Source organism: Spinacia oleracea, chromosome 5 (genome assembly GCF_020520425.1).
Source record: "Spinacia oleracea cultivar Varoflay chromosome 5, BTI_SOV_V1, whole genome shotgun sequence".
Taxonomy (NCBI): domain Eukaryota; kingdom Viridiplantae; phylum Streptophyta; class Magnoliopsida; order Caryophyllales; family Amaranthaceae; genus Spinacia; species Spinacia oleracea.
This window is the reverse complement of record NC_079491.1, coordinates 24537671-24609759: the sequence shown is the minus strand read 5'-3', so window position 1 is coordinate 24609759 and position 72089 is coordinate 24537671. Positions and strand designations below refer to the sequence as shown.

The following is a 72089-nucleotide window of genomic DNA, read 5'->3' as shown; positions in this document are numbered from 1 at the left end:
TAGAAAAACTTAAAACAGATAATGAAGAACAAGTAGACCGAATAAATTGCAGACCAATCTGACTAAGAGAGAATGAAGAGGATAGAGAGAGACAAAGAGGGGGGAAGAGATGAAAGAACCACAGGTATCTGTTACTGGTGGATTATGAGCGGTAATAGATGGGTGGAATAGGTTACACTCAAGAAACGGTATGCGTTACCAAAACCTGTAAACCAAACAATGCCAAATGGAATGGCTTAACTGAATCCGTTTCCAACCCTTTAAGAAAGCAATACCAAACATGCTCTAAGAGTATAGGTTGCTTGAGATTCTAAAGAATTGAATTTGGTAATCCTTAGAGGTATAAAAATGAGACGCTTAATAGAAGAACAAATTCATTAATTGTGAATCTTAATTTTCCTACATGCTAAGCTAAGAATGTACTACCTCCGTTCCTAAATGATCTTTACGGTTACTATTTGCACGGTAATTAAGGAATTTTGGTGAACATGTGATGGTGGGGTAACAAATGGAAAATGAGTGGCTATAAATTGTCCAACAATGTGAGTGGGTGGAAACTAATATTAAAGTATTGTGAGTGGGTAAGTTATGGTGGGCCAAATAAGAGTAAAAATGGAATAAAGTAGGAGTGTAAAGAACTTTCAGGAACGGACTAAAACGGAAAGCGTAAAAAACTTTTAGGAACGGAGGTAGTATCTTGATTTCATAATAACAGTCCCCACCATTACAAATAATGGATTAGGTTTGGATAGCCGATCCACGATCTTCGCGTAATCTTCGATTCATGATAGTCCCCACTAGTCCACTAGTCTACTACTATTTGAAGTCTCTTTCTTGAATGGTGGGTTAGCTTTGGATATGAGACATTTATGAATATTAAATCATTAAATTTATCGGTGTCTACGTGTGAATTTTTTTTCTCCCTCCGAGTGAACCAGAAATGAAAAGAATTTGTTAAGAGAGAGGAATTTAGACTTATGATCTATTGTAGATCTATATCTCGTTGGTTACATGTGAAAAACTACAACATCGTGTAACACCTTTTGATTAGAAAAATATTTCATTGCATTGTCATTGTTTATATGATTTATAAAATTAATAAGGAGTATTTCGTATAATGTAAAATAAAAAAACTAGTCTGAATAAGCATTGATTAGGACGTACAAATTACAAGTTACACAGAGTAAATAAGGTAAGGCGGATTCTAATTAGTGACATATTATACACATGTACGCCCTCGTGACTTCGTCAATCCTTATCATCGGGCCTAAAACTAGATGATTTAAAATTTATATATTCCTTATAATGATTGTCTTAGTTTTTTTATAAACTTCAAGTCTCCGATCCAACCACCCGTTTAGGTACTTACGGATTAATAGCTAGTGTATTTATTGGAAAATTAAAGATAATCTATGTACGTATGAGTTAACTATAAATAACAAATGGGTAAATTCAGCAATTGAGGCTTTACTACAAATCAATAACCGTAAGTGGAGCTTAGCTTAGCTAGCGACTGGGGTAGAAACTATAAAGGCCAAAACAAATTATGAATACTGCATGTTACGTAGCATAATTAGACAACTAATCATTTCTTAACACTTTTCAACGAATTAATAATACTACTGATTAACTATTACGGAGTATGCTATAGTATAATGTGCACATGCTTATTATTTTATCCACATGAAATAATGTCATTGTTAGATTTAATTAAATGGATTAAAACGTGAGAAAAATTTACAAATAGGAAAGATGAATTCGTTCGTTATTACTGTCAGTTTTCAATTTTTAATTTTTTTATTTTGAAAGACATATGATTTAGATTGAATCAAGAAACAAAAAATACTCATATGTATACTAATCATGTTGAATTTGAAAAATGACAATACAAAATAAAAATTATTTTTTTGTAATTTTCATATTTTGATTTTTAGTTTTCTAAAAAAAAAAGAAAACCAAAATAAATAAATTATACCCAACAGCTCTTGGGTCAGAAAGTTGGGTTAAAATATCACGAGGTAATCCAACGTCCAACGGTTTTCAAGAGTATCACGAGCTGCCTGAAAAAACAAGTCAGGACAGTTTTGCCAAAAGAAAACTGTCTTTTTTCGGTTCTCAATTTGATTGGGTCAGATACTCAGATATTGATTGAGTATTTTTTGGCTGGGTGTTTAGAATATGAACGCACCCATTTTATTCAACTACACTGCTATCGATAACGCTAATGTAGTAATGTGCTATAGAGTATAGGCTATATACTACTCGTATACAAGTACTTCGTATACTATATTGTTTCATTTTATTATTATTATTACATAACATAAGTTAAACTAAACAATATTATGGAAAAATAGAAAAGCAAATTAAATTTCGTGAAGCATCATTTGCAAAAACATGAGTCTGACTCACTCGCTGCCGCTCCACCTTATGAACGCTATAGCAGGAAAAATCCTAACCTACGATCTTGATTTCTTCTAAGGTCCATCTAATATGCATTTCCTGAAAAACTTCGTCCAAATGCAATTGCACCAGTTGCTGAGGATCCGTAAGAATATTGAGGGAGCGTTTGGTTGGGGGTCTTCATGATAGGGAAAATGAATGATGGGTTTTGATTATTTTAGGTTTAGCATAGTTTGGTGGAGTACCGTCGTGAATTCGATTCGTTGATAAAGAATTATACAAGATCGAAACAATTATCTTCAAATTGACTTAGATGAATCGGACGGAAATCGTTCTCGCGGCTACAACAAATCGTTAGACCGTCTCTTCGGAGAGGCTGTATATTCCAGCAATATGTGCGAGAGATATCCTGCAGACCACAGTGCAACATCTTCTCAACAATGGTAGTTTTGATGAAGGAATACCTCTTTTTTATTCAATTTGTTATGTATTTATTAATTCCTATTGTAAATGTCGTATGACTTTTTATTAATGAATTAATTTTTTATTTAAAAAAATTATACGGAATACTTAAGTTTCTCATTATTTAGATTCATTTAGTTTCTTCTTTTAAAATTTGTTTGAAAACTTTCTCTCATTTTTAAATACAGGATACTTCAATAGTTCGATACGTACTATATACATTAAAGAAGGGTGAATTTATAACCACAAAATTGTTGTAGTTTAGAACTTTAATTAGATGGTGACATAGTTTAATTGTGAACCAGTAATCTATCTATATATTATACTAAAAGAGAGGAAATCAATGTGATGATGACAAATGTCACTCATTGATTGGCCTCTCTTATAGATATAAAATTAAAAAAATAAAATACTTGGATTCTATAATTATTTTTGTTAACTTTTACCACAAAAAATATTTGATTATCTTTTCCTCAAAATTTAAAAAGATTTCATTCTATACATAGGGAATTTTTTTTAAAAATTATACATAATTTATCTTTTCTATATTTGGTAACAAATATTACCAATATAAGATTATCTTTTTATAAAAATTAATCCATTATACATAGTACGTAGTATGATTTTTTTAAAAAAAATAAGAGTAGTCTACTTATTTGTATTTCGTACTTACATAAATCGAATACAAATAAATTAGAAAATCAATCAAGTATGAATAAGAGTATAAAAAAATTACAATTGTACTCTAGAATATTTTAACAACTATATGCAATAATTATAACCGTCATTGATTGTAATATTTTACACGTAGTATATTTAGCAACTAAATTCGATAATTATCACCTCCATTATATTGATAGTAATATTTTACTACTTTAAAAAGATTATGTAACTTCTTTAAACATGAGCAAAATTTGTGTAATATAATCTATCTACTCCGTACTACTTTACTACGTAATTCCTAAATTTTTTAGATGCAATTATTTGTTTTTTACACTAGCTATATATTCACACATACCTCTACCTTTTCTGTTTTTTTTTTTTTTTTTTTGCGATTATTAATACTTTATGATGAACATAGTCATGTACTCTGTATCATTTTGTTGGATTTGTCTAAATACTTACATAATACTACCATTTTTCTTTATGATGTTTACTAATTGATAATTTAAGATATTAATAGTTGAAGTTATTTATTAACAACCGTGAAAATAAAAGTGGTTTATCCAAAAAAAAGGCGAAGTAGTAAACAAGAAAAATGATGCACGACTACGTAGTCCTCTTTACTTCAAAAAGCTCCTCCAAATATATATTTTAGGCTAACCAATTGACTTATATTTTAGTCAATTTTTAACAAACATATGTATACGAAGTACTATACTAAATGATAAGCAAATTGATGGACCCGCTGACAAATGCCGCTCTGATTTGCCTCTTTTATAATATTGGTAACTAACCTATGATAAAATATTTAATATATACTTTGTATATATTTCACCTAAAATCTTCTAATTACTTATGGTAATAATCGATTATACTAAGAATTACATATTAATTTACTCATGTCAATAAATTTCTTAATTTTAGGTTCTGTTCCGTTCACCTTATTTTCACTTATTTTGAGGAAAAATAAGTTCAGATAAGTTAAGATAAGTTCAGTTAAGTTCATATAAGATAAGTTCAAGAAAAATAAGGGTTGACCAAGTATAATTAGTAACTAAAATAAGTTTTGATAAGTTATAATAAGTTCTAATAAGTTCAGATAAGTTCAAATAAGATAAGTTCCGGAAATATAAGTAAAAATTAGGTACGAACGCACCCTTAATCTATATACTCTGTACTAAGGTAAATCGATGTAGAGATGACAAATGTCGCTCTATGATTTGCCTCTCTTATAACATAAATAATGACTAATTGTAAGTACTATCAAGTTTCGTTTAGAAATTGTGTCATATACTGAGAACACTCACCAATCCTAATTATGTATGTCACTTTTAAAATTTGAGAACACTAACCCAATTCTAATTATGTATGTCACTTTAAAATAATTTTTTCAATATTATAGCTAATACAATCAATTTTGTTACTTCGCAATAAACTTATGTCAATATATTTAAAATTTAATTGTAAGGAAAATTGAATTATTTATCGACCATATGATGTCAGATTGTCGATCAGTGGGGCGGGTTTTTTGGGAAATCCCCTTGTGCATCCTCCCCAAGTGGGTGGCGATGGAAGAAAGTTTATTGGGTGTTGGGGTTAAAAAATGTATTCGTCGCGAGTGACGGGGAGATGATGGATTTTAGATTGGACCCGGCCGAGCCGCTAATCCTTCATCTGATTAATTATGAATATGTAAACAAAAGTACTATTAACTTACATATTATAATGTTTTGTTTATTTATATACTCAATAACTCTAATAAGACAAACGAATTTTCAGAGGCTCTTGAATAGAGTTTTAAAATTTAAAACTCTCTTACAAAAGAAAAAAAAGTCGAGTTTAGGGGCGTGGGTGTGGATACACGGGAACGAAGGTGATGAAGAGGGGATGAATTTTACTTTATATCTTTTGAGACGGGGGTTGGAGGGGGGGGGGGGGTATCGTTCCTATCGTAGATGGAGGGGATGAAGATGAGAATTGTAGGCGGGTGCGGGTGTGCAGGCCCTACTCCGCCTCAAAGTCATCTCTAACTCAATAAATTAAATGGTATAGATAGGTGATAAGTGATCGGGTAATGAGGTTGACGGGGCGACTGTGCGAGTATTAAGTTGGTATTACTATCGAAGTGAAGGCGGGTGAGATAAATTTATGTTTGACACAAGTGGTGAATGAGAATGAAAATAATTTTATCTATATACCCTTATTTGTTTTAATAAGTAAGACACCGTATAAACAATAACAAATTTATCCATCATTAATTATTTTTTATTTGGAGAATATTTATAAACTCTATTTTGATGATAATTGTCTACCAGATTTCATATAAATTTTGTATTTTCTATTAAACCGTGCATCGCACGGGTACCATACTAGTTAGTGTTGAAACAATTGAATGTCATGGAGTGCAAAAATGATAAAGGTCTCAATTTGCATGACATTGCATGCTTATGTGTCATGAACCTAATTGGAAACTAAAATATTTAACTTATACTTCCTCCGTTTTTTAATACTCGCAACGTTTGTTAGTTTCACGCATGTCAATGCACAACTTTGATCATTTATATCTTAAATTCTCTTTGTGCAAAAATTATAAAAAGTTAATATTTTGAAAATACACATTGAGACGAATCTAACAAGATCCCACATGACTATGTTTTACTCCCCCCGTCCCAAAATTATCTTCCTGCTTTCCTAAACGAGCGTCCCAAAATTATCTTCCTGTTTCTAATTTTGGCTAATAAGGTCTCCACTTTCTCATGTACTATATTAATTAAAATCCTCACCCATGTACTATATTCCACTTTTTCCATGTACTATATTCTCTTTCACATGTACTTTACTCCACTTTTTCATACAACTCAATCATTATTTGTACTTTATTCCACTTTTTCATGTACTATATTCCAATTTTCTTAAAATCCGTGTTTTTGGTCAAACAGGAAGATAATTATGGGACGGAGGGAGTATCTTATATAAAAAGCACTAAGAATAGTCAAAGTAGATTATATGAATAGTGGCAAAAGTCCAAACGTTGCAAGTATTAAAAGACGGAGGAAGTATAACATATCATATATGTTACATAAAAGGTAAGAACATCTTAATATTCTATTTTTTTTTATAGATATAATAGATATATGTTTCTTTCTTTACATCGACTTCTTATATTTACGTTTTTTCATAGTAAAAATGTTGCATTGATAGTAAAAATATTTTGATGACGCGTGGCCTAAGTGGCACTTATACGTAACACTTAGAATCCGACACGTAGGATTGCGACAACTAAATATTGTCGCAACTTGTGACCTTTATCATCACCACATGGAGTTATACATGGTGTGGTAGCTCTGTCTTGCCAATTAGGGATACATGTGACTATATGCCCATTACACAGAGTAGCATGTCTATTCACCAAAAGCGGTGAGAACTCCTCGTAGTAGAACCCACAAAAGAAAAGTAATGTGTCGTATCGTATCGTATTTGCAAAAATTTATGGTTGATGTTTAAAGTATGAATGCATGCACCCCATTTTATTCAACGACAATTCCATAATACTAATGTGTTGTAGACTTGTAGTACTGTTCTTGCTGCAAAATGTTTTATCATTCACGAGTGATGACTGATGACTGATGACTGATGAGTATGAGTTCTGCATTCCGTATATGCTTTTGTAATTTTGTTGCATTATTGTTGTTCATCGTCTTGTTATGTTAAATCGATCTGTTTATGTGTTTAGTATTTTTCTTTTTTTTTTAGGAAATTATGTGTTTCGTATTTTATGGAGCCTTTGTAAAAACTTAAAACAAAAGATCGAAAAATAAATGTTATAAGAGTACGAAATATAGCCGTCGGTAGATTGTAACATAATTTATTTTTTTAAATTATTGGTAAAGCTAATCATTCCCCCCTCCCTCCTTGCATTTTCCCCCCTTATAAATTCATCTTTATTAAATAGTTTATTTAATTACATTCTTATTTTTAGTAGCTCACATTTCTACTCCAATTGAATAATTTGTACTCTCTCTGGTTTTTTTTTTCTTTACATTTAGTCTTTTACAGGTTTATTAACAACTAATTAAATTAATGTGCATTGAGATTCCTCTATTTTTTACTTAAACAAGAAAATTTACGTTTATTTATATTGTTTTCACTCTTATCAAAATTTTAATATTATACTTAATGTCCCAATAAAAAAATGTGAGAGATTAAAATGATCCAATGAATTTAATTGGTTAAAATAATCATTTGTCAAAAATTTTAATAGAATATTAAAGCATTTGTATGGTAATATAAAATGAAATGTAAAAAACATTTTGAGACACCCAGAAAAAACGTAAATAACAAAAAGAAACAAAAGGAATATTTACCAAACCCATCATCTACCATTATTCAACATTTTTATTTCTCATTCTTTCTCTCTTTTTACGTGTGCAAAGAAAATCTAAACCAAATTTTTTAAATAAGAGGGAACTCGTACATCGCACAAGTTAAAAACTAGTATAATTAATTCGATACAACTAATTATGTATTTATGTTGCCACAAAACATCATGATCATTAGTCGTAGAACAAAATAGTTTATTCGGGTTACTAGATGTAGGACGCTTGGCCTTTCTTTTGTTTAGTTTATTCGGGTTTTGTTCTCTGTAGCTATTGTAAAAAAAAAAAAAAAAAAATACTCCCTCCGTCCCGGAATATTCGACCCGGTTTGACCGGCACAGAGTTTAAGAGACTTGAATTGACTTATTTAATTTAATAGGTAGTAGTTGATAGTGGGGTATTATTTTAATGTAGTTAGTGGGAGGTGAGTTAAGAGGTGGGGTTGGGGGAGAGTAGGGGTTGAATTTTTAATTATTTTTTGTATGGAATAGGGGTAGGTGGGTTAATAGGGGTGGAGTGAGAAATAATATAATATTGTTAGAATATTTCCATTTTTAGAAATAGGTCAAGTATTAAGGGACGGCCCGATAAGGAAAACAGGTCAAGTATTCCGGAACGGAGGAAGTAGTGATAACCCTGCAGCCCTACACATAAAATTATACTTCGTATGTAGTAGAAGACCACTTTTGCCCCTTTAGTTAGCCCTACACACTTTTGGAAATACCCAGAAACAAATTATTTTGATAAAAGCTCACAAATAAATAAATGTAGCTTGAATTACAAAGTTATTGTTGCCTATACTAATACTTTGTTCCTTTGTGTTCGATGACATTTCGATAATTTCATTTGAAAATATAAAGAAAAGGGAAAATATCAAGATATAAACTAAAAGAATTACTTCGTACTTTGCATCGTCAATTGTTTTTTAGTATACTGAGATTGTAAGTGGACTAAATTTTGCTCATCAAAATATTGCTAATAACAATAAAAAATAATATTTGCCAACAAAAGTAATACTGTATACGGAGTAATAATGAGAAAAACAATAATGCGCATTCCCTCCGTGCATAAAAGATTGACTTATATATCATAAATAGATGTCCCTATTTGTATTCTCACATTTTAAGGAGTATTTGGTTTATGATTTCACATATCTATTCTCATACTACCTCCCTCCGTATTTTAAACAGAGATACACTTTGATCGGCACATAGTTTTAGAAGAGTGAGTTGGATTCGTTAAAATAAAATGAAAATGGGTAGTGAGTAATTATTTATTATAGTAAAAAGATGATGTGAGTAAGTGTGGGGACTATAAAAAAGAGAGAAATATTAATATTCCCTTCGTCCCTTAATACTCGCACCGCTTTCCTTTCCGGGTCGTCCCTTGACAAAACTTGAAACAAGAACAATTGATCAGCAGTTTGAGAGCAAAAGAATGCAGAGAGTGTTTGGGAGCTTTTGTATATTCGAATGAATGAATAACAGAATTACAGTGAGGAGTGCTTATATACAAGCTAAAATTCTAGAAGCATTTATAAGTTGTTATAACTAACTGATCATGATGTCAGCAAAATAACAGAAAGTGCACCTAGGGTGCTGACTGTATGCTGACAGTGCAGACTAATCAAGCTTGCAATGCTTCAAGCTGAGATGTTGAAATGCTGATGTTGTATGCCTTGTTTCAGCTTCATAAATAGATCAAGTAGCAAGTATATCATATAATGTTAACATCCCCCCTCAAGATGGAGGCTCACAAGCTCCAATCTTGGACAAGAGAGTCTGGAACTGTACAGATGAGAGAGGTTTGGTAAAAATATCAGCCAATTGTTGCTGTGTAGGTAGATAAGTGAGGTGCAACAATCCCTCTAGGACTTTATCTCTTGTAAAGTGGCAGTCTATCTCAATGTGTTTTGTTCTCTCATGGAACACTGGATTTTTAGCAATGTGTAAGGCTGATTGGTTATCACAGTGCAAGTGTGATTGGCTTGAGATCATAAACACCCAAATCTTCCAATAAATTAACTATCCAAGTCACCTCAGAAGCAGCAGCTGCCATTGCCCTATATTCTGCTTCTGCTGAAGATTTAGAAACTGTTCCTTGCTTTTTAGACTTCCAAGACACTGGTGAACCACCAAGTAAAAGAATGTATCCAGTGGTGGATCTTCTAGAATCTGGACAAGAAGCCCAATCTGAATCTGAGAAAGCCTGTAAGCTGATATTGTTTGAACTTTTTAACAAAATCCCTTGACCTTCTGTGTGTGCCAGATACTTCGAAGTGTGGTGCAAAGCTGCTACATGTGGCATTCTAGGGCATTGCAGAAACTGACTCAGTGTTTGTACTGCATATGAGAGATCAGGTCTTGTGTGTGTTAAGAAATTCAACTTTCCAACTAGTGATCTGTACTTTTCTGTGTCAGAATAAAGTTCACCTTCTGTGTTACTGAGCTTGACATTTACTGGTAAAGGTGTAACTGTTCTCTTGGATACATCCAAACCACAGCACTCAATGAGTTCTTTGGTAAATTTCTTTTGGCTAAGAATTATTCCATCAGAAGTGTATCCTACTTCCATGCCAAGGAAATAGTTAAGAGTTCCTAAATCTTTGATGCTGAACTCCTGGTGTAAATAAGCCTTCAAAGAGTGTAGCTTATCTGAATCAGTCCCTGTCAAGATTATGTCATCAACATAGACTGCTGCAATATTGATATGCCCATCTTGCTTGTTAATAAACAAGCTGTAATCATGTTTAGACTGCATAAACCCTTGTTTTTCTAAAGCAGTTAATAGCTTCTCATGCCACTGTCTTGAAGCTTGCTTCAACCCATATATAGACTTGATCAATCTACACACTTTGTTGGTTGGATTGTCAATTCCTTCTGGTACTTGCATGTACACTTCCTCCTTCAAATCACCATGTAAAAAAGCATTGTTGACATCTAATTGAAAAAGGGGCCATTTCCTGCTTGCTGCAACTGCAAGAAGACATCTAATGGTGCTCATTTTCACCACTGGACTGAAAGTCTCCTCATAATCAATCCCATATTTTTGATTGTATCCTTTGGCCACTAATCTAGCTTTGCACCTTTCTAAAGCCCCAGTGGATTTCAGCTTCACTTTGAATACCCATTTACAACCAATAGCTCTTTTCCCACTACTACAAAAATGTCCAAAGAGATCCCTAAAAACAGACCCTTTTGAATACATAACGGGTCTCTTTAGTTAAAAAGACCTCATATTATCAATAACGGGTCTCTTCTATTAACCCGGAAAATAAAAGATACACAACACACCCATTTTCACAGATACGGAGTCTCTTATATAAGCGGGGTCCACGGAGTGTAAAAAAGAAGAGAGCCGTTAACTACCATGAGGGATCTGTTTAATTTAATTCATACGGAAAATAGTCATTGTTTAATTTAATTAACGCCCAATTTTCTTTTCCCCTTCCTTCTACCAGCGAAAACCCAACCCTACTCCCCCATTTCAGATCTAATCGAATTTGTAGCAAAATCGCATCCCAAACTTTTCACTCCTTTGTTCTCAATCAAAACTCCAATTTATCTTCCTCAATCACTCCCCAATATCACCAATTTCTGCAGCTCACTAGAGTTGAATGAAAAACCCTAATTTTCAAAATCAAATTTCAATTTTTAAGCAACAATGCAAATTCGGTCATTGAAATCCATACAATTCATGGAGGTTTGTACGCAGATTCCAGTCGATGAGCTCAATCAACAGATCGAGCAGACAAGGGATGAATCGCAAGGTCGAAGTGAAGTTGAAGAATTTTCGAATATTTTTCACGATTTCCAGGAGAATTAGGGTTATTTATTCGATTCATTACATCTGGGATGTTACCTGAAATTGATTGAATTTATTCTTGTTTCGATTGATACTAATGCTGAGTTGACCACTAGATCTGAGAGGAAGGAGGCGGCTAAGAATACTCTCTCTGCCTACCAAGCTGTTCTGGTAATTTTAATTTGTTTCGCAAGTTAATACAAGAAAGTTATTCAGATGCGTGTTTTTGGTGATTTTGTTGGTTTTAGATCATCGGGATTTATCGTTTTCTTTTTTAGATTCCAACAACATTGTGATAATAGTGAATTATAATTATTAATGTTCGGGTATCTAATTATAGTTTTGCATTATGTTCGTATAATTTGTGATTTTCATGACAATTTGTTAGTTTTGCTGAAGTTTTTATTGGTATGAGAAAAGGTTTAGGAAGGTAATCAAATTTGTTGATATAAAAGTGATTGGAATCTTTTGGGTTTGTTTTCATCTTTGTTTGGACATTTTTTGGGTTTGTTTGTTCATCTTTGCTTGAGCTTTGGGTTACAATTATTATTTATTTAATTGCTTGTAGGTTTTTTCCCTAAGGTAATATGTTAGTGGAAAGATTTTTGATATTGAGTAAAATCGATATGGTTCATGTACATGAAACCCTTATCCATTTTGGGAATAAGGCCTTGGTTTTGTTGTGGTAAAAGAAAAAACACTAATAAAGGCTTCATTGAATGATAAACTTGCTTTCTGCTTGCAACTAGCACGTTTGGTGGAGATGTATAGATACTATCTATTTGAATGGGACTTAGAATGGTAAAATAGACAAGACTATAATACTATATTAACTGGGCAACTCATGTGGCTGTTGGGATTGGTGATGGTGTCCCTGGGTATTGTGCAAAACAAACTAATGCACCTGCATTCATTGTAAGTTCATTAGCCTCCGCATAATCTTTTGCTGCTGTTTGTCTGAGCTTTCAGACTTAATCAGGTTGTTGCAAGCACAGAAAACCAATCCTGACTCCCCCCTTAGATCTACTCATTCCAAAATTCTCACTTCTTTGTTCACAATCAAAACCCAGATTTATGTTCGTCAATCAATCTATAAATCCCTAATTCACTCATTTCTGCACCTCACCGGAATTTATCTTCTTCAATTGATCCAATAATGTGAATTTTGTCATCTCTGCTCTCTTCCCTTATTTCGCCGCCGCTGTTTGGGGTTCTGGTGGTTGTTGACGATATCGTTGCTAGTTATGAACTGGTAATCTCTCTACTAATTTATTGCATTAATAAATTGAATTGAATTAAACCCTCAATTTATAAAACCCTAACTTTTTCTTCTAGATTTCTTACTCATTTCCGGCAAGAATTGCGTACCGTCAGCCCTGCTGGCGCTTCGCCATCGGCGAAGGCTGCTAATTGTCAAACCATTGGTGTCGAGGTTGGTGTTATTGTGGTCTCTTCTTCACTCATTTCACTCCTCTTCTTCACTCATTTCACTCCGCTGCTTCATCTTTCCTATGGCAGACTCGTCGAAGTCACTCTGTAGCCTCGCCGGAGCTGCTGTTGTTGCGGTTCTGTTGGTGTTGTCAGATCTAACTTAACACAAGAGTGGATGAATCTAAAGCTTAAAGGGAAGTTGAAGGAACTTTCGGTAACGAATATGTAAAGCTCATTTTCCCTCTCTCCATTTTCAATTTTTATTGGCTCATTTGGTATTCCTTTTAATTGAATGTTTGAGAATTTGCAAAGTTTTTTCTTTGAAAAATGACCCTGCAAAAATCTTACCTCTGGACAGATTTTTTCTACAATTTAAGTATGTTTTGCTCCATCTTTTAGTGCTTTAATAAGTTTGAATGTTGTATTTTTCTTTTAATTGATATTTCCGAATAATTTATGCATTGATAATATCTATCATGTCCTCTAGTTCTCTATCCAGGGACAGGCTTGTATTTGCTACCAAGCTATTTTATTTCAATTGTTTTGAACAATGTGATTTTCTTAGTTGCCAGGTTATAGCAGTTTTGTTTACACCAAGCCACTTTAATATGATTCTCATTTTCCTTATGGTACAAGCTACAAATCTGGTCGTGAATGATATTATAGATGTTCTGTAGAAGGTGTTTGATTATCTGAATTGATATATGCTTGTGTTTATATTGTGACTCTTGACATATTAAGTTGCCAAGGCGCAAGTGATGGCTTATCTTAATTAATTAACAAGACTGGTCGTCTGCAACGATCAACTCTAGCTTGTGATTCTCTTCTATAACTCTTTAAGATATTTTATTTTTTCTTTTGAAAAATATGTACCTCATTTTCTCTATCATTTGTTTTCAGGTGATTCTTGTCACTTGTCATTTGCCTAGGCTTTTGTTTGTGGATTAGTGTTCATTTCACTATTAAGTTTGGGTGACTTGTTTAGGAGTCTGTAAATTCTTTTTAGGCCTAAGAGCGGTAATGTATTACATAATAATATTTCAGAACATTGTGTGAGACAGATGTTTTGTTCATTCTTATACCTACCTAAATCATTGGTGTTTGTAAACCGATGATTCTTGTAAGAAGGAATATAGAGATATTTGTTAACTTCCTCGGTCTGTTTCGGCATTAGTGTGATCATGTCCGTATGTCTTGTGTTCTGTTTTATCGTTATATACTAATTCCTCTACATTTGTCTACCTTTCACATTCAGGGATCAGAAGCATCGCTCGTGATTTTCCCGGCCTTGAAATGATTAGCATATCGATGAAGATGCAAGGTTTAAATGAGGAGATATAGAGTAATATATATTTCTTGTACTTACAACTTTCAGATATATATATGTACATGTTTGGGTTTTTATTCATGATAGACCATGAAGTATTTTGTAAGATTTTGGTCGAATATGAATTTTTGGTGTTGTATTAAAGTTGGTTTTTTAATTTAAGTTTAAGCAATAATAGTGCTGCTGTTTCAAAATAATATTATTTATTTTTTTTAATAAAAAATTGGCAAAGAGACCCAATATCTAAGATGATGGGTCTTTTTTTTATATTAAAAAATGAAAAAGAGACCCGTTATCTTACATATGGGGTCTAAGTTTGTTTGATAAAATAATATTAAAAAATATCAAAGAGACCCCCTGTGTTAGATATGGGGTCTGAATTTTTCCACAGACAAACCCCATATCTCTAATAAGGGGTCTCTTCCCTAGCTAAATTATTTGTCTTACTGTTAACATAAGAGACCCCTTTTCTTAAATATTGGGTCTCTTGTTTTTAACAAACAGACCCCCTCTAGATGAGGGGGTCTCTTTTAAAAAGAGACCCCCCCATCTAGAGACCCCCTCTAAGAGGATCTCTTAGGCCATTTTGGACGGGTCTCTTTGCCCACTTTTGTAGTAGTGTCCCTTTAGGTAGTTCCACCAACTCCCAGGTGTAGTTTCTGTCTAAAGCATCCAGTTCTTTTGTCATTGCCTCAACCCATAAGGGGTGTTTAGCAGCTTCAGTATAAGATGAAGGTTCCTTGATGTCACAAACATGAGTAAGGAAAGCTTGAAATTCCTCTGGAAAAGTAACATATGAAACCAGATTGCACCAGTGTTGAGCAACTGGTATTGTGTCTGGATTTGAGGCAGTAAAACATTCATAAGCATCCAAATATGCAGGTGGTTTGTGTGATCTTGCAGATTGTCTGATGATGGGATAAGGAAGTGGTTCAGAAGTGGAACTAGAAGTAGATTGAGATGTTTCTGTACTATGTACAGAAGGAGTAGAAGATTGAGTGGATGAATTTGTTGGAGAAGAAGAAGAAGAAGTTTCTGTACTATGTACAGAAGGAGAAGCAGATGTGGATGGTGATGGTGATGGAGTGAAGGGTTCAGGTGACACATTAGCTTGTGGTGTTATGGAATGAGGAGGAAAAATGGTAGTGGGTGAAGAAAAATCTGGTGGATCAAAAACTGTAGGGGATAAAAAAGTAGGAAGATAGATGGCATTGGTGTAAGGAGAGATATTTGTGGATTTGTGTTTGTGATAAAGGTGAAATGGAAAGTGTTTTTCATGAAAATGTATGTCTCTTGATACAAAGAATCTGTTTGTATCTATTTCCAGAACTTTATATCCCTTCTGTGTTGTTGAGTAACCCATGAACACACAGGGAGTGGCCCTTGGGTTCAATTTTGTTCTCCCTACTTTGGTTGTGGACACATAACAAAGACAACCAAAAGTCCTCAAGTGTGAGAGATTTGGAGTCTGGTCAAACAACCTATAGTAAGGAGATTCAAGCTTCAAGGATTGCAAAGGCATCCTGTTGATCAAATAAGCAGCACAAAGTATACATTCCCCCCAAAATCTCTCTGGTACTTTGGACTGTATGTATAAGGCTCTTGCTGTTTCTAACAAGTGTTTATGCTTCCTTTCTACAACACCATTCTGTTGGGGTGTATGGCTACAACTGGTTTGGATTAGAATGCCCAACTTCAGATATAATTTCTTCATATCCCCTTCACAAAGTTCCTTGGCATTATCTGATCTAATACATTTAACCTTCACTCTAAATTGTGTTTCAACCATATTCAAGAAATTATCCATAACAGAAACACAATCAATTTTGTTTTTCAGAAAATGGATCCAAGTAAATCTGGTATAATCATCAACAATAGTCAAAAACTGAGTACAACCAGAAGGTGTTTTTACAGCATGAGGACCCCAAACATCTATGTGTACAAGATCAAATGGCTTAGTTGACTTAATACTACTGTGAGGAAAATTCAACCTAGTTTGCTTTGCAGCAGGACACACTTGGCAAATGGTGTCTTGTAAACAAGCAGACACATCACAACTAGGATTTATTAGTTTCAGTCTATTAAAAGGTAAGTGTCCAAGTCTTAAATGCCACAATTTAGCATTATCTACTGTGGATGAACAAGCCACATTACAGATGTGTGTTTGGACAGGGGTGACTTTTCCAGATTCTTGTTCTCCCAACTTGTATAGACCTGATTTCATATCACCAAGAGGAATCAGCCTCCCTTGCTGGCAGCAAACAAAGCACTTATCATGAGTGAAATGAATCTCACATTGCAAATCTTGACACAACTTATGTACAGATATCAGATTATACTTAAAATCTGGAACATGTAAGACATTGTTCAAAATTATACCATCATTCAGTGTTACTGAACCTATGTGTTTCACTGCAATGTTGCTCCCATCAGGTATAGTAATGTAAGTATTCTGATTGTCAACAGGCTTATAACATGAAAATTGGGACAAATCATGACAATAATGGTCTGAAGCTCCACTATCTAACAGCCATTTAGATTTAGTGTGAGAGAGTAAACAGACATTACCTGCCATCATAGCCAGGTTAGGATTGGTATTAGCATTCTGTTGTTGTTGTTTAGACAACATATCCATAAGCTGCTGATATTGCTCCACTGTGATAGTTGGAGATGCTTCAGTTTGTGGCAACTCTGGCACACTGTTATTAGAATTGTCACCAAATGAAACTGCTGCAACCTTATTGTCTCTTGCAGTCTTGTAGACAGGTGGATAACCATGAATCTTGAAGCATCTCTCCACACTGTGTCCCTGTGTTTGACAATGTGTGCAGTAGTAGTTGGATCCTGGTTTACTAAATCTATTGGTTCCTCCAGATTTCTGAGAACCAGATTGATAACCTGTCTGAAAACCAGTTTTGTAAGTTTTGTTGCTAGAGTTCCAATGATCTCCAGTAAACCTCCTTTTCTCAGCTGCAAAAGCCAGTGTTTCAACTTGATTACTAGCTTGAGAAACCTCCTTGTGCCTCTCTTCTTGAGCAAATAACCTGTAAGCTTCAGATACCTTGGGCAAAGTTGGAACCATCAGTACATTTCCTCTAATAGTAGAAAAATGATCATTGAGTTTCATCATAAACTGCATCACCATTCTCTCTTGTTGCCTCTGAAAAATTTTCTTTGTCACATTACAGGTACAATTATTGCAAGTACAGTATGGTAAAGGATTTGCTTCCTCAATTGCATCCCACACATATTTGATTTCAGTGAAGAACTCAGCTACAGATTTATCTCCTTGGCTTATTTCAGCCAATTTTTGCTCAAGAGAATAAATCTGTGCTAGTGATGCAAAACCAAATCTGTCTTCCAAATCAGTCCAAATATCTCTTGCAGACTTCATGAACATAACACTTTTGGCTATAGTCTCATTCAAATTCCCTAAAATCAGTGAGCACACTAGATCATTACATCTTTCCCAGGCCTTGTGTTCAGCTGTGCCAAAATCAGGTTTGATAAAACTACCATCAACAAAACCAATTTTGTTCTTAGCAGACAATGCAAGTAGCATTGATCTCTTCCAGCTAGTGAAACCTTCCTCACCATTGAATTTGAAAGAAATTAATTGTACTGAGTTTGCATCAGAAGGATGTATATAGTATATGCTTGCTGGATCTTGATTTGGAGGTAAAACATTGTTTCTCAGTGAATTGTCAGTGTTGTGATCACCAGCAGCCATTATCAAAACTTGAACAGGTTTTGAAATCAAGAAACAGATTCAGCAAAGAAGGAGATAGAATCAGAACGATCGAAACTCAAAAGAACAAGTACACAGAATGATTTAGAGCAAAACAATTTTGCGGAATTTCAGAAACAATTGAGCTAAGGATCTTTAATCCTGCTCTGATACCATGACAAAACTTGAAACAAGAACAATTGATCAGCAGTTTGAGAGCAAAAGAATGCAGAGAGTGTTTGGGAGCTTTTGTATATTCGAATGAATGAATAACAGAATTACAGTGAGGAGTGCTTATATACAAGCTAGAATTCTAGAAGCATCTATAAGTTGTTATAACTAACTGATCATGATGTCAGCAAAATAACAGAAAGTGCACCTAGGGTGCTGACTGTATGCTGACAGTGCAGACTAATCAAGCTTGCAATGCTTCAAGCTGAGATGTTGAAATGCTGATGTTGTATGCCTTGTTTCAGCTTCATAAATAGAACAAGTAGCAAGTATATCATATAATGTTAACATCCCTTAGTACTTGCACCGCTTCTATAAATGAATTTTTTTTTAACCAATATTGTATCATTTCTCACACTTACCTACTAACTCATCCCCTACAAAAAAAATCATTTAAAAATTCACACTCCCATTACCATTTACTCCTTACACATTTCTCACTAACTATATTAAAAAAAATACATCACTATCAACTAAGTCAATTCAAACGTCTAAACTCCGCACCGGTTTGACCGGCGCGAGTATTAAAGGACGGAGAGAGTATAATGGAAGAAAAGACCAAAACATGTCAAAAAGAAAAGTGTATCTCTTTTAATAATACGTTTGTTTAAAAAAAGTGTATTTTTTTTTTAAAATACAGATGAAATATTATTTAATCTAATTAAAAAGTAAATGTAAATACCCAATTACTTTTAGAGTTTTAGATATACCTAATCCTTAATAAAAAAAAATACGAAGTATATAAAACCATTTAAGATACTTTTTTCAGAAAGAGAAGACAGTATTACTAGTACTAAATAAAAATATTACTCCGTATTTAAAACTGTGAGGGGAAATGCAAATAAAACAAACATTCCCATGTTCCTCGATACAAAAAAGGCGAACCCACGATAAAATGGATAAGTGGGTATCAAAAATGTGAATTTAAAGCTGGGCGCCTTGATCAAAGATTAAATTGTGGGCCCAAAAATATGGTGTCAGTGGGTAAATCTGTATTCTGTAAGCACAACTCATTCAGGAAGGAATTTGCCAAAAAGCTAATCGGACCCACACCCTCTCCCCACCGTTAAGTTGTTAACTTTATGCGCTTTGTCTGCCGTGACAGTTACACCTACTTTTCCCATTTTACCCTTTTTTGGACATCAACAACGGTTTGGTTTTCTGGTTCTCCCCATTTTCTACCAATCTCTGCCCTGCACCTCAGTCCTAACCACCATATATGATAAGTTGATAACGACGATTTTCATATCATATGGACGTCAACTAATTTAGTTGGTAAATTTTTAAGGGGTGATATCCAAGATCTAAGATCAAATCACGTTTAATTTTTTTTGTTATCTTGTTCTATTTTGGATCTCTTTATACCAAGAAAATATATACGGTAAATATCATAGATTTAGGCTCTGTTTGGCGATACTAGCTGAAATTGAGCTGAAACTGATAAGGCAACTGAAATTAATAAGGTAGTTACTTATATTGTCTGTTTGGTAGAAGTAGTTTCGTAAGTACCTGGAATTTTTAGTAGTTTAATTGACATTCTATATATTTTGACATTTATAATTATTGATTTTGACTAGTGTTATGTACGTAGGCAACAAGAGGATCACAAAGTTGTTATTATTTATACAATCAACACTTTTAACTTACTTCCTTTTGTCCAAAATACAATATATAGAGTAGTATACTCTTTGGGGGTGTTTGGTATAAAATTTGGAAACGGAGTGGAGTGGAATGAAATAAGGAAGGGGAAAGGTAACAACAACCATTACTGTTATAGACTGTTTGGTTTCCAATTTCGGAATGGAATCACTTAAACTAGTTTTAATTTAACTTACTTTGTACTTGTATTACTCGTATTTTTATGTTTGGTTTTAATTAACCTGGTAATTTTTCCATTTTAAAAAAGAAAATTATTCATGAAATATACAAATATATGATTAGCACAACCGAAAATGGAAGTGCCAAGAAAAAAAATATTAATGGAAGACAAAAAGTGGAAATCATGACACATAGTAATTAAAGAATGTGAGAACAGGGGACTATCAAATTAGAAAATACAAATTAGAAAATTCAACTCCCTCTGCAAAGTTCCAATTTCAAATTCAAGAATCTTTAACTCCAAATTTCAGAAAATGCTATTGGGATTATAGAAAAACTTAAAACAGATAATGAAGAATAAGTAGACCGAATAAATTGCAGACCAATCTGACTAAGAGAGAATGAAGAGGATAGAGAGAGACAAAGAGGGGGGAAGAGATGAAAGAACCACAGGTATCTGTTACTGGTGGATTATGAGCGGTAATAGATGGGTGGAATAGGTTACACCCAAGAAACGGTATGCGTTACCAAAACCTGTAAACCAAACAATGCCAAATGGAATGGCTTAACTGAATCCGTTTCCAACCCTTTAAGAAAGCAATACCAAACATGCTCTTTATGATTATCAGAGGGATATGAATTTAGATATCATAAATACTTCATATTACCTTGTCAAATTATTTATGTCAGTTACAAACCTTCCGGAAGCCACCAGTGTCACGACAAACAAATCAAATATCCATTGCCTCTTACTCAATTTCCACCAACAAACAAATCAAATATACCAAGAATCCAAAAGCTGTAAATTAAACACGTACTTTAACCTCTAAAGCTTGCCTAATTGCAGGGAGTACTCAATTTTCTTAAGGTTCTTGCGTCAATGTTCGACAATGGTTGCCTAATTGCAGGGAGTAATCAAATAATTGCAAAAATTTCCGTGGTTGTAATCAACAATGGTTTGTTCTTTTAGTTGCAGAGTCTGCCGAGATTTTTTACCCAAAGAAATACAAAGTATAACCTTTTATTAGGGGTTTATCAATTATTTAGGATTTTATTATCAATTTTTTTTATAAAGAAAATAATAATTTCAGGAGCTTAAACTCAAACGTTAATCAGATTAACGTTTCAATATCAGTCACTTTTTCCACCTTTTATTTTATTTCAGCTATCTGCCAAACACTCATAATTGTTTAAGGTGACTTATTATATTAGCACCTAATGATTTAAGGTGACTGAAATAGCTTACCAAACAGACCCTTAGGTTATGCTTGGTTCAATTGAATTTAACTTATCTAAAAAGTATTTTGCTAAAAAAAAACACGTTATGTGTTAAATTGCAAAAAAAAAAAAATCTAAACTGAGCTTATCTTAATTTATTTTGATGAAATAATTCAAAATAGGTTAAAATAAATTTAACAATCAGATCCTTACTCTTTAATATTGGTTCCATAAAAATAATTGTATGTGAGGTACTCCCTCCGTTTCTTTTTGTTCTTTACGTTTTTCTTTTTGGGTGTCTCAAAATATTCTTTACATTTTTAAAAAAAATTATCACATAAATGCTTTAATATTTTATCAAAATTTGTGTCAAATGATTATTTTAGCCAATTAAATTCATTGGGTCATTTAATCTCTCACACTTTTCTATTTGGACATTAAATTTTTCTCATTTTTTCAATATCAGAATTTTGATAAGAGTAAAAATATTATAAATAAACGTAATTTTCCTTATTTAAATAAAAAAAATAGAGGAATCTCAATACACATTAATTAGTCGTTAATAAATGTGCAAAAGGCCAAACATAAAGAACAAAAAGAAACGGAGTAAGTAATTCGTATATAATTTTTTTTTTTAATCATATTTCACTTGATAACATGTATTTATTGATTTGTTAGCAAAAAAAAAAAGTCGATGTTTAAAAAGATATTACAAAAATCAAATTGTTTGTGATTATTAAAAAACAAAGAGACTTCTAAAAAGCCTCAAGATACTTCATATTGGAAGTCTACCTCGTGCTGGAAGTCTTGGAAAAAAGTCCAACAAGGATTTGTATGACCTCTCTAGATTGCAAGGAATAGATAGACTTACATAGTTACATGTGATGGTCAATGTTGGTATAACATCTCACGCGTTGGAAAAGGGCAAGGGAGAATTATCAAAATTTTGAATCAATAAAAAAATGGAGTATAATGTTGATAGGATACTTCATCTATTATCATTTGCTCTTAGTGCATGTTTGATGTGAAGTTGGGAAAGCAGAAATGTTATGAGGGAGAAAGGTTAAGTTTTGTTTTACCATTATTTGTTGTTTGATATGTCTAAGGAAACAATTCCTTGTATCAAAATGAGGATTGAGGAGGATAACACTTTGTTATCATAAGATTAGAGTGAGTTTATACCAAGTTTTAAGGTGAGTCTCGAGGTGAATTTCGAATCTAAGTCTTGGGATAATGTGGTAAAAGAGTACAAAAAATCTTGAAGTGGGTTGGAAAATCCAAGAACCACTTAAGACTCCAATTTTTTTCCAACCAAATCAAACTATACCACATCATCATACTTTATCCTATTTAATTATCTTGTTCTAGGAGTTTAGTTGAGCCTAAGGCGAGTGTGTGGATGTGTAAAAATAGGGAGAGTCTTGTATGAGTTTGAAAAATGAAAATATTAGTGGAAAGTTGATGAGACATAGTCTGAAGATTGAGGGTGAGTCTGAGGAGAAAACTCACCCATATAAAGGTAACAAATGGGTTATAATGGTTAAGCTTTGAAAATATATAAAGTGTGTTACCTATCTCTCACACCAAACAAAATGTAATGCAATTAGCTGATTTATTCAATTATATTCCATTTCCAATACCTGAAAAATGATATACTCCCTCTGTCCCATATTAGTTCACTAGTAGAAAAATCGGCATGTGCTTCCCTTCAAGTGCGGGCCTTTTGTAAATTGGCAGCACTTGAGAGCACAAAAATAAAGAAACAATACATATTTACAAGTGCGGGCTCATTTTAAAAATTTGGCAGCACTTGACTTCAAGTGCGGGCTCTTTAACTCAAGTGCGGGCTCGTTTAAACGAGCCGCACAAAATATTTTCTAAAAATAATTCCCAATTTTTTTTCATTTCACGCTTCTCTTCTCTGGTTTCCCTAAAACCTACTCTCACCTCTGGTATTTCATTTCCCGCTTCTATCACCTTCCCCTCTCTGATTTCTCTTCTCTTCCCCTCTCCGTTTCTCTGGGCAGGAAATCAATACTAGCAGCACACACCGCACTCCCCACCGTCGCGTCGCCGTTGCTGCTCCCCACCGTCACATCGCCGTTGCTGCTCCCTACCTCAGCGTCGCCGTTGCTTCTCTCCACCGCCGCGTCGCCGCTGTTGTTCCCCCACCACAAAATACGTCCTCTTCCTTCCGCCGCCACAACACAAAGGCGTCGCTCCTCCTTATCTCATATAGGTTTGTAATTTAAATTTAATTATTTGTTTCTTATAATAAGCTTGTTACTGTAATGACAAATTTATAAGGAAATGACGAATTAATAACTGGAAATCTGTATAAGCATAGCTTGTTACGAATCTGTATAAGCTTAGCTTGTTACGAATCTGTTTAAGCTTTCTTTGGTTTACCTGTTTCTGAGCTTACTAAGGATGCATTTAAGGGTATTGGGTTTACACAAATATGACTCAGGTTTATCACTTTAACCATTTTTTTTAATTGCTCTTTCTAAATATGTTTATTATTGTTTTTGTTTGTCCATACTCGAAGAACAGTGCTGTAATTGCACAAAATAATCAAATATTACCTGTTTATATATTAATCAAATTAGTTAGTAAAGCCGTATTTTAGTTGTTTTTGCAAGGGTGATTGTAGTGGGGTGCTGAATGTAGTATGTAGTCGTCAAGGGAGCCGTGTTTTAGCTGATTTTGCAATGGTGAGTTGGTGATTGTAGTGGGGTGCGGAATGTAGTAGTCAGGGAAGCTATGTTTTAGTTGTTTTTGCAATGGTGGCTGTAGTTGGGTGCGGAATGTAGTAGTCAGGGAAGGCGTGTGTTATGCTGTCGTTGCATATGTGCTGCTAAGAGTGATCACCCTTGTCCAGTTAGTTAGTTTCTTATTTGGATCCTGATGACTTGCATGGTGATGTAGTAGTTTGTACTTCCAGGCTCTAGCTAGTCTTTTCTTTTATTTTCTGTTTAAAATCTTTAGCTAGTTGGTTGGAAATGTGTGTTAAATGTTAATATATCAATAGTTCAATACTTCAATAAATTATTCTTATACTTCTCTACAGTTGATGTGTGGACCTTTGTGGCTTTGTATCTTCAGCTACTTGCTTTGTTGCCTTGTGTATACCCGTAGAAACTTTCTTTATGATGGTAGACTCTAATTTTTATTGTATTCTGGATGAAAGCATGCATAGATGAAATTAGATGCCCACTGATCTTGTATGTGCCTATGTTGAAAAACGATAACTTTATGTTAACCTGCTTAATATTAATCGATAGTCGGAACTTTATGCCTTGAAAGTCTGTATGGCGGGAAAGTCATCCACTACCTATATTTTTGTTAGAGAAGTTTTCCATGTAATGCATACGACTACATGTGAGAAATGATGTTTCCTAGCTGAATTTTTTCTTATGTTTTCTAGCTGAATTTGCAGTTCATGTCAGTTAGATTGCTGAGTTGGAGTTTTCTATTGGAAGCTTTTTTTAACCTTTTGAGCAGTATATAACAATATTTATTTAAATGAGTTTTAGAAACATTAAAAGTCTAATAAACATTTTCCTCTAAATTTTCAATTTTCATGTAACTACTCTATGTTCATTGAAGACGAAGGAGAGATTGGGCAGATATGGTGTCAAAATCGTGCGTCGTCCGACTCAAATGGCTGACAAACCTCCTCCTATTTACAAAGAGGTCTGATTTTCAATTCTCTGTACTAGTTGGTTTAAGATTCTTTGTATTAGATGCTTTGCCTCGATGATCAGTGCCATATTTTCTTTAACTTTTAAGCTATGGCATGCATATATTTCTTGTAATTAGTTTCTTATTGTTTGACGTTTATTAAACTTTATAGAATTTATCATGTATAATTCTTTGCAAGTTGCGATTATGATATTTATATTTTGGTCATTTGTCCTATGTGATTATCCGTTTTTGGTAGGTTAATCCGGTATGAGTTTCTCATAATTTTTGTTTTCATGTTGGTGGTACATATTTTTTTGGTTATTTGCTTCACTTTGCAATGACTCGTGGGTTTCTTTGTTGTTACTTGTAATTGTAAGTGTTATTTATGGGTAGAAACAAGTCTAATAACACCTAAAATGATTTAGAAGTTAATGTTATTTAAGGCCTCTACTAATGAGTTTGCATCATGGGAGGGATGTTTCCTAATATCTCAGAATTCGATGCCTTTATCAAGCCAATGCTTCAATGTCATGTTACTGGAGTGTTTTGGTTGGTATTCCTTATTGTTTAAATATTGAAATTGTGAAAACACTTTATATGGTTTTGCATCACATTTAACTCAATTCTGAACTCATAGTTTATACTAGTTAATGATCAAATAAGGAATTTGGCTGATTTTAAACATAAAACTACTAATTTAAGTGTATTAAACATGGAAAGACTTTAATATACTCATTTTAGTTCATTAGTTGAAAGTTGGGCCCGAAATTAGCCATTTTAGTCAAAATGTTCACAAAAATGGGTGAGAATGAGTATTTGAAACATAAAACTAAGTGTATCAAACATGGAAAGACTTTAAAATAATTATTTAAGTTCATTAGTTGAAAGTTGGGACGGAAATTAGCCATTTTAGTCAAAATGTGACCGATAATGAACTAACGAGACTTAAATGTGCATAACTTCACCAAAATGGGTGAGAATGAGTTTTTGAAACATAAAACTAAGTGTATCAAACATGGAAAGACTTTAAAATACTCATTTAAGTTCATTAGTTGAAAGTTGGGACTGAAATTAGCCATTTTAGTCAAAATATGACCGATAATGAACTAACGAGGCTTAAATGTGCATAACTTTACCAAATGGGTGAGAATGAGTCTTTGAAACATAAAAATAAGTGTATAAAACATGAAAACGCTATAAATACTCATTTAAGTTCATTAGTTGAAAGTTGGGACCGAAATTAGCCATATTAGTCAAAATGTGACCGATAATGAAATAACGTGGCTTAAATGTGCATAACTTTACCAAAATGGTTGAGAATGAGTCTTTGAAACATAAAACTAAGTGTATTAAACATGAAAATACTTTAAAATACTCTTTTAAGTTCATTAGTTGAAAGTTGGGACCGAAATTAGCCATTTTAGTCAAAATGTGACCGATAATGAACTAACGAGGCTTAAATGTGCATAACTTCACCCAAATGGGTGGGAATGAGTCTTTCAAACATAAAACTAAGTGTATTGAACATTGAAAGGCTTTAAAGTACTCATTTAAGTTCATTAGTTGAAAGTTGGGACCGAAATTAGCCATTTTAGTCAAAATGTGAACGATAATGATCAAACGATGCTTAAATGTGCATAAATTCACCAAAATGAGTGAGAATGAGTCTTTGAAACATAAAACTAATTGTATTAAACATGGAAAGACATTAAAATACTCATTTAAGTTCATTAGTTGAAAGTTGGGATCGAAATTAGCCATTTTTATTATTATACGGTTCATTATTTATTTGTTATGAACAAATTAAGTCTTAATTTATTGTACGATTCAATATTTATAATATAACTAATGTGTATATGTAATTTTTGATGGTTGATATTTTAAAGGTATTCAATAATCCGAAGGAGCGACCTTTCACTTTTGAGGAGATAGATGAAGTTCGAGAAATGTTGGCAAACTCCATTACTAGTGATTGTCTTTGATATTTCCTTGTAATGAATCTTAAATTATGGATGCTAGTTTTTCATATAATTGGAATGTAAACGACTTTTATATTTACAATTATATACTATTTAATTTAATTATCTATATAATTGGATAGTTTTTATATGACGTATGGAGGTTAATCAGTGGCGTGGTTCAATTGTAATATGTAGCAGGGAAATCGGTTATACAACAAATCTAAATCAAGTGCGGCTCATTTATAAGCCAAGTGCGGCTCATTTTTATGCTTATGCTGCCCATTTGTATGTCAAGTGCGGGCTCATTTTCAAATTTGGCAGCACCAAATATGTCAAGTGCGGGCTCATTTTCAATATTGGCATCACAAAATATGTCAAGTGCGGGCTCATTTTCAAAATTGGCAGCACCAAATATGTCAAGTGCGGGCTCATTTTCAAAATTGGCAGCACAAAATATGTCAAGTGCGAGCTCATTTTCTAAATTGGCAGCACTTGAAATATCAAGTGCTGCCAATATTTTGGCAGCACTTGAAAAACTTCAAGTGCGGGCAGGTCATGTGCTGCACATGTAAAAGCCCGCACTAAACCCCTTAAAATGAGCCCGCACTTGAAGTTTTTTCCTCTAGTGGTTGTTACACTTTCCTTTTTCGTCCGTCCCAGATTAGTTGTTACACTTCTAAGTCAGGAATGACTCCACAATTATTATATTGTCTCTCTTCCCACTAATTTTCTTTTTGTCCCCACCCCCTCTCTCATTCAATTAAAAAATATCCCACTAACTCCTATCACATCTACTTTTTCAATAAAATAACAATTGATGACCAAACAACCACTTATCACCTAAAAATTTGTGCAAAGGTGAGTGTAACAACTAATCTGGGACAGAGGGAGTAGTAAACATGATCTTAGCTCGGATGAAACCGTATTGAGCTTATATGTAGCTAGACTCTCATCTGACATGAGTTTATATTTTGACTTTATAAAGTGTTTTCCTATAATTTTCATAATAATAGCACCTTTCCCCGTCTCTTTGTGTTAATTTTGGACAGCCTATTTATATTAATATAAGACAAATTTGCCAAAAACAACCTTTTATAACACATTTTTTTGCGAGAAACAACCTTTTAAAAAAAAATTGCGAAAAAGGACCTTAAACTAAAAAAACTTGCGAGAGACAACCTTTTTGTCTTTTCCAGCGTTGATTATTTCTGGCTTCTATAATAAGGGTGATTTTTTTCCCCTTTTTTTTTGTATTTAATACTTATTGTTAATATATGGTTAGTAGTGGCATGTTAGAATTTTCTATAGGGGGACAACAAAAGTGTATTTGCTAAAATAACCTCAGGTGTTCCCTTATAGAATATAGATAAATAAATATAAATTATTAATACTTATTAATTAAGTTTAAGCTATTGTTTCCGCAAGCTTAGAGAAGTGTATTGCTTTCATTGATGCTCATAGCTTCTACGCAATACTTCGTATTACATACACATAGGATCACAAGATAATAAAACAACATATGCACGTAGATGAATATGCACGTAGATGAATAATACTTACACGAAAATGATACCTTACTAAAATGTGCATTCTTAATTATATTGTACGAAGTATTGATTTTAAATGACAGTTAATCTAGATGACAATATTATTTTTAGTGCTACTTCGTGGAGTATATATTTAGAGGACATTTCAACTCCTAACTTGCTGTTTGTTTTGTATATGAGTTGGTTACATGTCCAATTATCAACAAATTTGTTGAATGTGATTGATTAACATTTAACACTAGGGTTGACCAATCTTGAAATGTACAGTACTTCGTATATTAATTCTTCTTTACTTATTTTCCATATAAAAAAATAAAAAACTCTTCTTTACTTAAAAGTAAGTACTACAATCAATTAATCTCTACTCCGTAATATTCTTTCCCAAAAATGTGACAAATATGTCAAAAAAATATTAATCACACTCTTAAATAAGTAAGCACGCTTCCTTGATACCGCGGCAGCAACCGACTACCGGCTAGCAGTGGCAAACTGGTAAATTAACCTAAACCTCAATGGTTAACAAATCAATTTCCTACCTTTCCAACTCATCACGCGTCATCACCGAAACTTCCGGTCATCCTGCCACTTTTTCTCTCTCCTCCTACTCCTTTTTAATCCCTTCCCCTTCTTTCTCCCACCCATTTTTTCTCACTCAACTGTCAACTCCATTGCAATTTCCAAACGAACAAACATCACCCTTATTATTTTTGTCAAACAAAAAAAAAAATCATAAAATGTCAAAGCAGTTTCCTTAGGTTAGGAGAGAGAAAAACTCCGGCGTAAAACCCACCATGATTTCCCGATTTACCCCTGATTTTCCCGTCTATCCCCTTTTTTCTTCTCCTTCTTCCGGCTTTACTCTCGTCGGCGCTAACCACACCTCCGCCAGGTTCTGCTCCCGTTAGACCTTACTTTCTCTCTCCTCTTCAACTGCACAGCATTCAAAAACAATTATTTTTTTACATTTTTTTTCTGCAATTGTAAAGAGAAATTAAATTCTTCGAATTTGTTTGTACTTTTTTTTTTTGAAATTTTATCTGTAGAATTTTCGATTTTCTCTATGAAGAAGCTTCCACACACCACTGAAACTGTGTTAATGGAGTTACCGACGAAGCCGAGCTTTCTACGAAACTTCATGGTGAAGATTTTGTTATTCTGTGTTTTCATCATCTGCTTTCGATTTGCCTATGTCGTAACGATTCGAGGCGAATCTTGCGATGTCGGCGATTTCTGCTTCTTTTCCTTACCGGAAACCTTTAATCTCGCCGGAACTACGACAATCTCCGCCGTTTCATCTGCCGCTGTTGTTTCAAGCGACGCTGTCTCCACCGATCGGGGAAACATCCTCTATACAAGCAGAAATTGGCGGAAATCCGTCCAATACTACTCTTCGGTATTCCAAGATTTGATTGCCGAAGGTTTTCTCTCTCCTGAATCGAAGACTCTCTGCGTCGACACGCCCTTAGGGCAAGAGGTCTTTGCATTGAAGGAGCTTGGAGTTTCTGACGCCGTTGGAGTGTCGAAGAAGGCGGCGAAACCGTTGGTGGTCGCTCTGAAGAGTAACGGCCGTCGTCAGCCGTATGATAATAACACCTTCGATTTCGTGTTCTACGGTGGTGGTGGAAGGATTGATAATTTGAGCAGATTCGCTGAAGTTGCAGAGGAAATTGGAAGAACACTGAAGCCCGAAGGGTATTTGGTTGTTCATACAAGAACAAATGATACGTATAGCTTACATTCCTTAATTGCTTTATTCAATTCTTGCACATTTATTAAATCCCATGAAATTCAAGGTCTTGATAGTGATAATGATGGGGATAGTTTCATAATACGGGAAATAGTGATGAAGAAAGAGGGAGATGGTTCTGATGTGTATAGTAGTAAGGAGTGCTCGGTTGTCCCGGGGTACAAGCAAGAGATAGTTCGAAAAGCGGAGGAATTGATACCAAAGGAGCCATTGAAACCTTGGATTACACTAAAAAGGAATATACAGAATGTGAAGTATTTGCCTTCAATGGTGGATATTAGTTTTAAGAGTAGGTATATATATGTAGATGTAGGAGCTAGGAGTTATGGTTCAAGTATTGGGAGTTGGTTTAAGAAGCAATACCCGAAACAGAACAAGACTTTTGAGGTGTATGCAATTGAAGCTGATAAGTCGTTTCACCAGGAGTATGAGGCTAAGAAGAAGTGGGTGAATTTGTTGCCTTATGCTGCTTGGGTGAAGAATGAGACCTTGTTTTTCGAGGTTAATCATGACCCCGGGGATGATCTTCAGGAGAAAGGGAGTAAAGGGAGAGGTATGGGAAGGATAAAGCCAGTTCAATCTCATGATGGGGTGTCAAATGGTGTTGATAAGATAGAAGGGTTTGACTTTGCTGAGTGGTTGAAGGCGACTGTGACTGAGAGAGACTTTGTGGTGATGAAGATGGATGTTGAAGGGACGGAATTTGAACTTATTCCTAGGTTGTTTGAGACCGGGGCAATTTGCTTGATTGATGAGATCTTTCTGGAGTGCCACTACAACCGATGGCAGAGGTGTTGCCCGGGCGAAAGGAGTGCCAAGTATGAGAAGACGTATGAACAGTGCTTGAACCTGTTTACTTCTCTCAGAGAGCGCGGCGTTCTTGTGCATCAGTGGTGGTGATCTTTGGTAACAAACCATATTTGAATGTCTTTTTAGCCTTTTCTTGTACTTTGTCAAAATGCACTGTTTACTGGTAAATGCAGTTCATGTTTGTGTTTCCCAATTAATTATACATGTTATCTTAAAAGGTTTACTTGTTAGTGAAAAATTACATTTTATTTAGTGATACCACATTCTTTGATTTATTTGTTTCATACAGGTTGATGAGATCTTGTATTCTTCCAATAATATTTAGGTTATGAATCTATGATGTACCAAATCTTCGCAATTCTTTAAGTGACATGATACTGCATTTTCCTTCCTGTGTTTATGAGCCTGCTATAGTGTAAACTGCATTTTTTTTTTATGCTTGCTAATGTTGCTGATTGAATTAGATGGTCTCTTAGTCTCACCTTCCCACTTCAATCAAAGAAAGAAAAAGTGAAAAAAAAGGAAGCATTGATTCACGGAGCTTTGTTGAAATTGATTGCCAAGACTTTATTTTGTGTTTTGTGACCCCTTTTCAATCGTGCGTTTCATTGCAGTTTAGGTTTTCCTTTTTAGTTTTGGCTTAAGAAGATGCTAATTGCACTACAAATGGTGACATTATGTTACATTGACTGGCCATAATCGATATGGCTGTGGCCTGTGGTTGACAGTGAATTAAACTGACAGGAATCATATGCAATATTCATGTGCTGAATGCAAGTCTATTATTTTGCAATTTTCCCCCTATTACCCAATTGATATTCCCCCCTATGTAGATGGATCGAAAATGACATTTCAGGTATGAAATTCCCTGAATGATTGGTAATGTTTAAATGTGACGGTGATTTGATGAGTTTAAGGGGTTAATCAAGAAATAGTTTGTCGGGCCTTGGAAGGTTCATTCATGTACCAATGCTAAGGCTTGATTCCTATGCTTTCCCTACATAGTGATTTTTGCCTTCTTACTTCCCTTTGTTTTCTGTTGGATGGAGACTTTGGTAGTTAATATCGACGACACTTCGTAGCTGGCAGCGAAAGGTAAAGGTTTGGCTGGGGATAGGGGGTGGGGAGTTGGAATTGGGTTGTATATGGAACTTTGGATTTGCGTCTTATCAACAAATACCCCCTTTTAGGAATAGGATTCTTTTGTTTTAGTGGTCCTTGTCATTGTTTTTCTTAACCATGTTTTGTATTAGGCGAGGCAGGTAGAGTTGAATAAACAATTTAAAGCTTTTGTCAACCTAAGCTGATAATGTTTCCATGTGAGTTTGGGACAGATGAAATTTCTCAAGTGATTTTGTTAATTAGTTTATGTATTAAGCTTTTGTTTTATCTGATGGTAATTACTGTTATCATCATTTTGGTTCCCTTCCATGACGAGGATAATTAGTGAGGATTTATACGATCTTTGAGTTTGTAGAAACGAGAATGTATTTCAATGGAAAACAGTCTCTGTATCTGACCTCAGGGTTTAGATTGGTAGAATGTTGATGGTAAAGAGTCTAAAACAGTGGAGATGCTTTTGTTTATGGAAGTATCACAAATTACATATTTTTTTGGTAATTTTTATGTTTACCTCTAATTTGTTTGCATTCAATTATTTCAAGATAGGCATATATGAAGTTTCTGCTTGCAGAGCCCCAGTCATATATTCCCTTTTTGCCCCACCCCGACATGGTTGTTAATTGTAGTTGCTTTAGATATGAATTGGTATTATTAGGTTGTAGTCTGTATTAAGTTTGGTTAGCTACTTTACTACTCAAAATAGCACTTGAAATCTGCTGTGACAACGCGATTTCGTTTGAAATCTAACGCAATTTCCTCAAAAGTTAGTAGTTGCATTCATTCCAGTGCCACAAGAATTACTAGTTTAATTAATTGGTGGATTAAGAAAACAATTGATTGAGTGATGGCAAAGCTGTAGATCTGGTGGCAATCATTGCTCAATAATTGTAACGCCAGATGCAGTATGGCGGTGAGGTGATGCTAGTTTGTTATGAGCATTACTTTCCACGTATGTGGCAATGTCATTAAAATAACGATTGTTTTGCGACTGACAAAACTGGAAGCCTGTGAATTCAAGATGCTGTACAGTTTAAGTAGAACATTCAACACTTTATTTGATTGGAATTCATGTGCACTTTATTATTTTGTTGTATCTACATTACCCCTTCACATTCACTACATTCAATTTTGGAAAAATTGACATAAATAATCCCACCTTTCACTCATCTTCTCAAAATAATCCCAACTTTGGATTATTTTAGAATAATCCAAACTTTAGAGGTTACCTTCTCAAAATAATCCAAATTATCAATTTGCATATGTACAATAGACCCAAAATGGATTAGTAATGACAAGAAAAAAAGACTTCGGATTATTTTGAGAAGGTAACCCCTAAAGTTTGGATTATTCTAAAATAATCCAAACTTGGTATTATTTTTAGAAGATGTGTGAAAGTTGAGATTATTTATGTCAATTTTTCCTTCAATTTTTAACAAACAATGTCATTCACAATATTAGTTGGTCATAATTGGAGATCCAAGCTACCAAGAAACAATAAATCTAGTGAAAGAGATGATTTATTTATGCAGACTACATTGACCATTGAGCCCGTTTATGACTAAACCACACAAAACTGACTCAGATTAAGTGTTAATCTTTTTGGGCTTCATTTGTTGAATTTAGACTCAAACTGTAACTAATGTTGGATGATTTGATTATGACCAATCTAGAACCAACAGGAATCACCTAATCAAAAATTATATTATCACTGTCAGTCATTTATCTTATCTGAACTTATAAAAAATGATTAAATCTTATTGGAGCCGATGAACTTTATTGGACATGATTGAGTTAATAATAATAACAATAATAAATGATGATAATAATATTTATAGTAATATAAAATAATACTCCGTAATAATTAACGATAACAATTAATAATAATAATAATAATAATAATAATAATAATAATAATAATAATTACCCCGTCCATTCTTGAATGTCATTCTTGGAATCTAAGACAATCCAATATAAGTACACTTGTTACCTGAATCTAACCATGTAGGTAGAAGAAAGAAATAATGAAGAGGGTTATCGGGGATAAAGATAAATACTTTGGAGTAAACAAGTGGGTTATTTGAATTTTAATGAGGGTATAATGAGAATAAATGTTAGACCAAGGAAAGATTTCAAAATGGACTATATAAAAACAACCCAATATGGAAAGATGACTAACATTTGGAGGGAGTAATGATAATAATTAATAACAAAATGTCTTAAAATTTTGGCAAATTTGCCAAAAAGGGTATTTTATAACCCAAATTTTACGAGAAATGACATTTTATAATTTTTTTGTGTGAAATCACACTTTAATGTAATTTTTTTTTTTTTGCGAAACACAACCAAATGGTACTTTCCGGCATTGACTATATTTTTTCGGTCATTGACTTCCACGTGCTTCTCACGTGTGGCTTCATTTTGTTAAACTCACCAAATTTTCCTCAAAAAATTCCAAGGTTTAAAACCTAAAGTTGAAAAAAAAATCGAAAATCTCCTTCCTCCCCTCTGTTCTTACCCCCCAAACCCAGAAAAATTGGGTGAAGTTAGCCAACTTAAGCCACATGTGAGCAGCACGTGGAAGTAAATGGCCGGAAAACACTAGTCAATGTCGAAAATACCTTTTGGTTGTCTTTCGCAAAAAAATAAAATCATTAAGGTTTTCACAAAAAAAATCATAAAAGATTATTTATCGCAAAATTTGCGTTATAAAATGTAGTTTTTTTTGTAAACTTGCCTAAATTTTTTTATTGGTAAGGTGAACAAAATACCCCTCAAAGTGCTATATTTTTCATTTGATGTCCTAATTTAGTTGAGCTTGTATGTGGGTATCTAAGGAAAAAGGACCATGGGCTACCTAGTCTGATAGATTTCCAGCGCACTTGGGCCATATTTGGAGGCCGGTCTTATTGAAGTAGTAATTGAGACCGGTCAGATCTAGAAATGAGAATTCAGACTGAGGGTAAAGATCACAGTTTCTACTCCTTCCATTTCTTTTTGATGTATCCATTTCAAAAAGTGGGGAGTTTTAAAGAAAATTGGAATCTTGATTTGTATTGGTATAAGTGTAATGATTGGGTGTAAGAAAAATAATTGTATGTAAGAGATTATAATAAAAAAAGAAGAGAGAAAATAATAAAGAAATAAGGTAAGAGAGAGGAGTGATAATGATGGGTGATAAAGGAGGTGAGAGAGTGGGTATATGGGGAAGGGAAAAGAATTACTCCCTCCGTTTCAAAATGTTTGTTACGTTTGGATTTTGGCACGTTTATTAACGTATAATTAAGATCCTTTTTTTTTAATTTTAAATGTTCTAGATTCCATCATAAATCTCATTCCATCTTTCCAAATTCTGACATTTATTACTCTCTTTGAATATAGTGCAAATATGCTTTCATCTTTTATTTTTTTAAAAAAGACCCTCAATCCACTAATCATTGAAACAACCAATAAGATTGTTTTATTATCAAAATGAACCAATAATTAAAAATCACACAAATTGCTAACTTGCCATAATGTGACTTTTGGTTGCATGTGATTTATTAAGTTGAAAAGTTGGACCAATTAGAAATAAAAGTTGGCTCAAAAAATAATAATAGTAACAAGTTTATAAATAGAAAGATTCTTTATGTAACAAACATTTTGAAACACTATTAAAGGAATACGAAACAAACATTTTTGAAACGGAGAGAGTAAATAATAGGGGTGAGGAAATTTAGGTGGGGAATCTTTAGGTATTTTAGTAATTAGATAGAAATGTAAGGGTATTTTAGGAGAAAATGTATGTCCAAAAATAGAAACGGATACAACAAAAAGAAACGCTTAAAATGGAAACGGATACAACAAAAAGAAATGGAGGGAGTACTTTCTAACACCATCTTTTGGTGTAGTAGTAATCAACGTTGATTATAATTTAGTCGAATTTTAAAATAAAATTAGAATTGATTCCGTGTCATGTATAACTTTTGTTATGTTTTAAAGTGAGTGTTAATTTTTCGTTATTAAAAAGAGTGTAAATGTATTTTATTTCGTTTTACTAAGAAAACAGTGAAGATATAAATTTAAATCGGTATATTACTCCTTCCGTTCTTGATTATTTGTCCCTTTTGAAATCTTGTGACTATTTACTATTGCAGAGAATCTTTTAATTTTTTTCCAATACATATTTCAAAATATATTAATGGGGGATCTTGTTTTGTTCGTCTCAATGTGAAGTTTAACAATATCAAATTTTATATTTCTTTAACGTACATATTCAGAGATATTTACGGTTTAAATATGAAAAGGATGAAAAAGTCAAAAGGGAACTAATATTTAAGGGATGAAGTAATTGACGTTAATAGAAAATATAAAAGAAAAAGGGGCATGAAATTTATTGGAGGTGAAGGGGCATGAAATTTATTGGAGGTGAAGGGGCATGAATTTTTTTGGTTGTGAAGGAAAGAAAATGAAATTTAAAAAATAAAATAAATATGTTTTCAAGGAGTGACACCTGACACTCCAGATTTCTTGCAAATATGCCTGCTATTAAATACAGTATAGATTTGCAACTAGGAAGGGATCCAATACCGAAGTAGGCTTTCCCGCGTTTTATTTCTTCTTACTTTTTTTTATGTTTCGTTTAAGTAATACACAAATTCTTATTTACGAATTGTATACAATAAATATTGTACATTGGAGTAAAAATTAACTCAAAATGTTTAAAAGTTACCCTTGTATAGGTAAAATTTATCAATTTTTTAGTGATAATTTTTTTCATTTTAGTAAAAAATATTTCATCAAGTCACTAATAATGTATAAAGTAATCATTTAACCCTTTAAAATATTATATTTATAATCAAATTTGTTTTGGGAAATTTATTTGATGAGTTATTGTTGAATTGAGACAGATAAATCTCATAGAAATAGGAAATGGGTCCGGACAATCCAATAAGGAAGAGAGTTTGGTCCGCTTGTAAGCCCAATGGAGGTTTCACGCTAAAACAAATGACAATAGTAGAAGTAACTTCTCAAGCTTATAAATTGGTATTTTCTCCTCTTTCTCGAATACGTTGCCACATTGGGGCAACATAGAGTTTCAACCAGACATGTATTTTGGTGTCTAATTTTTTATGAAAGAGGAAAAAATTAGGAAAAAATAATTTCAAACCAAAAAAAGCAACGTTTTTTTTTTATATAATAAAAAGCAATTACTAGTTAGAATTATGCATAACGTTCATTAAAAAATAAGAAATCAAAATGAGAAAATTAGTGGAACAAATCATTTAGTTATTTTTAGCAAGCAATATCCAATTATCCACACAATGTATGAGCATGTTGGCAGTAACATCAAAATGAGATTCTAAGACAACTCCCAAATATAGAAATCAGTCCAAAAAAAGTGGATCCAATAATAGATGATGCACCAATTAGTGAAACATTGTATTTTTAAGAGGTTTTCTCAATTGAGTGCCTAATCTTCTTGATTTTCCAACAAATTTTCAGGGTTGCCAAATCCCTAAAAGAACCCATACACATTCTCAACCACAAAGCTCCTTTCCATATTCCCCTCCAAAAAATCTCCCTTCAATATTATTAATTTTTATGATAAACAAGAATATTTACCATTTTTTCATTTTGCATCATATTTATTCTTATGATACTTATTGGCAACTTTGATCATATACATCCTTCTCAGATTATGTTCCTCCGTTCTAGTTGTCTACGAAAACGGACACTTCTCCAGAATTTGGCTTGATTCATTGAGCAATATTTGCAAAAACAGAAAAATAAAAATAAAAATAAAAATGGGAGCTTGTTGTAGCAAAGAAGGGGATTATGGAGATCGACAAATTGCAAGTTATGAACAAGAATATGAGCAAGATGATCATGTGTTTGAAGGAGATTATGGAGCTACAATTAGACTACTTGGTTCTTCTACTTTCATTTCAATGGCAACCGCACAAGGGAAGAAAGGAATTAACCAGGATGCCATGACAGTTTGGGAGGTAACGTCAATTTATTTTATTCTGTTATTGGGATGATCATTTAACTCTTTACCTTGATCAACTTATAATAAAAATTTATATCATGTTTGTTATAGGACTTTACAGGCGAGAGGGATGTGTTCTTTTGTGGGGTGTTTGACGGGCATGGGCCGTCTGGTCACAAGGTAGCTCGTAATGTCCGTGACAACCTACCGATAGAGCTCTCAGCTGCACACAAGCATCTCAAAACGAAACATCGTAGCAGTAGCACGAGTGACCTTGATGCATTATGTGACGATGAAGATGATGCATTGTTACATCCTTATTCTACAAACACCAAGGCTAATAATGACAGCCACCGTGACGAAGATGGTTCCGATTCAAATCAAGTGTTAAAATTGTGGAAGTCTGGTCTTTTGAGATCATTCAGAGATGTTGATAAAGACCTTAGCCGTGACCCCTCTATTGAGAGCTATTGTAGTGGTACAACAGCTGTAACGGTTGTCAAACAGGTTTATTAATTTTCTAAATCATTAATTAATCATATATTTTCGAGAATTTAAAATGAGCAAAACTAATAAAAAAAATAAAAAATTATGGTTGTAGGGGGATCATCTAATAATCGGAAACTTGGGAGATTCACGTGCAGTTATGTGCACGCGAGGGGAGAAAGGACAAGTAATACCAGTCCAATTAACTGTAGACTTGAAGCCAAGTCTTCCAAGGGAAGCCGAAAGAGTGAGGCGTTGTAGTGGTAGAGTATTTTCACTGGAAGAGGAGTCCCATGTTCTAAGATTATGGCTGCCTGATGAAGATAGCCCAGGACTTGCCATGACAAGAGCATTTGGTGATTTCTGTCTCAAAGATTATGGTCTCAGTTCTACCCCTCAAATCTTTTACAGAAAATTGACTGAACAAGATGATTTCATTGTCCTTGCAACTGATGGGGTAAATTAAATCCCATATCTTTTTAAGTAAAAATTTGTTAGTCAGAGATTATAAATTTTGTAAAATGATTTTCAGGTGTGGGATGTGTTAACAAACTTTGAGGTGGTGAAAATAGTCTCAGCAGCTAGAAAGCGATCTCATGCAGCCAAGTTCCTAGCAGCTCATGCAATTCGGGCATGGAGGAGCAGATTCCCATCCGCGAGAGCTGATGACATAGCGGTGGTTTGCTTATTCTTCAAGCTTCCACCAACTGGAAAAACTATGTCAGATGTCAGCCATATTACACCTGACAGCTTAAGCCATCTCAATTCTTCGGTATCTCAACATACATACAGAAGTATCAGTAGTAGTGATGTGGATGATGGGTATGATTTCAGGGAGAGCAACATCAGATTTCAGGACATTCCAGAAGATTGGGGAGGTGAAGGAGAAAGTCTAGTCGACACATCATTGAATTATCCCCGGTATACAAATTCTCGAAATAAAGGTAGACCAGCATCCAAAAGTGCTGATATTTGATACTTGATTTTGATGCAATTTTTTTAGCTTAGGGGAATGAACTAGTACAGGGTGAATGATTTTTTGTATATATGGTTTTGAGAATGGCAAAATTTGCCTACAATGAGTGGAATGTGAGCGAGCTCTTTGATTATTTACTTAGGGTAAATCCAGTGGGTCAAAAGTGTATAAATACCAAGGTTCTTAAGTTTACCATTTTTGGTTGTTGGAAAGTACAGAGAACTAAAACCTGAAAATATAAGGTAACTATTTTATTTGCCAAATTCATATTCCATAATTTCCCCTTCAAAATATTTATGGAGAGCAGAAAACTAAACAGATCAAAATTTAACAATATATTATACGGAGTATGTATTACTGCCTGTCTATCTATTTTCATAAATTCATAATAACAAACCAAACAAGTGAAAGTTAATGATTTCTTTATATTTCTTGTCTTACTTTTCCACATATTTCAATCAATGTTTACCGAGTGGTATATTTGTACTAAGTAAACAGTACAGAGTACTCCGTACTTAGTATTCCTGTAGCTTTTTCTATACAAGTATATTTTTATTTTTATCAGGATGTTACAGGTTTTTAAATGTTTAAAGGAGAAAAAAAAAAAAAGGTTTACATTTCTTGAGATTTTCCCAACAAGTGATTCAGAATTCAATAACATAAAAGTGTTAAAATGACTAAACCCAAAAGCGTGTGGGAGAAAATCCAGTAAAAGAAGTTAACTCTGAGTTACTAAGAGACCAAAATACATTCATCATTGTAATATACGAAGTATATACCTGTAACACTGTAAGTATACTTGGTTATGGGTGCACAATAACAAGCCCTCGGCTCTAGTAGTAGAATCCCTTGCCATGCCTATCAGTCTAGAGCTCTCGATGCCAATGCGGAGGCCACCTGAGCAGTACGCAAAAGAATAATAAGCTCCATTTCTAAAAGGTTGGAAAGAATAAAAGAATAGACAACACAAGGTCCACAATCTTACAGAAAAGTAAGAGTCTACAACTAAAACCAAGGATTATGCAGTAAAATATTACATAATTGGTAAAATACCTCTATAGGACATAAATAAAATAACACGTGAGCGCATGCACATCACTTGTGCAGAAATACTTATGTTCAATGAAGCCTGAAGAGTGGCCACCTAAGGAGAGGGAGTGGGGAGTTAGGAAGGAAACTTAGAAAGCTTCATCATTTAGAAAAATTCAAATGGAAGAATACACACCACAATAGTGTCGAGATGCCAGCTGAGATCAAAACTCTTTAGTGATATATTGATAGCATATCCACTTAGATCACCGATTATGCAATGAATCTCAACTCCTGTAAAGTAGTATAAAAGGTAAAGCAGTTCGAATGGTGCATGAAGGTATACTACAACGTAGATAGGAACACTGAACACAACAAAGGAATTGTTATCAAGAGTTGCAATATATGGTAGTCCCCTTTCCAGTTCCAGAAAGTGTGCAGAGTGATAAGGATCCAAGAGAAGACATCCTCCAATAACAATATCACAACGGAAAATGCATATGCAAGCATAAGATTATCAAAATGTATTTCAATGACAAAAAAAAACATTGTACATTTCACAATAAGAGGTATAGGGAGGTCAAGGTGTACATCAGAACCCTAATCAATCCAGACTTAAAACAAACAAGCAAAAATTATCTTCTCTATAAAAAACCATTAATATCAGGGTTTTCTGATGTATTGATTAGCCATTTTCCAAGAATCCGGGATGCAAATTTTCATTCCGCCAAGGTCGAACTACTCTCCTGCACAATCAACAAATATCATTACATGACACCATATTGTAAAGCATACAACGGCATTATAATGGTAGATGCTTTACATGCTTATACTAAACTTGGTACTGTACAAAACTACAAACCTCAGATAAGCACAGGTCTCAAGACTCAACAAAGTTAACTAGAAGTTAACACCAGAAGGAGCAATTGAAATGGATGAACTTCAAAACAAAAATGTCGTTCAGAAGAAATCATCGAATCAAAAAGAAAAAATTTAGAAAATTAAGATATCTGAAGAGTAGATAATCATTTTAAGCATGTCAAAGCTCCAAAATTATGTTCTTAACAGCTGCTTCTTGCTAGGCACTCGGCAATAGCATGGCACAGAAGAGTTGCAGCTTACGAAGATATTTTCTTAATTACACACTCATGGAAGAGATAATACAGGAACTATTTTTGGGAGGAATTTGGTGTTTTGGAGATAACATATCCTAAATTGACTTAAGCAGACACTTCAAACAGTTGCAGAAGAAACAACAGCAGTCACATGGGAAAAAAAAGGTGGAGAAAACAGGAGAGTTGATGGGAGCTAATATATTAGTAATGTTACAGAAAAAAAAAAGGAAAAAAAGAATTACTAAAAAATGCAAAATCTAGAGAGAGAGAGACTGACAAGAAAGTTTAACACGATTACATAATTTTAAAGAACCACTAAAGCATTCACCAGTTATTGCCGACAGCATTCTCTTATAATGTTGATTTCTCAAGGTAGGATGTCTATAATGAGACATATCCATCTTAACCGGTCTTAAAAGTTTGTGCCTTGGTTCGTTGCAAAAAATTTATAAGCATAGGATCTATCATGGGGGTGCAGCAGTATAAACTTGGGCCGGTTTGTAAGATCCTTTTATAAGAGTCATTTTGAGGGTTTATTGGGTGGAAAATTACCTTGTATAACAGTTTTTGTTGCACAATCCTACCTCAGGAAATATTCAGCCAATTCAGGTGAGAATACTCATAATTCCTGCATCGACTTCCCAAGAAAGGTGAATAGCTAATTTTATTCCTCCCTCCATTTAATTCCTCTCCCCCCAATCTGACCCTTACTCCAATTAAATTCATTCAATATAACAAAAACAGGAGGTCTTCATCATGTAACAGTTCATAAAGCTAAACGTTATCCTCGCCTATTCTTTGCTTGTCAGCTGAAAATTTAAGGCTTGAAAGGAGAACTTTTGAAAGGTAATTCCAGGTGCTGCTGATGCCTAAAAACCATTTTCAAAGGAGAACTTGTGAAAGCAATTCATTTAGAGAGAAAGGACCAACAATGACATGGCATACCCATAACTTTTGAAGTGCTTCAAGCATCTCAGCACAATGGTACAAGGAAGGAAAATGGTATATTTGAACCAGTGAATTTTTATTTTTCTTGACAACTAACAAAATGAATCAGTGAAATTCATTCTGATGACAATTCCCAAACAAATGTCAAGGAGAGGTCCGCCAATGCCATACTAGTACAAGCAAGCAAAGGAGGAAAACATAATTTCCCAGAGACACCATTGCACATTATTATAAACACATAAAGAAATGTACATAACTGCTTAAATCATCTTCACAACTTGGAGTTTACTCACTGAAACATAATGAACACAAATAGATTACAAATTGATAAGTTACAAGTGTTCAAACCTTCTTTCACATTAAAACCAGATCATAAAGCAACTTAAACTAAAATTTCCACAGGTCAACAGGATTTTTACAGCATGTTTACAAATGCATCCATCATCCGCCTGACAAGTCTCTATCAAAAAATGTAAAATCAATCATATCACCATCTTTCAAAAATGTTCATTCGTCCTTCCATAGGCAAAGTCTTTTCTCATTAAACCTTAAACTAATAATAATTTAATTATTGACAACCTTCATTTACCCAACAAATCCACAATAGGAAAAGGCTTTCAAATATCATGTTGAACCAAATATATAACCACCCCTTACTTTCATTCCCCACATCATAAGTAGGCATCTAGGTAGTATTACATTACACATTTACACCAGTATGAAGAAGATATATATTGGTTTTCCTCAAAGAAAAAAAGAAGACATATATTGGCCATGCTGTAAACCCATTCAATAAGCACCGTCAGATGTAAGAGGCATTACAGAGATAAGAAGAAGGATGAGTAAGAACTGATACCCAGAGGATTAGATTCAGAACCTTTGATCCTTATTCCTAAGGAATTTCTGTCTAATGGTTTAGGGTTCAATGCAGTCCTGACATAGGAATCCTAAGCTTTACACAACTATTGATATATAGAACAACAAGTCTGTTCTGATGAGTGCAAACACAATAAAAGGCTTCAGTTAACATCAACTTATAGCAGGTACCAACCATAGGTTAAATATCTTTAACTGTCCCATGTTCTGTTAGAGTATTAGTCATTATTTACCAATATGTGATTCAAACTGGGGAGCACAAATGAGAAAAAGGATGTAGAGTTAAATGGCAAACATACATGAACTGATGCAGTTCTCCAAGTTTATAAAGAACTAAGTGGTATAACCATAAACACGCCACTTACTGAAATTATGCAACCTGAAGACAAAACATCCTTAGAAACATATTCATGATCTTAAAGCACAAATTCTCCATGAGAAGCCAGCAAATTATAAGTGCTGGCATGGTGACCAAGGGCTACCACACTTTTCCCTGGAGAAAACGGCTCAGAATCCGGCAGAAGAGTGACAACACAAAGTTCCGGAACAGATGTCACTATGAGAGTGGCAATGTTGTGATGAAGATTAACATATGAGACGAAACCAGACACAGTTTCAGGACTGGTAAAATGTACCTTAATCTGAAACAATATAACACTTCAGCAAACAAGAATTCTCCCAATGTTTAACCAAGGCTATACATATTAGTAGATCAGTTAAGAACACACAATTATCTTAGTGTTCCATCATGTGACTCCTAAAGGATCTTCCAAATAATGGTTTGACCTTAACCTTTAATCTGTATTATTGACTTGCACCACCACGCATAACCACGCGACTTATCCTTTACATTTTACAAAGTTTTGCAAATACGCGCTAACATTATTTAGTCATATATTTGCACCACCTAGCTTACATGATCCTGCCACTTATCTTCACATTTTACATAGCTTACAAATACGCGCTATCATTTGCACCATCTAGCTCACATGGTCATACGACTTCTTTTTTAACATTTTAGGTAGTTTTACAAATACGCTCTAACATTATTTAGTCGTTTATTTGCACCACTCAGCTCAAATGATCATGAGACTTATCCTTCACGTTTTACATAGTTTTACAAATACATGCTAACCTTATGTAGTCGTTTATTTGCACCACCTCACTCACATAGTCACATGATCATACTACTTATCCTTGACATGTTACATAGTTTTACAAATAAGCACCAAACAATCTCATTCCATACACTAAACATACTGCAAACCATTTCGTCAACCTTAAAAGAGTATAAAAATTAGTTGCAACACTCACAAGCAAGCATCAATGTGCAGCAAAATTGGTCAATCCCCGCATTAGGAGTAACAAGAAATCAACCCAAACTAAATAAAAACATTGGTAAAGCATAGCTAAACTGATTCTTATGCTTCGTAATAATTAATAGGAGTAAGCTCCAGCATACCTATGAATCATGAAAATCCAAAAAACGGATGGCGCAACCCTAAAAGCAACACTTCCGGCGATTGGTCACCGAACTCTCTGTTTTCCGTCAATTCCACTTTTGTTCCGGTGATTCTGTTGCAAGTAAATTGATTTCTACGCATTTATTTGGGTTCAATGTTGAAAGAGGATGATTCTTCAATTGGAAAAATCAAGGTCTAAAAAAATGGGAAATGTTACAACTTTTGGGCTCAAACTTCTGCTTTTCTTAAAACGAAGTACAAATTTAGAAGCTACGAAGTAACAGCAGAACTGCATCGTTTAACTGAAAAAAGGAATCTGACTGAATTTGAGAAGAAAATGCCGTGCAGCATATTTTGAATTGTGTAAAAGTCATCTACACTTCGTCGGGGTTTTCACCAAAGAGAAAGGGAATGAGGGTTTCATTTCTTTATTGTTGTTTCTTTGGTGGTTTTTGTCATTTTCTTTATCCTCTTTTTTTTTTTAATTATTTCAAATTTCTCTATAATGATATCCTATTCTCTAAGGTTGACATTCTCATTCCCTTGACCACCCTGTTTTCATAATAAATAACTAGTCTTATATGCATGCTATTAGAGTTGGCAAAATCTGACACGACACGATAACACGACACGAACCGAACACGAAAAAAGCGGATTAGTGTCAAGGTTTACACCCGTTTAATTAAACGGGTCAACATGCACGACGCGACACGTTTAATTAAATGGGTCGAGTTAGTGTTGAGATTCTTAACACGAAACCGACACGATTCATACCGATTAAGAAAAATCAACCAATAATTTAATGTATTCGGTTACAAACATTATAATAAAGCCAACTTTATCGAACAAACATGACAACACGACGCGAACCGAACACGAAAAAAACAGGTTAGTGTCAAGAGATTATGACACGATTAGTTAAACGGGTCAACACGACACGACACGACACGTTTATTAAATGGGTCAGGTTAGTATTGAGACTTTTCCAACCCGTTTATATTCAACAAGAACACGAACATGACCCGACACGACACGACACGTTTGCCAGCTCTACACGCTATGCGTGCGAGATTATATGAAAAATAAAAATTGTGTTATGATGATATATGCGTTTTATATAGAGTTTTTACCCCCCTCCCTTAGTACTTTTTGATCTCAAATCAGCTCTTCAGAGCGATTTTTAGTACTAATGTGCTCCTTGTAGTGTGTTTGTAGCTTCAGGTTCATCATTGTAGGAATTAACATATTTTTGTGCATTTCCTACTTATTTGAATCAATACAAGAGATTATATACTTTCGAAAGCGCAAACATTGAGTTGGAAGAATTTTCATGCAAAGCGAATAGTGAAAGAAGTAGAAAACTGAATGTCGTCCACTCTTTTGATCATAACTCAAGTTATACAACTCCAAATGCAGCGATTCAAATTGGGTTGGATTCTAGACTTCAAGAGCTTTCCAACGAGTGGTCACACGCCTATTTCCGACTTATAACGAAGAAGATATGGTGTTTTTAAGATACGGGATCGTGCAGTTTGACGAGCAGATCGTCCGATCGGGCGGCCCATTGCCCGATCGGGCGACGACAACCCCTGAGCGCGAATTTTTGCTTTGTTTCCGGTTTTTTTCTTCTACTTTTGGGCAAGACTATAAATATAGCCCTTAGACATATTATTTGGGATCTTATTTTTTCTAGTACCTTAGTTTATTGCTTAGTTTTTATTTTTTCTCTAAACTTTTGTTAATTACTTTTATTATTGCTTTCAAGTTTCAAACTTTAAATTTCATCCTTTGTTATTCAATTTGGTATTTATTATTTCTTTCCTTCTTTATTCAATTTTAATTATGTTTTCATTAATCATGTTTGCTTTGTTTAAATTAAATATTTGTGAGTAGTTTATATTCTAGGGTTTTGGGAATCCATGAATTAATATGAAGGGATGATTGAATGTTGTTGATTGTTGGTATTGTGGTTAATTCCTATTGATTGATTTCATTTACTATGCGATTAGATTTGCGCAGGTCTAATTGTATTAGTCTAGCAATATCAAGTTAAGATTCGAGAGATGCAATTTGATGTTTAGGCTTGTGTCAATAGGTAGAACTGGGATTAATACGTAGCGAGAGCCCGTTAATTCTAAGTCTATGATTAGTATCGATTCGAGAGAGCATGCTAATCTAATTAACTGTTCTATTGATTATTAATATTGTTTATCATCCCGGATTGTTGTTCATTGGTGAACCTATGCCCTAGACCTCTTAATATCTTATTTATTCCTCTTTTATTATTGTCTTAGTTTTAATATACAAATCAACCAACTTTCTTGTTTCCCAATAGTTTAGACCTTAGTTTTAATAGTAGAAAGAACGCTTGTTTCCCTGTGGATACGATCCTGACTTCCCTTGCTACCTTGTTAGTGGAATTAGGTTTATTTTTTACTAGGTGATACGACTTTAGCCTGTCGAATTTTGGCGCCGTTGCCGGGGAAACGGTTTTATTTCCTGCTATTAATTTTGTGGTCTAGATTATTTTCCTGAGTCTCGAAGAACTTCGTGTTTTTTGGGAGCATGTACATATTTTCTTTTCTTTAGTTTCTCTTTGAAAAAAAATGGATTATTATTCTTTTCCGGTTCCTCTTTGTGAATCTTTTGCAGGTACTTGCAGTAATTACAAAGAAGAGGTGGATGCTTTGCAAAGAGCTCTATATGGTGAAGAGCTTGTCCACCATGAATGCCCAAACACAGAGAGTGATATTTCATTGATCGTTGAGGTTGAAGAATCAATAGTCCACAAAAATAGCTTCCATAAGGAGAGTATGCCTACTTTCTCTTTTCCTTCTTTTTCCTATTCTTCTTTTATTATTGTTTTTTCCTTTTGTTCTTCTTCCTTTAGGCATCCTACTCCTTACTGGCATAGAGTTCGTTCGGACTTTATGCAATTTTTGTTGTTGGTTATCGTGCATGTCCGGTTGCACGAAAGATGTGCGAGTGCGCATGACGAGCTTCTGCGCTCGTTGGTTGGTTATTTACTAACCAAGGTCGAGCGAAAGGCATAGAAGACTTGGACCCGGAGGGGTTCAACGATTATTGAGACCCTTCTCCACTCCTTTAAGCACTGGGGACATTGCTGAGTTTGGCTTTGGGGAGGTATGTGTTATTTCTTTCAAGATTAGTTTATCGCTTTTGAAAAAAAAAATACAAAAATACGTTCCGATGAATACAATATCATGCTTCTCTGTGCCCCTTTGATTGAAAATTGTTTTGATTCTTGGTATTTGATGACGAGCAATGTGGATGTGTTAGCCATGATTTGATATTCGATTGCTTTGTTGCCTTAACATGAGTCAACTCTGACTAACTATTTGTGGACTTGGTGCTTGGCTAGTTGACTTGGTTAGGATGTGTGATAGCTTCCTGGTGTGTCATTGATTTTGAGTATTGGTTTGCAACTGTTAGTAGTGTTTTATGACTCATATACATGCACATTGTGGAGGACGAAGGCATTTTTCTGTTTAGGTAGCCTTCAGATGAATCTAGATACATTTGTTCCCTCCTTTTCTACCCATGTTGTTGCTTGTGCCCCTTTATTCGGTGACTAGCCATATTACAAGCCCATGAAAGCCCCATTGGTTACTAATCCCAAGCCTAGCTTGGGGGAGCTAATAGTAAGTGAGGTGAGGGAGTTGTAGTGTGCTACATTTTGAGCACAAAGTGAGTGTTAAAAAGGAAATAAGGGAGTTCTTCTTATCTTGTTTGTTGTTTGAAAAAGAGAAAAAAAAAAATAATGAAGAGTGAAAGAGATGAGAAGAATAGAAAATATGAAGGTTTCCAAAGGAAAAAAAAAAGGAAATTGAAAAAAATAAAAAGAAAAAAATTCATTACTCTCAGAAAAATTCAAAGCATTGTTTCACTCAAGTATTGTAATTTCTTATCTTTGTGAGTGATTGATTTTAATTGTGAAAGAAAGGCAAGAAAGTATAGTGTGGTTTGTTTGTTGTTTCATCATGTGTTGAGTGGGAGAGTTGTGGTCATCCTTTGTGGTTGATCATGGTTTTGCTAGGATTTATGCTCCCCAAAGCCAAGGCTTTAAGCTCACATTTTACCCAAATTTACCGCACCCCTACCTAAGCCTATCATTACAAGCTTTGAAGACCTTCCGACCTTTGTGCATAGAGTCATATTAATGTGAAAGTAGTTGTTTATCAATGCAAGTTATGACATGACATATTCCGAGTCGACTATTAGGTTGAGTGTATGTTTTTCTAGACACACGAGTGTTGTGAGTTTTGGGAGGGCATTGTACACTTATATGTTGGGAGGAGAGCGAACGGGTACATCTTTTATCAGCCACATAAATGAGTGACGAGTGTGTGAGCACTAGTCTTGAATTCCATTGTTCATTTGTGGTTCGCTTTGCGTGACGATTGTTAGGGAGGATTTGTGGTTGGTGGATTTGATTGGTTGACATTGATGCATGCTCGTTAGATTTTGCCTTGAATTATGTCTTTCGTTTTGAAATATGTTAGGGGTGAAGTTGATCTTGTATTCATCGATGATTTCCTTGCTTAGGGACAAGCAAGGATCTAGCTTGGGGGAGTTTGATATATGCGTTTTATATAGAGTTTTTACCCCCGTCCCTTAGTACTTTTTGATCTCAAATGAGCTATTCGGAGCGATTTTTAGTACTAATGTGCTCCTTGTAGTGTGTTTGTAGCTTCAGGTTCATCATTGTAGGAATTAACATATTTTTGTGCATTTCCTACTTATTTGAATCAATACAAGAGATTATATACTTTCGAGAGCGCAAACATTGAGTTGGAAGAATTTTCATGCAAAGCGAATAGTGAAAGAAGTAGAAAACTGAATGTCGTCCACTCTTTTGATCATAACTCATGTTATACAACTCCAAATGCAGCGATTCAAATTGGGTTGGATTCTAGACTTCAAGAGCTTTCCAACGAGTGGTCACTCGCCTAATTCCGACTTATAACGAAGAAGATATGGTGTTTTTAAGATACGGGATCGTGCAGTTTGACGAGCAGATCGTCCGATCGGGCGGCCCATTGCCCGATCGGGCGACGACAACCCCTGAGCGCGAATTTTTGCTTTGTTTCCGGTTTTTTTCTTCTACTTTTGGGCAAGACTATAAATATAGCCCTTAGACATATTATTTGGGATCTTATTTTTTCTAGTACCTTAGTTTATTGCTTAGTTTTTATTTTTTCTCTAAACTTTTGTTAATTACTTTTATTATTGCTTTCAAGTTTCAAACTTTAAATTTCATCCTTTGTTCTTCAATTTGGTATTTATTATTTCTTTCCTTCTTTATTCAATTTTAATTATGTTTTCATTAATCATGTTTTCTTTGTTTAAATTAAATATTTGTGAGTAGTTTATATTCTAGGGTTTTGGGAATCCATGAATTAATATGAAGGGATGATTCAATGTTGTTGATTGTTGGTATTGTGGTTAATTCCTATTGATTGATTTCATTTACTATGCGATTAGATTTGCGCAGGTCTAATTGTATTAGTCTAGCAATATCAAGTTAAGATTCGAGAGATGCAATTTGATGTTTAGGCTTGTGTCAATAGGTAGAACTGGGATTAATACGTAGCGAGAGCCCGTTAATTCTAAGTCTATGATTAGTATCGATTCGAGAGAGCATGCTAATCTAATTAACTGTTCTATTGATTATTAATATTGTTTATCATCCCGGATTGTTGTTCATTGGTGAACCTATGCCCTAGACCTCTTAATATCTTATTTATTCCTCTTTTATTATTGTCTTAGTTTTAATATACAAATCAACCAACTTTCTTGTTTCCCAATAGTTTAGACCTTAGTTTTAATAGTAGAAAGAACGCTTGTTTCCCTGTGGATACGATCCTGACTTCCCTTGCTACCTTGTTAGTGGAATTAGGTTTATTTTTTACTAGGTGATACGACTTTAGCCTGTCATATGACAACCAATCACAATATATAAGATGTTAGAAAAACTGTTCAAAAAGTTCATGTGAAGAAAAATTAGTTATAATCTCTAGTTAAAAGCATTTACATAGTTAAACAATGTAATACACATATTATATGATAAAAAAATCTAAATATAATCTCTAGTTAAAAGCATTTACATAGTTAAACAATGTAATACACATTATATGACCAAAAAAATCTAAATTGTAGTACTAAAGTAAAGAAAATTAACATGTAAATCTCACTCCTCCTCCACTTCTTCTTCCTCCCTCTCTCCCCCCTTCAACCCCAATTCAATTCAATTCCCTGCAACACATTTCCTCTTTCATATATTTTGCGATTCGCATTCATTTCAATTTTACTCTTCCCAAATCCCATTTATTATTCTAATAATTATTCTCTCTTCTAATTTGATTTTAATTTATATTTTAATTTAATAAATTTGTTATGATGCTCTGCTGCTGCACTTCATCTGTGTCAATTTAATGGATCTGTTGCAGCCCACCTATTCTCTCTCCTCAACCCACCATTTTTTCTCTCCTTCAATATAGCAAAACCCAAAATCCGAACACCCATTTTCTCTCTCCTAAAAAATGAGCCCCCTTTGCTGCATTGCCCCAGTTTTAGTCAATCGGGAAAAAAAACTCCACCGGAAACGTGATCGGGAAACCGAAGGAGACAGGATTCGAACGGAGCGTTGATGTTGGTGAAGATTATCGATCTCTGAATCTTCTAATTAACTTGTAAAACATATCCATCTTTGTTTCTTCGTCTTCGTACTCAAATCCATTTGCTGTTGTTGCATGTGATCTTGATTTTGATATTTCCTTCTCCATTTTTGATTTCATCATCTAACTCTACTTAATTTCAACCCTAACAATTTTTTCCCCCCTATTGGAAAGGGCAAGAGCCGAAGAGGCTTTTGATACGACTGTTAGTGGAATGGTTTTGGTATTTATGAATAAAAGTAATTGTGAAATGTTTACCTAGCGTAATTTCTAACTTAATTTATGGCGTAAATTTTTGTGGGCATTGATTGCCTGGCGTAATTTCCTTCACTTGCTACTATAAAAAACTGGAAGGTACAACACTTAGATGTAAACAATGCCTTTTTTCATGGATATATTGAAGAAGAAATCTACATGAAGCCTCCTAAGGGGTACAAGAAAGGAAATTAGGTGAAGTTTGTAGATTGATCAGAAGCATTTATGGTTTAAAACAAGCATCAAGAGCTTGGAATTCAGCCTCGAAAAGCTTCCTTCTGAAACTTGGTTACAAACAGTCAAAGAAATATTATTCTTTGTTCACAAGAGAAGAAAATGGTAATCAAGCAATAATACTTGCCTATGTGGATAATCTACTAATTACTGGATATGATGTAAAAGCCATAAAGCATTTGGAGCTGAGCTTGGATAATGAATTTACCATCAAAGACCTTAGCGAATTGAGCTTCTTTCTTGGAACTGAGATTGACATAAATGGCGATGGTACATTGTTGAACCAGAGGAAGTATATTGTTGACATCCTCAAAGACAACGGGATAGATAACTGCAAAATAACAAGGTTACCTTTTCTTGAAGGAATGAAATTATCCACTGTTAGTGGAGAAGTTTTGGAAAATCCTGAGACATACAGAAGAATCATTGGAAGATTACTTTACTTGAATATTACCAGGCCTTACATTTCATTTTCAGTGCAGCAATTGTCTCGGTTCATGCAATGTCCAAGAAAACCCCACCTTCAGGAAACTCTACATGCCATCAAGTACCTTAAGGGTACTATCCATTGGGGTTTATTCTATCCTAAAACTTCAGAGCTAAAGGTTGAAGGGTATTCAAATGAAGATTGGGGAAGCTGTGCATTCAGTGCAAAATTTCTCACTGGATTTTGCATCTTTATAGGAAGATCCATAGTCTCTTGGAAAACCAAGAAGCAAAAGACGGTGTCAAAGTCTTCTATAGAAGCAGAATATAGAAGCATGTCTCATACCACAAGTGAAATAGTGTGGGTATATGATATCTTGAAAACTGTGAATGTGAGCATTCCTAAGCCAAGCATACTCTATTGTGACAACAAATCAACAAAACACTTATCCCAAAATCTCATTTTTCATGAAAGAACCAAGCATCTTAACATTGACTGTCGTTATGTAGGGATTATATAGAGCAGGGGTTCCTAGATACTACTCATGTTTAGTCAAGCTTGCAACTAGCAGACATCATGACAAAGTCTCTCACTCAACACCCGCACAACTTTCTCTCTTTCAAGTTGGGTCTAGTGACAGATCCCCAACTCCAACGTACTTGAGGGATAGATAGTACACACGTACTGTCACATGTTATTCATGTGACCAGTGTGCTTGTTTTTGTGGCAATGTTTCATTGACCTTATTGGTTGATGTGATGTCCTCTTTTAGTTGGTTGTTTACCTATGTTAGAATCTTCTTAGGGATTGTAATAAGCATATAAATATATGCGTGATTGATGTGTGCAACTAACAAGAGAGTTGGTACACAAAATCAGTGTATTAACAAAGCAAAATGAATGAAATGAAAGCAATAAGTTTGCTGTAAAAGCTTTCTAAAACTTTTGTTTTCTACAGGCAGTCCAGGAATGATCAAGCACAAGTGCCATCGTGTCAGGCCAAGTCGTGCCTTTGTGCCTAAGACTAATTCACTCAGTTTAACGTGTTTTATCGTACTATGTCTCGTCGTGATTTTTAAAAAATATAATAAATAATTGCGGCCCGATCCTGACCCACGACCCACGATTTCATACTCGTGTTGGAGGGTCGACCAGGCCTGGAGCTTACCAACACCTAGTTGTTTGTTGAATTCAAAATCCATCAACACCACTTCTTTATTTTTAGGATAACTCGAGTTAGACTTTAATAAAAGATAACGCCTAGTAAGACTCCTTTCAAAACTCTTGCTTAAGATCATAATAACTCTCTTATCAGCTGATCATTATAATATACGATGAATCGTTGACGTATTACACTGTATAAGTGGTATTATGTAATTATGTATGTGATAGGGCTATTGGTTAGTCCATGAAAATAGCACGAGTACCCTCAATTAATTGTACTTGGATTCAAAATTATTTAGAGACACATATATAAAGGATCATATGACGCAAAAAAATTGACTTTCCTTCTTACAATTCTCCCTTCTTTCTTCACCTCTTTCTCTCTCCTCCGTCTTTCCTCCATCATCATCATTCATCCCCGGTGACCCTCTTCCCCTCCAATTCTTCCGGGGTTACCCAAAATTAAAAAAAAATTAAAAAACCAAAAAAAACCCAGAAATTATTTTACACAAAAATCCAGAAAAAATTCATACCTTCAATCAGAATTATCAATATCATCAATGGCGACACCCGACATGATGGGCGGAGCACAACTTGCCGCCGCAGATCCAGAAGGAATTGACGGTGTTAGAATGTCATGGAACGCCTGGCCGCGAACAAAGGTGGAAGCTTCGAAGTGTGTGATCCCAATCGCAGCATCAATATCTCCGATCCGCGCACACCAAGATATCCCCACCCTCCCTTACGCCCCACTCCGATGCAAGACCTGCATAGCCGCACTCAACCCCTTTTGCCGCGTCGATTACTCCGCAAAGATCTGGATCTGCCCCTTCTGTTTTCAGCGAAATCACTTCCCACCACACTACGCCGGCGTCTCGGAACAGAATGTCCCTGCCGAGCTCTACCCGCAGTACACTACTATCGCTTATTCTACCTCCCCGAACCCAGGGGACCCACATGGGCCGCAATCAGGTGTTCCATCTGTTCCTCCAGTTTACCTCTTTGTTCTTGATACTTGTATGATTGAGGAGGAGATGGGATTTGTGAAATCGGCGTTGCGAAGGGCGATTGTTTCTGTACCCGATAATGCGCTTGTTGGCTTTATATCGTTTGGTACTCAGGTGCATGTTCATGAATTGGGGTTCTCTGATATGAATAAAGTTTACATCTTTAGGGGTTCGAAGGAGATTACTAAGGATCAGGTGTTGGATCAGCTTGGATTGGGTCCATCCTCGCGTAGAGCAGGTGGGCCTGGCCCGGCCGGTGCTGGCCCTGGTGGGTACCCTAGAGGTGGGCAGCAGGTTATGCAGAATGGGTTGCCTGGGTCCGGGGTAAATCGTTTCTTGTTGCCGGCTTCTGATTGCGAGTATTCTCTTAATGCGGTGAGTTTTATGTGCGAATTGATGATGAGTTGTGGTTTATTTTGACAATGCAAGTGGAGTAAGATCTTGAAATTGTGATATTATTTGATCAAAATAGATGATGAAGTTTGTTCAATTTTGATGATATAGTGTCTGGTTGTGGTCAATTTCTCTAATGTAGCACGATGAGTTGTTTTGGCTGTGAATTTTGTAAATGTTATGTATATGGTTTGCAATTATAGGTTTTTCAGGTCTAATTTGAATTGACTGTAGATTTTTCCTTGTTGAGAGTGTTTTGCTCATCGTCTAGGAAGTGACCAAATTCTAAACATATTCTAGGAAGTGATCATAACTTTCTGGTTGATTGCATTATTTTACGCCGCGACCATTGACCAGTCTAGCAACTTCTCCCTTTTGGTAGAGAGTTGCATTTTTTATTAGGTTGTATCAAAGTTCAAGCTTTAGCCTTTTAGTGAAATTTTTTATGCTCTTGGTCTCAAATTATGTGTCTAAGATAGCGAAGTTGGAGTATCAAGTAACTCACATGGGTACTTGAGGTGAAAAGAAGAGTCAAAGCTATGTAGGCTCTTGTCAAGTAAATAACTTTCAAGTTTTCACTTTTCCAGGCAGAGCAATTTCACCCTTTTTTCTTTCTCTGATTCAAGCAAACAACCACTTATTTTTTTGAAACTTTGGTGAATTGTCTAATATGGGATTGATTTAATACTGAATGTTGTGCGTTTGTGAATTTTAGTTACTCGATGAGCTACAGAGCGACCAGTGGCCTGTTCCACCTGGTAGTAGAGCATTGCGGTGCACGGGTGTGGCATTGAATGTGGCTGCAGGGTTGCTTGGAGCTTGTTTGCCAGGAACTGGTGCTCGGATTATTGCTTTGGTGGGTGGTCCTTGCACAGAAGGGCCAGGAACGGTATGTTTGTTTTGCAACTTATTAAGTATCATGCACTTTCTTTAAGACAATTCCAATCTTTTGTCGCAATTAGTAACATGAACAGGTGTGCTTCTATAGCTTCTATAATGATTTACTTGCCTGTTATAGTGTTAGCTATATTGTGTCATACGCATAGAATGAAGACTAACTGAAAAGGAAACGTAATTTACCACATGCCACTGTATCAATTCCAAGAGACAAGGTGAGAGAAAGTTTAAAACAACTACAGTGGTGGAGCCGTGGAGGGTTATATTCATTTTCCATATTTTTGAAGATCTGGGCTTAATGTTGAAATTGGAGCCAAGTCATGATTTAGATACTTGGTGGGTTTCTCATTAAAAATATCCTCTCCTTTTTTCCAAAGTTTTTGAATGGGCCAGCCTATGTGCTGGATAGAATGGAAACTATGGTATGTTGTGAACTATTGATGATCTATCTATACATGGGTTGGAGGGAGCACCAGGCAGCCACTAACTGAATGACCTCCCTAATCAAGTTCCGTCTCTCCTCTTGTTTTTGTCCACAGCTAATGCTTCTTAAGAAAGTGAAGGTTTCTTCAGCCTGCACTCTTCCTGTTGTATCATGAAGTAAATTTTGTGTCGTTTAGGCAACTTATGGTGTTTATAGGCTCATGCCTAAGCAAGTTTTTTATTTATCCTTTTATTTACCATGCATTGTGCATAATGGATTGTCTTGTGATATGTTCCATCTAAAATCTCTTTGTTTCTTATGCAGATTGTATCGAAAGATTTGTCAGAACCTGTTCGTTCCCACAAGGATCTTGATAAAGATGCTGCACCCTTTTTCCAAAAAGCAGTGAAATTTTATGATACTTTAGGAAAACAGCTTGTTAGCCAGGGTCATGTCTTGGACCTCTTCGCGTCTGCACTTGATCAGGTCTGTCATTATTTGTTGTCAAACACTTAAAACTTGTAATTTCCCTTCAATTTTTTTCCGCTATTGATTGAATGTATTGGTAACGCGTGACTTGTTCAAATTATTCATGTTGATCTAGCATATTGTGTGTATTGGGTTGCTATTCTATACAGTGTGTTATGTTTGCTTTTTCCTGGATGGTCTGCTTTAGGGCATTGTGACAGTTTATTTCAATTGCTATTTTGTTTCCTAATAATGTATAGGTTGTTTTGGAACTATGGTAAATTTCTTACTTTTCAAGTTAATCTTTTAGCTTACAAGTAGCATCTTATTGTAAAATTTTCCTTCAGTTGTGTGTCATGAATGTAATGGAGATTCTTATAAAAAAAGAAGTTGAATGAAAATTGTCTACAGCTTCTGAAATAATCTGTTCACCATCACAACACTGATTTGCTCACTCCCATTATTCCAATTTAGTTAAAAAGCACCTCGTAGAATTGGTAAATGCTACGTTGCTACATAAGGCTATGCAATTTTCTATTTGCACAGTTAAGATTTCCAATTTGTTCAGTAACTGAATCATATTACTTTGAAGGTTGGAGTGGCAGAGATGAAGGTTGCTGTTGAAAGTACTGGTGGTCTTGTTGTGTTATCGGAGAGTTTTGGTCACTCAGTGTTCAAAGACTCCTTCAAACGCCTTTTTGAAGAAGGAGAACATTCTCTTGGCTTATGCTTTAAGTATGTATTTCTTATTTTTAAAAACGAAATTATGTTTGTTATGTCTGGTGTTCTCCCTTTTCTCAATTTGTTGTTTCTTTTGTGCTACTTTTTAAAGACTTCAATAAAGCTTCGGTTGGTACAACAACATATACGGTGTATGTCTTTTTATAACTTAAGTTGTTTTAGATAGTCATGTGTCTTTTGGGGAGGTAAACAGACTTCCCTGGTTACTATTTCCAGTGTGCTGACATTCCAGAATGTGGCAATTCTGCTGCTCCGATAGAACATATAATCATGGCATATTTTATATCCCTTGGCGCTGCAGTGTCTGTCTAGTGAGTAGTGGCTGGTGATCCTGGGAATATGGTCAACCAAGAAATGTGGCAAACAGAACTATCATTGGTATGGTTATAAAAATCATCTGTGGATTCGAAACAAGTTTTAAACCCACATATACCTTGATAGTTCTGTTTCTGCAGACTTGCTGAGTGGCGAGGAAAGAGAAATTTTTAGCTTGTACTTGAGCAATTTTAAAACTGTTGGGCATTGTGAACTAAGGGCAACAAGAAGCTTATTGATTTTGGTGTTCAACAAAATGTAAGGATTTGTAACTAGATCTTTAGCGCAAAATAATATGGAGTATTTTGTACTTATAAAACCATTGGCAGCTAGAACGTAATTACGTCTTTTACTATGCTAAGATTCCTGTGTTTTGGGATATTTATGATAATGGTGAATGGGTTTTATTTATTTGATGAATGCTTTGAAGCAGCGATTACTTCTCAACCCTGTTATGATATTAGGGAAGTTTTTTGAGAATAAATAAAGCTGACATACCATTGTTGTCACTTTTGCGTACCTTATCTAGAAAAGGAGTGCCCTTGACCATAGTGGCATTGCAGTACATAATCTACATATGTTCTTTTTAAGTGTTGGGTCCACTCAAACAAGAGGATTGTTTTCACTAGATTCAACAAGGATTTCGAGTGAACTCCTGTAGGATCTACAAACTTTGATGTTCGGCTATGGTTAACATATCCAAGTCTCTGATCTTGGTGGCTCATTATACTGTAATTTTGGAATTGCTTCTAGGTGAGCTGTGTCATGTGGATAATCAGAATGACGGTTATGAGAGTTTGAACATTGTAGAGACCAATGCTGTGATATTGAACAACTTTGACTTGGAAGTGACTTTGAAGAAGAGTCGTCAAGGGTGGAGTGATTTTGTTGGTCACTGTTGTCGAGCTAATTGTGAATTGTGACAATCATTATCCAGTTGTATTCTCCTGATTACGTGCTGAAAGAAGACATATTGTCCATAGTTCAGTAGGTTTGAATTGTTACTTATGAACATCGCATACTCATCTTCATGCTCTTGTGTACCTCTTGCATTTGCTGCTATCATAAGAACGAAGGAACTTTAGCATGGTTCATTGAGCTGTTAAGAGCAGTATTTTTCTTCAGATGACTGAGAAGATCACTTCAAGTTTAGGCCTAAGATTTAGAGTTTGAGTTCATGCTATTTTCAATTTTGTGGCTTTCTTTCCTTATTTATGTGGTTTTTTCATGACTACAAGATCAATTTATGTTTTTAGTGTGCTTTTGCTATCCTTGTCATGTTTGCTACTAAGATAGGCCATAAGTTTTAAGGTACCTATGCATTTATAACAAAAGATATCTTTGATTTTTTGCTGATACTGTCATTCTTTATTACTCTAGTGGCGCGCTTGAGATATATTGTTCCAAGGATATCAAAATTCAAGGCGTTATTGGACCTTGTACATCTCTAGAGAAGGTTTGGCCTTAAAACTTTGAAGCTTCCTTTACAGTTGCTGGAGAGTTGTCTTATATTTATTCTTCAATTTCACCTTGAATATTTCTGGAACATTTCTCGTGTCAAGGTTTGTGGGCTCAGGAAAATTTTCGAAGTAGGTTCAGTTATGCAACCTAACTCTGTCACTTTTCATCCTTGCAGAAAGGAGTTGCCGTAGCAGATACAGTAATTGGACAAGGAAATACAACGGCTTGGAAGTTGTGTAGTCTTGATAAAAATACTAATTTGACCGTCTTTTTTGATATTTCATCTAGTGAAAAATCAAATCCTCCAGGAACTATGAATCCACAATTGTACTTGCAGTTCTTGACCAGGTCAGTTGCTTTGGTGATTAGATGACTCATACTTGTCAATTGTTTTTGTCAAACATGGACCCTGGATATTTGTTTCCTTTTTTTTTGAAACGGTTCTGGATGTTAAATGTTTTATTTCTCGGCAGTTATCAGAGTCCAGATGGTCAAACAACGCTTCGCATCACTACCGTAAGTAGAAGATGGGTAGAGAGTGTTGTTGGTTCAGAGGTATGTTGCTTGAGAATCTATTTCAGTTTCTGTTTTCTTTTTCGTGCTATTATCGGCGTGATTTGCTCCTTCCTCTCGTTGTTTCTGTTACACATTTTACTCGATTTTCTGTAAACTTCCTTTTCTCTAGTTTATATAGTGTGGCCCAATTTTTTTTATATTAGCTTCATAAGATGTAGAATGGTTGAACTTTTGCAGCTTTTCTCTTGTGTTTTGTAATATATTTTGAATATTTAATGATGGAGCTTGCATATACAAATTTTGGATAATTACTATCTTACTTCGTTAAACGATGAATGTTTTCTCTTACTTAAAAAATATGATTTTGTTAAGCTGTTCAAAAGGATTTTACTTTTCCTGAATAATTAACAAAAATCTATGTGTTTCCCCTTAATGCCTTTATTTTACTTTGCAACTTACGAGTACTGTGCCATGGAATTTTTCCAAACCCCAAGCAAATATAAGTTAAATCTCAGAATCGAGCTATACCAGTTGATGCTTTTGTTCTGTCGTAGTTTATAATCTGGCAACTCAGAGTCACCTGTGGAGTACATTGTATTTATGCATTCCTCATATTCATATCAATATGTAGAGGGACGTTAAATTACATTAGATGGACTTATGGTTTGGTTGATAGGGGAAAATTTACCCCTTGGGATAGTGAGTCAGCCGACTACAGAGCTGGATGCTGCTATTTATCTGGCTTTGTTTGTTGAGAATTGAGATGTACTACTCTAGATGTTTCTTTTTGTTACGGTTACTATTTATAAATTATAATGTGAATATGCGATCTCTGTGAGTTATCAGTTAGAATAAACATTTTAGTCAGTAGAAGATAAGAGCATTATTCTTTTATAGTATTTTTGATGTCCTGTCCAGATAGTCATATATTCAGTAGAGCCTTGTTCAATAAAGTTGTAAAATTTGAGTGGGCTACTGTCTACGTTAGTTTGTTTAGTTTTGTTGTTTTCTGAGCTGAATATTTTGGAAACGTAGTGGCCAATATTAAGACAGGAGATTCTGTTTGCAGGAACTTGTACAAGGCTTTGATCAAGAAACTGCTGCTGTGGTAATGGCTAGATTATGCTCACATAAGATGGAGATGGAGGTATTTTTATTTGTCCTTGGCTCTGTTAACTGCTTTTTTGGTTCCCAATTTGAAGACTTGTATCTGATTGTATGTAACTATGTATCCTGGCATCCCGCTTATAAGAAAGGGGCTTGAGCCGTTATATGAACTTCTCATTTTTCCTATTAGTGATTCCTATTTCTGAGTAAGTTTACAAGTCGCATGAAAAACCTGCAGACAGCCTTATGCTAGTTCATTTAGGATCAATTATGGAAACTTCAGTGTTCACTTTCCCTCAGGCCTTAGTCGTATTGCATGTTTTCTGTATTTGTAGCCTGTGCTCACCTTTTAATATTACTGTTGAGATCATGTTTGCTGTAGTTTCTGTTTCTTGGTGTAGATCTTGTGCCTGATGCCGGATGTCTTATTGCAGGAAGGATTTGATGCTACGCGGTGGTTGGATCGGAATTTGATACGTCTTTGCTCCAAATTTGGTGACTACCGTAAAGATGATCCAACATCATTTACACTAAATCCTTGTTTTTCCTTGTTCCCCCAGTTTTTGTTTAATTTAAGACGGTCACAGTTTGTGCAGGTACTAACTAATGGGTTATTTATTTACTTGAAATTAAGTTTGTATAATGGGTTTTAATTATATGTTATTGTCTTACAACAGGTTTTCAACAATAGTCCTGATGAAACTGCCTATTTCCGTATGCTGTTGAACCGTGAGAACATTACTAATGCAGCTGTGATGATCCAGCCATCACTTATATCATATTCCTTCAGTATTCCGCCATCTCCAGCAATGTTAGATGTGCAATCTATTGCAGCTGACCGCATCCTTTTGCTGGATTCCTATTTCAGTGTGGTTGTTTTCCACGGCATGACAGTTGCTCAGTGGCGCAATTCGGGCTACCATAATCAACCTGAACACCAGGTCTGTTCATCATTTTTGGATGATAGATTATAGCTTTGTCTCAAAGGTTCTTTTTGCATGTATTCAGGATCAAAGGAGGGGTATTTGGTGCAACTAGTCTAAGGCATTATTATGTTCTCTTTCTCTTTTCTCTTGGGGCTGGGACTGACACAGAGGGTGGGGCATTATGTCCTACATCTTGTCGTTTCAGGATGGCATTAAGTTAAATGAATGCTTTGGTGAACTTTCACTTATGTCTTTTGTTAAAAGCTTGGTTTCGTTTAACATATCAAGTTGAGGTAGTCTAATACTCTAATCAAACAGTTTAGCTTAAACTAATCTTGTTGACAATGGCGGATCTTAGGTATGGCTGGGGCGGGCCTGGCCCCCCCGGCCGAAAAATTTTGTAGTGTATTTTTAGTTACGGCCCCCCCTAAAATTTGTGTGTAATTGTATAATTAAATAGTATATTGCTTAATTTTTTTCTACCGGCCCCCTTCATAAAACCGTTCAAGGTCCGCCACTACTTGTTGAGGTAACTTAGTTAGTTAGTGGTGACAAATTGAAAAGTAAAGACTTAGTTGTGTGTTCTAGGAGTTAGAAAAAAAAATACTGGTCCATTGTCTATATCTTGTACAGTTGATCTCTGACTCTGTAAACCTTTATTTATTAGCATCTGTGATTTACTTTTCAGGCCTTCAAAGAATTATTAGAACTTCCACAAAAGGATGCTCAGATGATCATCCACGATCGTTTCCCTGTCCCCAGATTGGTTGTTTGTGATCAGCATGGGTCTCAGGTTAGCACATTTCTGTGTTCTCATAGAATAAATGAGAAATTAATTTTGAATAAATGAGATGATGCAGTTCCGTGTATCATGTACTTGTTGTTTATTTTCTTACAAGCACTGGGCATGGTGTTATTCTGAGTGAAACGGTTTCTGAAGGGGCATTATATTAGGAAGTGAAAATTGTTAATAAGATTGTTGTGTATGTTTAGTAGAGTAAATTTATAATGGCATGTCTTGTTTAGTATTACCTTAGTTATTTAACTGGTGCTGCTTTTGGGTACAACGATGAACAGGCTAGATTTCTGTTGGCGAAGTTGAACCCGTCAGCAACATACAACAATGTGAATGAAATGGCGAATACTGTGTCGGATGTTATATTTACGGACGATGTTAGTCTTCAAGTGTTCTTTGAGCATCTTCAGAGATTGGCCGTGCAATCTTGATGGGATTGGGATTGGGATTGGTCCCCGTTGTACAAGTTATGTTAAAACAAAAGCGTAGAGTGGTGAAATATCTTCTTGGGTTCTTATGTTGTTAACCTCTCTCAATGCCTTGCTAGTGCCCTTGGGTTTAAAGATAAATGTGGACATATATATATATATATAAATATAATTCTTTTGGGGGGTGGCATTTCATCGAGGTTTGACACAATAAAGAGCGAGAAGCCCATTTGGCTCTTTATGTCATACAGGAAGACACAGTTGTGAGAATATATCACTTGTTTCAGGCGGCAGCTTTTTTAGTCAGGATAATTTTCATTTCTCTTGTAATCGTCACAGGTTTTATTTTGTTTAATTTTTTGAAATTTTTGTAATTGGAATTCATCAGGTTTTATGTAGTGCATTTGTTCCTAGACTTAGGAGCATACTCATGTTTCTGTCTCATTATCTTTCCTCCAAGTTCCAAACTGTAGAATACCCCTATTTGTTTTTCATGTTTGGACATATTTCTCGAATTTTGGTACAGTTCTTGTTTTCCAACCCTTGGCCTTAGCGAGGGTTGAAAAGAAGGAAAACTAAGGATTTCTTGTAGTTTGTTGATTCTCTTGTGGTATTAACAGATTTTAAACAGCTGAGTCGTGCTCTCTTTGTTCAGGATGTATTTTACAAACATTGGCGATTATCCTTAGTCCACTATGCGCGCCTTGATTCCCGTAAAAGCTTATTATGTCGAACAAGTAAGTTTAAACCATTTCAAGCGAATAAAACATACAACATATATAGCCATGTACTATAGTAAACATTTGATACTGAGAACGTTACATTTTATTGAAGAGAAGTGAAAAGATGACAACACAAGGCATCTATTAGAGTATTAGATAGATTCTGCACTCTGATGACCTGAGAAGATGTTTTAAATTAAGGAGCAAAGTTGATAGGAGGATTATCTTCAAAGTCCCACAGCTCGTCCACACTCTTGAATGGCCCATCCTTGTTAACAAACAGAGTTTCGCCGTCCATAACTCGTTTCTACAACACGCCCAAAACAAGGTGTTATTTATCATAACCCTTAGCGAAAAACCATTATTCAAATTCAGAGTTGAAGATTACCTGTTGTTTGATGGTTGAAAGAGCATCGAAGTCTTCGTCAGGTAATTCCCACCCGAAAACATGTATGTTTTCCTTGATTCTTTCCGAGTTACTCGACTTAGGAATGACACTGGTCCCTCTCTGTATACCCCATCTTATTAGTATTTGAGCTGGGCTCTTTTTTAGCTTCTTTGCCACTTTCACCACCACTGGATCATTCATTAAATCTCTCTTTCCTCCTGAACCCAACGGCGAGTATGCCTGCGCAAATTATAACAACTATCACCTATTATCTATTAGGGAGTATATATCTAGAATAACCAGCCATATTGTCCATAGTTGATGTGCTCTTATCTCCATAGTTGTATCATATTGTCATATACTCTATTTTCAACACACGCGACTACTTAAGAACATAGTTCATGCTATAATATAATCTTACAGTGACATGGATCTCATTCTCCCTGCAAGCATTAAACATTTTCGCATTCCTCCATCCAGGGTGCATCTCCATCTGTAATGCAAATTCATCACTTTCTTCAAAACCAAAATGTCAGTACGTTCAACTTGAAAACGTACTCTATTTTCATCTACTAATTAATCTTGTACATACGAGTAATTCGTATTTATAGAATAATACCTGACAAACAGAAGGCTTAACAAGAGCAAGACTCAATAGCTTGGTAAGCTTTGTGACAGTGAAGTTAGAAATGCCAATGTCTTTAACAAGGCCATCCGCGAAAAGCCTCTCCATTTCTCTCCAAACACCTTTCATGTCAAACTCTAGCACGTCCCCTGCTTTCGGTGGCCTGCTTGCTCCTTCCTTTAACCGAAAAGGCCAATGGATCTGCATACCACGAAATTTACTATTGTTACTGATATTGTATCATAAATATATATATGTATATATAGATTGATGAAAACGTTGAAAAGAGGATCAAAATGCGATTAACGACTTTAAGGTAAGATATAATGTACAAGGTAGAGATCAAGATAATCAAGTTGAAGTTGTTGGAGGGTGTTCTCGAGTGCAGGTCTAACCCTCTCTGGAGTCAAATCAGTGCACCTACAAAACCAATCAAAAATGGATGACTTAATGTTTTTTTTTTGAAAAAAAAGAATTCGTAATGTTCATAAAAAGGTTGGAAATGAACCATAGTTTAGAGGTAATAAAAAGGTCCTTTCTCTCAAGTCCAGCATGAATTGCAGCCTTGATGCCTTCACCAACCTGATGTAAATTTGATTTTGCAGTAAGAATGGAGTTTAATCAACTTGTTTTACAAGAAAATTTGTTAGAAATGCAACAAAAACACTACTACAGAGTAATTAATATGCAAATTTTAGTATTATGAAGAAAATATACCTCCTTCTCAACCCCATATTCCCAGGCTGTGTCAATATGCCTGTAACCAGCCTGCACCAACACTTGTGAATTGTGATTATCCAATAAAATAGGGAAAAAAACATACGTAGTACTCGTTATAGGAAAAGAACCGAGTCAAGTGGAGATGGAGAAACTAAATAACTTTAACTTATCAATTTCATCTCTTTATACGGAGTACTTCATAAGGTTTGTTAACCTCGATAGTGAAAAAATACAATGAAAATTTCAGTGTGTTACCAATCAATTGTGTGACAAAGAGACTACTCCATGTCACTGTCATAATTAAAACAACTTGACTTTCACGTTTCATGCTTGCAAACTCACTAAGTTAAACCATACATACCTCTGTCTATTTATAAGTAAATATTGTAAAAATTTTGAGATAGAACTAACAAGATCGCGCACGATTATATTTTAAGTTATTTTTAAATCACCAAAGAAGGTGAATATAGAATATGCAAATGGTGCATATGTTCACTTAGTTGCAACTAGTCTTATATGCACGCATAAGAAGAAGATTTGTGCTATTACATTTAAACCTGAAATAACATGTAAAAAATATAATATAAATGCGATGCGTGCGAATATAAGAAACATATAAATTAGATAGAGTCGAACGCTATAAACAAATTGATTAAAATTGTAAGAATTTATTTAAGGGGCTAAATGGATTAAAAAACTGTTCCTATTGGGTAGGTTGTCATTATATTCTCTATTTTTTAAATGTGGATGATATTTTAGTAATCCAAGGGACACACCAAAAGTGGATTTACTTAAACAACCTCACATCTTCACTTATATAATAGAGATTAATATAAACGGAGAAAGTATGTTCTTATCCTTAGTTTATTGCAACAATTATTTTATAAAGAAAGTTTCACAAATATTGGAACTTTTTCCCTTAAATTGATTGTATTAACCGGTTTGACCTGTAGTTTGTATGAAAAAAATACTTGACAAATTGAAATTGCATATTCATACTTATCTTCCCTTAAAATATTAAAAAGAATAACCAATATTTCCCTTAAAAGATTAAAAAGAATAAGTGAATAACCAATATTCCTGGAACAAATGACCTACAGGAGCGACCTAGCGCCTTTAAATGTATTTTCTTGGCTCAAAATTCCTTTTCAGCCCTCTTTAACCAGAAACTCCAATCGGACATTTCCAAATCATCAAACTATTTTCTATTGCGTTTGGATCAAACATAACGAAATTGTATCAACATATCGGGTGTTTGGTTGAGAAATAAGTTTTTTTTTGTATGTACGGAGACGAACTTTACTGAATCAATATGTATGTTAAGTTATTCAATTCAACTACGCATGTCAAATGTTTTACCCCTCTCAGGCAGGGGTGCAAACGAGCCGAGTAGAGAAATACCATGTTCATGTTTATTTAATTTAGGCGATCCGAACTTTCAACCGAGCTCAAAAATTTGTCCAAGCTCATTTCGTTTAAGAGATTTTGTGTTCGTAAACGATCCATGAACGTCTCGTTTATTAATTGAGCCAAGTTCATAAACGGTGTTTTTCCTTAAATGAGATTTGCGCCATGAGAGTTTAATCAATTGAAAATATAATTTTGAAAATGTACTTATTCCGCCATTTAATTTCAAAATATTTTTATTTTATGATATATTTTTGTAGATGTTAAAATTAAAGTCAAAGTACAATTTTTAACTATAAAACAATTATACATGACAAATTTAATAATGAATATAAATAGACGATTTTGGTCATGAACATATAAATGAGTTGTTCATGAACCTAAATGAACGAGTATATGTATGTTCATGTTCAAACTCGTTGAATAAACAAGGTTCAAAAGTTATTCAAGCTCGGCTCATGTATTGAGCTTTAATCGAGCCCGAACCCGAGTAGGTTATTGAGAGTGTCGACTCATTTGCACCCTACTTTCAGGTGACATGAGCCCACTTTGGGACTCCATGAACTCCACAGACTCAGGCCCGGCCCTAGGGGGTAGGCGAGGGGTGCGACCGCCTAGGGCCCAAGGCGGAAAGGGGCCCAAAATAATTGTCTATCCAGTAATTTAATACTGATAATAAACAACGCATTAAATACACATGTTATTTCCTTGGCTCATTGGTAGAAAGTAACTTCTAAAGTTATAGTATCTACTAGATTAACTGGTATTTTTATATGCTCAAAATGAACCTTTATTTTCAAAAACTATCTCTTTACGCATATTAATTATCTTATAATTAAGTGAGTATTTATTTTATTGAAATATTTCAAGAAATCAACTAGAGCCGGATTTTGAAATTCTTGCAGGAGATATAGTAAGTTTTTATTGATATGAATTCAACAATATAATGGATTTCACAAAAAAAAAAAATATTTCTGTTAAAGACGTATTATTTTGAAAGGGGCCCAAATACCTTATTTCGCCTAGGGCCCTCGAAAGGTCAGGACCGGGCCTGCACAGACTTGTGTTGATCATTTTGTTGGTTATACAATAAGTTGGGTGAAGAGAAAATAACAGAAGTTGTTAAGTTGATGTAACATAGGTACACAAGTTCATACCATGTTAAAGAGTTAAAGTGACACGAATACATTGAATAATATACTAATACCACCTCAGAGTTCATGTTCTAGCCTCTATGGCACGAAGAAATGAGCTCTAAGCTCTGGGTTTTCTTGCCAAAAGAAAGAAAAAAAACATCCTAAACAGTAAACACCTCACACTCCGTAGCTCTTAAACCTATGACCCAAGTCAGGGTGAGAGTTAAATTAAAGAAAAACTCTTGTGTGCCCCCGATCTACGGTATTTTATTGTAGATCCAAATATAAAAAGTGAACCAGACCAAAGATAGAAGTGACCTTATTTGAAGACTAAAGTTACCTTACTCAAGTATAAATGTGACCCTAGCCATTGAAAAGATACAACCCTAACAATAAACATTGAAGTCCCCCGATTAAGAGTGATATGCTTGTTACAAGTTATAATTATGACCAATACAACACCAACAATGAAAATATACACCAATACATAAGTCTAATATAAGTAGTAGGCTACGTGAATTTTGACCCCATACCATGTACAATATTATTTGTTCTACATTTGAGCTAATACCAGAAAATAAGGTAACTTATAAGTACAATAAAGAGAACTTATAACATCAATAAGGATAACTAACAGAACAGATTAGGTGCGGATAACCTTCCTCCTTTAAAAGGCCACATAATATATTATCGTAGATCGATCTTTCTGAAAAATTTGTGTTATCAACTAAATAATATTATCAATTTAAAAGGATGAAAATCTAAATTTGTTAAATTTTAAAGACCACAATTTAACTATTAAATATTTTAATAAAATATTGACATGACATTTGAAGGTTTTAAGAGAAGTCCCTTGATCTTTCTCTTAGAATAGGTAAGTTAACATAATACAAATATCGGAATTATATTTACATGACGATTCCTAATATAGCAACATACAACAATCAAAAGTATTAAAGCAAAATGTAAAAATTGAGCTACACAAAAGTAAAATAAAATAAAATGAAGAAAACGAAAAGTAAAGATATACCTCAAGAATAGCAGTTTGAACAGAGTAACGAGCTTGAGAGCCAGATTGCCAAGTCCCCAAACCAAGAGATGGGATTGAATGACCACTCGTCATTAATCTAAAGTAGTTCATTTTCTCATTTGATTCGATAAATGTTGCTTGATGCATTTTTATTTTTCTTCAATTTCCCCTTTCTTTCTATTTGGCCCTTGTTTTAGAAATTTAAAACAATCCAGGTGTGTAGTTAACCACTATTTATATTGATATTAGAGTATCAGCCCGTTAGCCACGTAGCTTATATGATCACACTTCTTGAAACATCTATTGTACATCTGTTCCTTCCAAATTGCTTTCTTATATTTTCAAAATATACTAAGGAGTATGAACTATGAAGCAGGAAGCTAACTTAAAGTAGTGACCCTTACCGACCTTGATCCTTTTTTTTTTTTTGAAAACACCGACCTTGATCCTGATAAAGTGGTACGTAGTTAAAATTAGGAATAAAATGATTAAATAAATAAATGATTTTTTTTTTCTTTCACAAATGACCTTTTATGATAAATGATTTTTTTTTTTTAAAAAAAAGTGAAATAAAACTTGTACGGAGTAGAAGTAACCTAGCAGATCATCCATGTCACAGCAGACCATCGGACATCTGATAAGACAGATCAAGCAAAGCAACCGCAGGAAGTACCTATTGAAAGTACCACAAGTCCTCAAGAACCGCACAGACCCTCAGGTCTGCGGGGAAACGACCTGCTAGACGACAACATAGATACGTCGTTAAGCAAAAGGACAAACAACAAGTACATCACTAGCGTACACGCGGCAACATCTGAATAGGCCAAAGTACTGAATAGTACGCCTATAAATACTGCCGTCCCCATTCATTTGCGGACACGTTCAATACAAGTACAATTCTTAACCCTCTCTACTTTCTCTCTCTAGAGCATTATCTCATTTGCTGACTTAGGCATCGGAGGGGGTTTCCTCGGTTAAATCCCCGAGGTTAGCTTACGTTCGTTCTGTCTGACAGCGCAACATCACCAGGCAGGGCAACATCACCAGGCAGGGCTCCCCCAGTTCCATACTCGGAACAAGTGGCGCTAGAAGGAGGGGACTTCCCAGACCTTGCTTCTAAAAGACCTACCCTCTCACACAATGACTGAGTCAAGCGAACCGATAATCCAGCAGATAGAACCACCCACCTCAAAAAACAACCAGAGAACCACAAATGTACCCTTGTTCGGCATGCCTCAGAGTCTTGGTCCGCCAAGAGAGACACCACAACCCAGAGCTATGGCAACCCCTAGCCAGGGCCAGGGTATCCCAATTCCAACCAGTGCCTCACTAGCACGATTGGGGGCACAGTTCTCACCCGACCAGATGCGCACAGCAATAGAAGTCCTGACATTCCTTACTCAAATAACCCCACAAGCCCAGGTCATGAGAACAGCCCCAGAGGTTGAGGTTGAGCAGAGGAGAAAACGTCCCAGACCCCAACATAGTCCGAATGTTTGGAGGAGGAATCTGCAGCAAGACATGGAAGGGGCTGATAATCAAGAGTATGAAGCAGAGAGTATCACACCAAGCAGAGCTCAACCCCGGGCAAGGACTGAACAAGCACCCAGTCATAGACACCACTCTGTGTCAGGTACGCCCAATCCCATCCGAGCAGTAGTTAAGCCTGATAATTCTCCCTTCTGCGATGAAATACTCTCTGAAAGAAGGGAAAAGATAAAAATGCCCACCTGCAAATACTCCGGAAAGACAGACCCAACGAATCACCTCTCTGCCTTTGGGGGACACATGATGCTATATACCAATACAGACTCTATGTGGTGTAAGGTCTTTCCTTCCACTCTAGAGGGGATGGCACAGAGCTGGTTTGGTAAAATACCCAAAGGCACCATAACATCTTTCCGGTAGCTAGCTATCTTGTTTCGCACCCAATACGTGGCAAACATTGCCAGAGAAAGGATGACAGGGGAGCTGATGTCAGTCATCCAGGGGCCTCAGGAATCTCTGAGGGAATACATATCCAGATTCAATATGGAGGCGTCGAATATACCCAAGTTGCAGCAAGAGGTAGCAGTCCTGTCCATGATGACTGGTCTGCGGGATGGAGAGTTCAAGAGTTATCTGGGCAGAAAATCATTCACAACCCTGGCAGAGGTACTGGGAAAGGCAAATGAATTTATAAAGAGTGAAGAAATTGGCAGAGCAACCTCACGTCGATATGTGGCAAGCGAGAACAATTACGGTAGTCAGAGCAAGAAAGAGCCATACAAAAAAGAATACCCAGACAGAAGAGAAAACCCACAGCCAAGAAGAGACTGGCAGGGACCAGGCAGAGGCAAAGGTAACGAATTCAAAACTGAAAAAAGGGGGAAGTTTAATGAGTATACCCCCTTAGTGGCATCCAGAACTCAAATTTTTGCCATCAGCAAAGAAGACGAGAAGTGGCAGAGACCTCCCAAAATGTACAACAAGTACAGGGACCCAAAAAAGTACTGTGACTTTCACAGAGATCATGGCCACCTCACAGAAGAATGCACTCATTTGAAGGATAATATCGAAGATCTGATCCGGAGGGGATACTTGACTCAATTCAAAGCAAAAAGCTCGTATAGC

General features: G+C 35.0%; 5 protein-coding genes and 2 long non-coding RNA genes across 7 annotated transcripts; 5 read left to right on the top strand and 2 right to left on the bottom strand.

Moving 5' to 3' along the window:
* The first annotated feature begins 23340 nt into the window (after positions 1-23340).
* On the top strand, positions 23341-27228 carry LOC110793146 (uncharacterized). The gene is made up of 3 exons (XR_008921586.1): positions 23341-23696; positions 25067-25153; positions 27031-27228. It is a non-coding gene; the product is annotated as an uncharacterized lncRNA (long non-coding RNA).
* A 2057-nt stretch (positions 27229-29285) lies between these two features.
* Positions 29286-31480, top strand: LOC110793142 (uncharacterized). Its single transcript, XM_021997981.2, has one exon. The coding sequence runs from the start codon at positions 29713-29715 to the stop codon at positions 31297-31299; it is 1587 nt and encodes a 528-aa protein (XP_021853673.1). The 5' UTR covers positions 29286-29712; the 3' UTR covers positions 31300-31480.
* A 6303-nt stretch (positions 31481-37783) lies between these two features.
* Positions 37784-40187, top strand: LOC110793136 (probable protein phosphatase 2C 65). The gene is made up of 4 exons (XM_021997977.2): positions 37784-38315; positions 38411-38806; positions 38901-39242; positions 39318-40187. Exons 1-4 carry the CDS (start codon positions 38115-38117, stop codon positions 39759-39761), a joined length of 1383 nt encoding a protein of 460 aa, XP_021853669.1. The 5' UTR covers positions 37784-38114; the 3' UTR covers positions 39762-40187.
* Positions 40188-40310: 123 nt separating this feature from the next.
* On the bottom strand, positions 40311-45633 carry LOC110793141 (uncharacterized). Its single transcript, XR_002534627.2, has 4 exons — positions 45192-45633; positions 40987-41536; positions 40815-40905; positions 40311-40658 (listed from the first exon to the last, which is right to left on the bottom strand). It is a non-coding gene; the product is annotated as an uncharacterized lncRNA (long non-coding RNA).
* A 6471-nt stretch (positions 45634-52104) lies between these two features.
* On the top strand, positions 52105-53778 carry LOC110793145 (uncharacterized mitochondrial protein AtMg00810-like). The gene is made up of 5 exons (XM_056829445.1): positions 52105-52113; positions 52445-53197; positions 53316-53461; positions 53579-53615; positions 53764-53778. Exons 1-5 carry the CDS (start codon positions 52105-52107, stop codon positions 53776-53778), a joined length of 960 nt encoding a protein of 319 aa, XP_056685423.1.
* Positions 53779-54303: 525 nt separating this feature from the next.
* LOC110793139 (protein transport protein SEC23 E) lies at positions 54304-63879 on the top strand. The gene is made up of 12 exons (XM_021997979.2): positions 54304-55351; positions 56085-56258; positions 57015-57176; positions 57751-57893; positions 59595-59670; positions 59851-60023; positions 60149-60230; positions 61261-61338; positions 61733-61894; positions 61976-62239; positions 62913-63017; positions 63302-63879. Exons 1-12 carry the CDS (start codon positions 54530-54532, stop codon positions 63449-63451), a joined length of 2391 nt encoding a protein of 796 aa, XP_021853671.1. The 5' UTR covers positions 54304-54529; the 3' UTR covers positions 63452-63879.
* Positions 63880-64199: 320 nt separating this feature from the next.
* Positions 64200-69762, bottom strand: LOC110793140 (aldose reductase). Its single transcript, XM_021997980.2, has 8 exons — positions 69477-69762; positions 65901-65951; positions 65692-65765; positions 65516-65603; positions 65178-65384; positions 64980-65051; positions 64559-64798; positions 64200-64477 (listed from the first exon to the last, which is right to left on the bottom strand). The coding sequence occupies exons 1-8, from the start codon at positions 69621-69623 to the stop codon at positions 64367-64369; spliced, it is 990 nt and encodes a 329-aa protein (XP_021853672.1). The 5' UTR covers positions 69624-69762; the 3' UTR covers positions 64200-64366.
* Between the last annotated feature and the right edge of the window lie 2327 nt (positions 69763-72089).

Excerpts from the sequence above, each read along its gene's own strand:
- LOC110793142 (XM_021997981.2), top strand. The coding sequence starts at position 29,713 with ATGAAGAAGCTTCCACACACCACTGAAACTGTGTTAATGGAGTTACCG.
- LOC110793136 (XM_021997977.2), top strand. The coding sequence starts at position 38,115 with ATGGGAGCTTGTTGTAGCAAAGAAGGGGATTATGGAGATCGACAAATT. Across the intron at positions 38,316-38,410 it reads ATGCCATGACAGTTTGGGAG|GACTTTACAGGCGAGAGGGA; the intron begins GTAACGTCAATT and ends TGTTTGTTATAG. Across the intron at positions 38,807-38,900 it reads CTGTAACGGTTGTCAAACAG|GGGGATCATCTAATAATCGG; the intron begins GTTTATTAATTT and ends TTATGGTTGTAG.
- LOC110793145 (XM_056829445.1), top strand. Across the intron at positions 53,198-53,315 it reads ATATCTTGAAAACTGTGAAT|GGATTATATAGAGCAGGGGT; the intron begins GTGAGCATTCCT and ends GTCGTTATGTAG. Across the intron at positions 53,462-53,578 it reads GACAGATCCCCAACTCCAAC|TTGGTTGTTTACCTATGTTA; the intron begins GTACTTGAGGGA and ends GTCCTCTTTTAG.
- LOC110793139 (XM_021997979.2), top strand. The coding sequence starts at position 54,530 with ATGGCGACACCCGACATGATGGGCGGAGCACAACTTGCCGCCGCAGAT. Across the intron at positions 57,177-57,750 it reads TCGCGTCTGCACTTGATCAG|GTTGGAGTGGCAGAGATGAA; the intron begins GTCTGTCATTAT and ends ATTACTTTGAAG. Across the intron at positions 61,895-61,975 it reads GACGGTCACAGTTTGTGCAG|GTTTTCAACAATAGTCCTGA; the intron begins GTACTAACTAAT and ends GTCTTACAACAG.
- LOC110793140 (XM_021997980.2), bottom strand. The coding sequence starts at position 69,623 with ATGCATCAAGCAACATTTATCGAATCAAATGAGAAAATGAACTACTTT. Across the intron at positions 65,952-69,476 it reads TTCAAACTGCTATTCTTGAG|GCTGGTTACAGGCATATTGA; the intron begins GTATATCTTTAC and ends GTGTTGGTGCAG. Across the intron at positions 65,052-65,177 it reads TTAAGCCTTCTGTTTGTCAG|ATGGAGATGCACCCTGGATG; the intron begins GTATTATTCTAT and ends TTTGCATTACAG.